A 72089-nucleotide genomic window follows, 5' to 3' on the forward strand; every position below is an offset into this window, starting at 1 on the left:
GATGACCTCATGTGCAAGATATTCGCCACCACTCTACAAGGCGAGGCGCAAGATTGGTTCTACACCCTGACGCCATAATCCATCCAGAATTTCTAAAAACTTTCTTTGGTTTTCACCAAAGAATATTCATCATATCGCTCGATCAAAAAGAAGTCTGACCATTTGTTCGACGTCAAGAAGAACCCAAAGGAGTCGCTTCACAACTATGTAAGGAGGTTCAAAGCAGAGAATGCAAGGATAGTTGGATGGAAGGACTCGATAGCTAGAGCAGCCTTCCAAAAAGGACTTCCAGCAGACCACCCGCTATTCAGAAAATTGATCATGAAAGAAGATCTAACTCTGGCAGACTCTTTCGCTCTGGCAGAGAAGCATGCACTTTGGGACGAGGCTCGCCAATGCACATTCAAAGACTTGAAGGAGTACCCGACGTCACATCCCTACTATCCAAACCAGAAGCAGCAGAGGACTTATTCACATGTTTGACGGTATCTAGACCAGTAATAAGCTCTATCATCATGCGAGAAGAGCTGGGGGTCCGACCACCTGTATTCCACAGTTTAAAAGCTCTCATCGATGCTATCATTCCACAATTTAAAAGTTCTCCTCGATGCTATCAGTTGTATTCCACAGTTTAAAAGCTCTTATTGATGTTATCAGAAATTCAAAAGCTAACTTCGACGATAGTTGTTGTAACCGAAAAGCTCAAGTTTTACCTTCAAACGCATGCAGTCATCATCATGATGCACTATTCCACCAAATCCTGATGAATGCAACAACTAGGTCTAAAAGGCACGCCAAGGATAGACGAACACTGAAAGGAACACTTAAAAGAAAGTTTTATCCTCGTCGCCCCAGAAGATTCTACATAAAAGCAACATGTACCGGCAGTTGAGCACTACCTTCTGTGGCCCAACGGCACCCCGAAGGTAGCCGAGCACACTTTAGCTGCACCTGCTCCCACAATGGAGATTTTTGGCATTTGCATATCGATGACGTAATACCTAGAGAAAGTACGCAAGCAACTTGAGGCATTTCAGACTTAAACTCTCACTCAAGTTCCCTGGGCAGACAACGCCTATGCAGACGTACTAGCCAGCCTAGGCTCCGCACTCGATCACCAACTTAAAACGCTCTATTCCAGTGGAATATCTTGACAAGCCAAGCATAAAGATGGAGCCAGCAGCCTAAGTGTCATAGCATTCTCATCCAAAGATCCCACACCGGACCACATATCCGTTGCCTAGTGCCTCCCAACAATTTGAAAGTTCTAAGATCAATCCATGAATGTGTATGTGGAAACCACTCCGGAGGCCAATCCTTAGAATAAAAGGCTTTTAACGCAGGCTACTATTGGCCTACCATGCATCAAGATGCTAAGGAGTTAGTATAAAAGTGCCTTAAGAATATGGCATCTAACAGCACATGTCCACACCGAGATATCCTCAAAACAATGGGCAGGCCGAAGTATCCAACAAGACGATCCTCGACTGCCTCAAAAAATCCCTCACCAGCAAGAAGGGAAAATGGCTAAACGAACTTCTCGGATGTCTATGGGCATATCGTACCACCAAAAGACGAACAACCGAACAGTAAGGAGATGGCCACAAGTTTAGATCTGGCAGAGGAGAAGCGTGAGTAGACCATTACTTGAATCGTAGCCTACTAGTAGCAATTCCTCTCCAATACAACAAAAGGGCCAAAATCTGACAGTTCTAGCCCAAATATCTAAGAAAAGCCTTCATCATTGCCCATAAAGAAGGCTCCAAAAAGATGGATCTCATATGGGAAGGTCTGTACAAGATCATCAGAATAGGCAGCAAGAGTAATTACACCCTTGCCACCATGAAACGATAAAAAGATCGAAAAGTAGTAGAGCGCCTACAATATGAAAAAGTACCATGTGTGACCTCCTACTACATCAAAGCCCGAAGACTCAAGAAGCTCGACTAGCACCACCTCACAAGTTGAGGACTATCCAGTTGTTATGCAGTTCCTACCTTACAGCTAAGTTCTTGTTCGTTTCACTCATTTTTTAATGAGGAATTCAGAAGTAATCACAACTTGGCTCGGCTGCATGCTTACAACAACTGATCACTCCGGCACTTCAAAAGAAGACTGCGCCCTTCTTAGGGACCCATAACAGGAATTGCGCCTCCCTGAGGGACCAACCATGCTCTCCAGTGCGAGAGGGTAAACTAATTGCTCTCCAGTGTAAGAGGGTAAACTAATTCCCCGACACCCATATGGGTCAGCTCTCCAAAGACGAGAGGATAAACTTTACACTCCGAATATCCAGACGTGGATGAGCCTGGCTGCCCTAGTATAACTAGATGCACGATGGATTGCGTCGGGATTCCTAGAATTCGCCATAATGGTCTTTTTCAAGGCTTAGCTAACTGAAGGATTTTGGGTCTCTTGGCCCAATCCGCAGGGAACCGGGCCCTAGAGACGGAGGGGGCACATTACGCAGTACGCCCTATAGACGACTGCCTTGGAACCCTAAAGCTGCTACCAAGTGCACTAAGGTAGCCTACGGATTCTGGAAGACTGCCTACGGCTTGCCCTTCAAGCAGTAAAGTCGTGCTAGACTTATACAACCGCACATTCTTGTGAAAGGTTAAACAAGCTAGCACACATATACGAAGTTTTATCCATTGCCGACATGCTACGTAGTCAATAAGCTTCACCTCTGCCAAGCGCGGAACAACCTACACCAAGTCCTAAAGTGTTGTGATACTTGCTACGCAATCTACGGAATTGGAGAAAGCCAAGGTTAACAGCCTAGTGGTTACACGGACTTGTCTGCTTCTGTAAGTAAGGCATCCGGCTGCCAACTCTATGGCTAACAACTTTGCAAAGTTCTACACCAACACCTACGGCTGCATAGGCTACGCGGGCTTGTTTGCTTATAAAAAAGTAGCATGCCTACCACTGGTCTATCAAGTCTAAAGGTTAGGGCATGAAAAAAAGAAGCGAAGATAAAGAAAAGCGAAGGAAAACACGTTTATAAACAACTAGCAAAGGCCAAAGGAGTTTAAGCAAAATAAGAGCTACAAGGAAAAACAAATAAAATCCTAAAGGCTACCTAGAAGACTATAGCAGCTTGGACATCCCACGACTACTCGGTCGCCACACCTTCAGCAGCCGCAACGCTCTTAACAGCGGTATCATCCGGCGCTTCACCCTCGGCTGCCCCAGCCTGGGCACTAACTTCTCAAACTACTTCACCAATGGAAGCCTCAAAAGTAAAATCAAGCAAGTCTTCCGGAGAAATAGAGAAGGTTTCGAAACCCCGAGCCCAGCTTTTTCACCTTTCAGCTGCTCATTTTCCTCGAGCAGACCAACATGGATGCTTTGTAGCTCATCCACTTCCTTCTTCAGACTTTCGTTGATCTTCAGTACACCTTAAAGTTCCAACACTTGGGGTTCAAACCTATCGACGATTCTCTTGAAGTGGATCACTTGATTATAAGCAGCAATCAACTTTTTATCCTTTGCATAAGCAGCGAAACAAAGCTCAGAAACTGCAAACTCAAGATCTTGAATCTGAGGTATGTAACATCCAATCTCCTTCTCTGCACTTTCATGCTTAACTTGGATCGCGTCAAGCCTAGTCTTCAAGTCAACGATCTTTTGGTGAGCGGTCTTAAGCTGCAAAGGAGTGGGGGCAGACATATGAGACCCCTTCAAAGCAACGAGCTCAGAATCTGCCATAGTATTTGTCGTCTCCTTAGCAGCCTTGCTATATTTGCATCATAGCAAGTAGAGCAGTCCTTCTATAATTGGGTCGTATGCTTCGCAAACGAGCTTGGGCAAACACCTTTCTGACGCCATCAACAAACTTGGCACAAACGTCCATGTTTTCAAGAGATCTGGTTTCAAAAGCACATGGATCTCAGCAACCCCCCCAGAAGCAGGCTTAGTGGATTTCTCACAGCTGCCTACGCGAGCAGTCTCCTCATTCCCAACAGGCGAATCAGTCTCAGCAGCATAAAGAATGGGCCTTGGCGCCACTTTAGCAGCAGAGTCTACCTTATCGCTCTTCATAATAGCAAGCCTCTCCAAAGGTGAACCGGACTTTGCTCCCAACAGATGTCTTGGTACAAAATTCAGCACTAGGGGCATGACAGGACCTTTATGCTAAACAATCCTATCAGCAATCGTACTAGCCATTCTTGACATGGCTGGTGCCACATGCTCAGATTTAGCAGCCTCATTTTTCGTCCCCTTGGAAAAAGTCAAGTCAATCATAAGCCTGGAGGCAGTCGACGAACTCGCGCGAGCGAAAGAAGTCTTTGATTTTTTCTCAACCGGCATCTTTTAAGCAGGCAGGGAAGATCCATTTTCCCACCTACACTTGCAGCAAGATCCACAACAGTGATTGGATGAGCCAATGCATCCGCCTTGATCTTAGTCACCTCCTCTTTCAGGAGCAGCCCACATTTCTCTCAGCGAAGAGGACTAAGCAGCCAACGACATTCATGGTACTCAGCAGGGGAGCTCAACCCAGCATTCCAGCAGGCAGGAGGCCTGCATGCCCAACATTCTAGCAGCCCATAAGGCCCGCGACCTCCTCATTTCTCTCAATCACCGGCCTAGCCCGTGTTAGATCCAAGAGCCCAAAGGAAACGAGACTTGCGACTTGCCTAGCACTGCACCCCAGCGCCACAATCTGTGGCCGCAGTCGCACCCCAGCGCCACTGCACCCCAGCGCCACAGTCCCTGCCACAACACCTCCTCGGCCCATGCCGAGCCGACTCCTGGCCCTTGCCAGCCGACGTGTTACACCACCCCGACGGCTGCCCCGCGACAGCACTATCCATAAAGAAGACAAGAAAACTTAAAATTTTCTTACATCGATGCGGCACGGAGAAGACGAAGAAATCAACAAAAGACGGTCCTTTACATGGGCAAGATGTAGAAGATTGCTAGAGGAGGGGGAACAAATATCCTCTAAGCTCTCGCTCTCTTGTAGGGTAGAATAAATCGCTTTCCAAAGTTGATTTAATAACCCACTTAAGGTGGACTTAAATAGGCTTTGGGAGAAATTTATTTCCCTTTCCTAGAAGGATCTAATTTCCTATTAAAGAGAGAATCACATCAAAATAGGAAGCAGTCTTAAGTTTCCTAAAGCAAGAAAATCTCTACACCTGTTGCCCTTTCCTACAAGCAGCCCAACAGGTGTGGTGGCATTTGTGGAGCCAAAAATAATCACAAGGCGACACGTGGATTTTTAACAAAAGAAGACAAAACTACCCTTGAGGCATACCGGGATTCCTACGCGCAAGCAGCAGGCAATTATCCCTCAACCAAGTCAAAAGTGCCCAAAATAGGTATCAACTTAAAACCTAATTTATTCATATATTTCCCATTTCATTATTTAGCTAATCAATTAGCTAAATAATATACTTATTCCTTTCATATTTCCTAAAATCATAATAATTGACTAATTAAGGGATTAATTACCTAATCAATCCCTTAATTATCAATTGAAACACCTATCCAAACCTAAAACTACTAAAGTGGCCGGCCAATCCCATCAAGAAAAGTAAACCATCTTATTCTCCACCTTTTCCACTATTTTCCCTTATTAATTACCATAATTAACTAGCCAAATAATTCCAAAAGCCACCAAAACATTATTTTATGTTTAATAGCCAAATAAATTGGCTAATTAAACCTAAATCAAACACAAAAGCCGGCCACCCCTATCCCTATAAATAGATTCCCATTTTCACCAAAAGATCATTCCAATTCTCTTACAAAAAATCTCAAATACTCTAAACATTATTTCTCTCTAAAATTCTAACTTTGGCATCAGAGGTTCTTCGGCCAAAGCCCCCCCATTCATCGTGGGCACGTGAGGCTTTTGGCCTTAACCTAAGGTGCTAGTTGTTTTGTAGGTGTAAAATCATCCAAGATCAAGGAGGAGAAAATTTGCATCCACAGAGATGTCTCGAAGTAGGACAAGGGCAGATGACAAACCTCTCCAACAACGTCCTGGTAAGCTGCCACTCGACCAGCCACGAATCGAGCGTTCTAGCAGTGTACACTCCCGACTGGGCCCTCAAGATAACGTATACTCTTGTCTTAGCGTGCGGAGGAGCATGCACTCTCGGTTAGGCCCACAGACAAGCATATGTTCACGGTTAGGGCCATACTTTGATAATCAACATGCGCAACCTTCTAAGCCAAGTGTTCATTTGTGGCTAGGCCTGCAAGGAGCATCCTCCACCTCACATCGGGGTAGGTAGCATGATGGACGGAGAAAAGCAATTACTCAATCCAGCTCAAGTTCAACCGACAGCCTACGAATGATTTGCTTGTCTACTATGAACATACCACATGCACCGCAACCGCAACATAGATGAGCCGAGTACATTGAAAAACAGCTTAGACCAGTAAATCATGACCAAAGATAGATGAGACCTCCGCTACCCAGCAAAGGAAAATTCAGGAAGAAGTAGAAAATCTCCTGACCGAATGATTGCGCAGTGTCCAACGCAATGAAGTTACGGATGAGGTGCTCCGAAGAAACATGACCAACATAAGCAAGTCACCCTTTATGGATGAGATTGAGTAGGCAGAGCCTCCATGCAAGTTCAGCATGCCACATTTCACATCTTTCAAAGGAGATGGAGACCCGAAGAGGCATCTAAAACACTACCGCAACACGATGATCCCTTATCGGAACAACGACGCCCTCTTGTGCAAGATATTCGCCACCACTTTACAAGATGAAGTAAAGATTGGTTCCACATTCTGCTGCCAAAATCCATCTGGAGTTTCGATGAACTTTCTTTGGTTTTCACCAAAGAATATTCATCCTATCGGTCGATAAAAAAGAAGTCGAACCACTTGTTCAACGTCAAGAAGAACCCAAAAGAGTCGCTTCACGACTATGTGAAAACGTTCAAAGCAGAGAAGGCGAAGATAGTTGCAATGACTCAATAGCAAGCCCAGCCTTCCAAAAAAGACTCACAGCGGATTACCCGCTATTCGGAGAATTGATCATGAAAGAAAATCTAACTCTAGCAGACTCATTGGCTTTGGCAGAGAAGAATGCACTTTGGGATGAGGCTCGGTGAGCAGACAAGGCACCTGAGTAGCCTAAAAAAGAATAGGCAGTAGCTCAAACGAAGGAGGACATGAAGCAGTATAACAACAAAAACAGGCAAGAGGCCAAGCGCAATGACCGATTGTGGAGTAAAAAATAATCAAGAAAATTATGGAGGCAACACGTGGACTCTTGGGTAAAAAGGACAAAATTACTCTCAAGGCACACTGAAGCTTCTACGCGCAAGCAGTGGACAATCATAATTCAATCAAGGTTAAAAGTGATCAAAATAGGTAATTATTCAAAACCTATTTTAACCATCCTCATCAAATCCTCCTTACAAGGTAACTCCCAAATTATTTCTTTCAAATTATATTAATTAGCTAATTAATTGATTTATTACCCAATTAATTTATCAATTAGCTAATAAATTGTGAATCACACCCAAAAAACCACCCAAGTGGCCGGTCCCCATCTCTCCCAAAGAGGCCGGCCACACCCCTATAAATATATCCCATTTTCTCCAAAAACCTAAGTTCAACACTCTTGCAAAATTCTTCAAATTCTCTAAACACTGTTCCTCAAATTCTAACTTTGGCATCAGAGGTTCTTCGACCAAAGGTATTAATTGTTTTGTAGGTGCAATTTTGTCCAAGAAGAGGGAGGCGGAAATTTGCATCCACACTGATCCCCAACTAAAAGAGGCCTGATGCCCAATGACTACTATAAGTTCTTGATCTCGATCTACTAAATTCTCCACGACATTAAGATCGAATCATGGTTCAAGTTGTCGAAGCAATCAAAGGGAGATACCTCCAAGTTAGACCACACCAAGTACTACGCATTCCATCGAGGTCCCGATCACACAACCGACAACTGCTAAACTTGGAGGAATTACCTAGAGAAGCTGGTAAAAGAAGGCAAGGTCGATAGATACTTGGACAAGCTAGCAACGCAACCTAGAAAAAACACAAACGCAAACGAAAAACTACCAACCAAGACAATTCGGATCAATGGCATTTTCACCGAGTCTGAGCACTTGGGGGGCCTCCAACAACTCCAAGAAGAGGAAGATCCAGCATGCTCTATTAGTCTCACAGGTCCAAGTAGTCAACACCCAACTTAGACCCATCGTTGGCTTCATCGAGCAAGATGTCGATGGCGTCGACTTCCCACATGATGAGGCACTAGTGGTATCTATCCAACTAGCCCACGTTATAGTCGACAAAATAATGTGACCATGAAAGTGCAGTTAACCTACTTTAGCTCTCAGTAACTCAGAAGATGGGCCCTAAAAAACACAATCATACGCCAAGTGGAGGTACTCACTGGATTCAATGGACACACCTCGACTGCCATCAGCAACATACACTTGACGTGATAACACCACCAGTTGTCTCAAAGCAGATGTTCACGATAGTAAGCGACTCGTATCCCTACAATGGGATTCTAGGGCGACCTTGGTTAATAAAGATGGAAGCCATAACCTCTGTCAAGTATAAAAAAATCTGATTTCGCTTCCCGGGAGGAGGAGTAGGAAAAATCAAGTCTGACCAGGCCACATCTCGACGATGCACTATGCAAGTACTGAAGAAGTAAAAAAAGAAAACATTTACCCCCTTAGAGGCCACCAAGGCCCAAAAAGACGACGAAGCTACCAAATAAAAGTTACAGTAGATGAATCGAGAAGATGGTATCCAAATCAACGTGCCAGTAGACGGGACGGGATGGAAACCCAAAAAGGACGCCGAGCATATCATTCTTGATCCCCAGCAGCCAGAGAAGACTGCTAGAATCAGCTCACGACTGAGCCCGAAGGAAAAAGAGGAACACACAAATTTCCTTAGTAAAAATTGTGACATCTTTGCATGGTCACCTTCTGACATGCCCAACATCGACCCTAAGATAGTTTGCCACAAGCTACACGTTAACCCCACTGCCAAACCAGTGATAAAAAAGAGAAGAAATTTTGCACCCAAACGAATAGTGATCATTGAAGCAGAAATTAACAAGCTACTGGAGGCTGGATTCATAGAAGAGGTAGCATACTCAGCATGGCTTGCCAACGTCGTGCTAATAATGAAGAAAGAGAAGGGCAAGTAGAGAGTTTACGTGGACTACACTGACCTCAACAAAGCATACCCGAAGGATCCCTATCTAGTTCCCTGAATCGACTTACTAGTATATTCAACTTTCGAGAACCAACTGCTCAGTTTCTTGGTGCATACTTCGGTTACAACCAAATAGCCATGGACGAGCTCGACAAGGAGAAAACTGCATTCATGATCGAGCGAGGCACCTACTGCTACAAAGTCATGACTTTTTGGCTTTAAGAATACGGGAGCCACTTGTTAATGACTGGTAAACATGATGTTCAAGAAGCAAGTTGGAGTAACCATAGAGGTCTACGTCGACGACATCATAGTGAAAGGCAAGCAGCGATCAAACCATATTGGTAACTTGACGAAAACTTTCGATAACTTTAGAAAGTACAAGATGAAGCTCAATCCCACAAAATGCATGTTCCGAGTATCTTCAGGTAGAATCTTAGGGTACCTTGTAACCCAACAAGGAATTGAAAAACAACCTAAGTAGATCCGAGCAATCCTAGCGATGAAGTCTCCAACAACCTTGAAGGAGATCCAAAGCTTGATCGGGCAAGCAGCTGTGCTAAATCACTTCTTTTCACGGTCCACCGATCAATGCAAGCCTTTTTTCAAAGCAATCAAAAGGGCACATCGAGATAAATGGGATAATGAGTGCGAAAGAGCTTTCCAAGACCTAAAGAAATATCTCACATCACCTCCCTTACTATCTAAGCCGGAAGCAACAGAGGACTTATACATCTACTTGGTAGTCTCAAAAGTAGCAGTGAGCTTTACCTTCATACTAGATAGTTGGGGGCCCAACTGCAAGTATTCTACACATCTAAAGCTCTTCTCGATGTGAAAACCAAATATCCAAATATCAATAAATTAATTTTAGCGGTAGTTGTTGTGGCTCGGAAGCTTAGACCATATTGTCAAGCCCATACAGTCATCGTCATGACTCAGTATCCTCTATGATCAATTCTACATGGTCCTGATGCTTCTCAACAAGTAATGAAATGGGCATTCAAACTTGGCCAATATAGCTTAGTTTACCAACCCTATATCGTAAACTTCATAGCAGAATTCATGCCTAGCCTAAGTGACGCAGCAACACGGCCCAACAATGCCTCAGAAGCAACCGAGCACACCATAGCCACACATGCTTTACCGGATGGAGACATCTGGCATTTGCACATTGACGGCGCATCCAAGTATAAAGGTTTGGGAGCAAGCATGGTCCTTGTCAACCCTAATGGTTCGATGCTTGAGCAGGCGATCACTCTAGGCTTCAAAGTATCTAACAATGAAGTAGAGTACAAAGCCTTACTAGCAGGCCTCCGAATGACAAAAGACTTGGCAATGAGAAAGCTTGCAATTTATTCCAATTCCCAGCTAATCACCAGTCAAACTACTGGGGAGTACATGGCAAAATATATGAAGATGGTGCAATACCTAGAGAAGGTACAAAAGCAACTTAAGGCATTTCAGACTTACACTCTCACTCAAGTTCTGCAAGTAGACAATGCTCACACGGACATACTAGCAGGCCTAGGATCTGCCCTCGACCAACAACTCAAACACTCTATTTTGGTGGAGTATCTGGGCAAACCAAGCATAGAGACAGAGCCAGCAACCGAAGTGTCACAGGTTAATACAACTCTAAACTGGCAAGATTCCATTATAGACTACCTGGTCAATGGCACACTTCCCATGGAAAGATTGGAGTATAGAAAACTCCAAACGAAGGTAACATACTACTACATGTGGAACGACATTCTCGTCCGAAGATGATACACTGGACCACATATTTGCTGCCTAGCACTTCCCGACAACCTAAAGGTTCTTAGTTTAATCTATTAAGGCGTTTGTGGTAATCACTCCAGAGGCCAATCCTTAGCACAAAAGGCTCTTAACGTAGGTTATTACTAGCCTAATATGCATCAAGATGTTAAGGAATTAGTACAAAAGTGCGACAGCTGCCAATGCTACAAGCTGGTACCAACACTGCCTGCCAATGAACTACACTCGTATACAAATCCTTGGGCGTTCATGTAGTGGGCAATCGACTTGGTAAGGCCTAATGTAAGCACCCTATCCTCGGTTTATATGTGCAACAAAAACTTGTTGTCGCCGCGTAAAGTTAGCAAGAAAACACGGGGTAATTGTTTTTTGCACGAAAAACTTGCGCGACGAAAAGGGGACATTTGCATAACCAAGGATTCATCACGCAAGTTCCTGTCAGTTTTGACCATTTACTGCAGGTGAATCAGAGGAATCAATATCGCATTTAATATAGATGTTTGCGCGACAAAGCCTTCGTCGCGCAAAGGCCCTAACCTTCCTATAAATATGTTGTTGTCCTTATTCTTTACAATTATGTTCTCCTTATTCTTCACAATTCTGTTCGTGCTGGGATGGCGAATAAAAACAAGGATGAGAATGTGTGCAACGCTAACCCGCATAATGTGAGGCAACATTTTGAGTTCGCGCATGCGATTGCTGTAGCCACAGGGAATAATTGTCCCACTGCTGAGTGGCGTTCTTGGAAAGATGTGACTGGGAATGTGAAAAAGGCTGTGATGGATGAACTATTAGTAAGTATATTGTTGATGGATCAATAATTAAGTTTGTGAAATTTTTAGTTATATGTTGGAATTAATTATTTGCATATATGTGTAACAGTGTAAGTATACTCTTGATGATGATACGAATGAACAGTTGATGAAGTTGATGGATGATGCGTTAGAGGGAGGTTACAATCGGTGGCATTATGAAGTCTTGCGGAATGGATCAAGACCATCGAAATAGTAGTTTTAAATTTAAGTTTTGTATGACAATATTAAATTTTTTTTTAATAAGTTATGTATTTGGACTTAATTAGGTTTTATTTCCTGTTAGGTTTTTTTATTGAGACCTAATGTAAGCACCCTATCCTTAGTTTATATGTGTTTTCAATCTTCAATTTTTATGGATTAATGTGACGACCAATCCCTTCTTTTCACTGTAATTTTCTTTTTGTTGGTGTAATTTGATGATCATACCTTTTTTGGACAAAAGTGGAATTTGACATGGAGGTGGTTTTCGGCTTTCAGTTTCATTTTCTTGGTTTTGTACTAAAATAGTACTCGTCGCTACAAATGCGTGAGCGCATGTTAGACTCGAATCGGATCTGTAACGAAAAAGTTACGCTCCATTAAAGTACATTAGTCACAAGTAATTTTGTACACGCGCATACGAATTTACGGTGTTGAAACATTGTCGAAAAGACACATTTGTACATTAAAAATTGTGCAAATCCATCCAATCCTTAAAAGGTATCCAATCCCTTCTTTCACACCCATCAAACTTTTGCTTTTTCCTTCTTTTCCTCTCCACCAATCAAATTGTTTTTCCCTCAACCTTGCACCCAATCAGAAATCAGAAGGTTCTCTCTCTTTCAGTGAACAACCACAGAGACACCACCACCACACAAACATCGCTCCGTCGAGTTCCTCCACCTTTAACACTCCACATTACCATCACCACTACTAGGACGGTTGCTCCGATGAGATATGCGAGTTTCTCAGCCTAAGAACTAGGACTTACACGGTCAATGACCACTGCCACTGCTCACTTTCCTTCTCTAGCGAAACTTCATTTTCTGATCAAGGTAGGCCACGGGAACCCTCTTTCTTATACCTTTTTGTTGTCCTGCAACAATCACTAGGTTATAGGTTTTTCTTGTTGACGATTTGATGCAGAAAAGATTAGAAGAAAGAAACTCCCTAGATTTTTTTAGGAGAACCGTGGTCATCAGGCCACTTTCAAACCATTTCCCCGACCAACACAAACCACAACTGAGCTTCTAATAGGTATAGCCTTGTTTGCTACAGTTCTAGCTTTATATTTGTTTTTGTATCACTGAAAATGGTTAAGAATCGAACTAGAAATTAGCCTTCAAAGTTGGGAAGAATTCTTAGATTTTTGGAAATTTGGATCCGTGGTCATTTGGCCACTTTTAGGCCAAATTCTTGGTCAACACATACCACATTTGAACTTTCTGTGAATATGGATCGATTCATTACATTCCTAGCTTTAATTTGGTCTTTGTAGAATTGTTTTTGGTTGAGAATCGAGCTTGTTAAGAGCTCTGGAAGTTGGATCTTCAACCTGCAAAACGCAGGAGCTTATGAGGAAGACGAGTACAGCCGTACTCGTAGGCACGTAGGCGTGCGTGAAGAGCCCAGCATGGTCGGCGCGTGTAGCGCTTGGATGCTAGTGCAGCCACTTGTGGCGGCACGTCTAACCTCTGATTAACCTTCTGTCAATTTGTGTAGGTCCGTGACGTCGAGTAGATCAATTTCATGTATTCAAACCCTATGTTTGAGCAATCTACGGAGGTTTTTTTTAAGTTTCCGAGTATGTGTTATTAAACTAAGTTAATAAGTAATTTCACATATAGGGGAAACGTATCTCGAGGATGTACGAGGTCAAGCAAGACTAGGAGGCTTCGTTTCGATTGTGTATATGTGAGTGGGCAATTTATTTTATACCTATACATATTGATAGTTTCCCTAAATGCGTAGTTGCTTCACTTTTACGCTTATATTGCCAATTATTCGTTATTGTGATATTAAATGTGATAAATGTTGTTATATGGTTAGGATATTACTATCATGACATTCATACATATATGTACATGCTCATCTTGCTGCACTGGTGTTAGTACTCGCCCCAGGTCCAGGACTAGTCCTTCACGTGTATGTTCACATCGCACCATTCGCTCTCCTTGGATCCAAGTTAGGTGCCAATCCTATCGGGTAGATTACATTAGGCAATCCAACTTGTATGTGACCGTGCTTCTGCACCAGTCTTCACGTGATCGTAGTACTAGAGCATATTGATTACACCCAGTCCTGTTAGTGTCAGAAATTATCTGTTCAAACTCGTGTGTCAACTTAGATGGATGAGCATTTAGCTATACTTGATTATCACATGATTTTATTACTGTGGCATTTATATATCATGACTTGGCATATTTCTGGTTATAATGTTGTTGTATTATTGTTTACATACTTACGTAGTATGTTTTAAGGAAACTATACTTGTTTTATGGCGAGGGGTTAGTATATTAAAAAATAAAGGTTTTTACAAAACATTGTTTTGCTGACCCACTCAACTTTGTTTTTCGCCCCTCCAGGTTTAGTAGATGTGCTTACGTATAAACGAGGATTCTGGCAAATCTCAGGAGATGGTTATCATTAGTGGTATAACCCTCATCCTATTCATTATACTGTCTTATGCTCTAACATCACGTGTGAAAAGGGTTCAATCCCATTCACCCGCGCACTCCTTTGTTTAGGCACTTTTATGTTTAAATTTATTCACATTCTTTTTCCACTACACTACACTTTATGGTTTCGTCACCCTCTAGGTGTCGGCCAGCACAACTCGATTCGGAGTCCAAGTGAGACTTTCCGGGTCGAGGTGTGTCAATTAAGTCATTAATTATTTATAGAATAAATATTTAAGATATTAATTATTTATAGAATAATATTTCAGGTATTAATTATTTATAGAATAAATATTTAAGGTATTAATTATTTATAGAATAATATTTCAGGTATTAATTATTTATAGAATAAATATTTAAAGTATTAATTATTTTTCTGAATATTTGCTTGCAATTATAATATATATATATATGTTTATGTAAACTTTATAATTACAATCATTCCATTCGTCGCTAAATATATTGCACGATGCTAGTTTCGTCGCATAAGATGACTTTGTGCGAAGTAGGATCCGATTAAAACCTTCCCATTTATTGTGCATTTATGACGCATTTTGCGCGACGAAAGCAAGGGTATCCTATATAAACACAGTTTCAGAACCCTAGTTTTCAAACAAAATTTCTTTAAAAAAGAATGGCCGATTCTCGATAAGGTTCTAGCAAAAAGAAACTTGTAGTGCAAATACAGAGGTATCGACGAAAGCAAGTGCCATACTTTGAAGGAAATAATATGGTTGAGGGCTACATTGAATTTAGGTTTGACATTGGGAATTTGGTGCGAAGGGATTGTTCTGCCAAGTTTGAGTCTTAGAAAAAGGTCATTGAGGAGTTGAAGAAGTTCATGCTGAGGGAGTTATCTGTAAGTTTGGAGTAATTAATGAACAATTATTTTTGTTAAAACATAATATTTTTTAAATTACTAATTCATTGTTATTGGCATTAATGTAGGTTCATTGGGATGTTGATAAAAGCGATGAGAAGCAACAGATTTATGTGGATGGGCTTTTCAAGTAGATTTTCCGGCAGTGGAAGTTTGATGTGTTGAGGGCGAGGGAGGATTGAAGTTGAGAAGGGTTGTTTTTTTTTAAATAAGATTTTGTGGACGTTATATTTAATTTAATTAATAAATTTAAGTTATGTGGATGAGTATTAATATTTACATAATTATAATTTCTATTTGGGATAGTAAATTAGTTTTATTAATTAATTTAATGTTTAATTAGGTTTGATTTTTTTATTTATAAAAATAAAATTTACAATACATACAAACAAAATTGAAAAACATAAAAAAAAATTAAAAAATATGCATTGCACGACAATATATGCTTTTGTCGCGCAATTTGTTGAGAAGAATAAATTATAAAATAAAGAAAATAAAATTTTAAAAAAATGGTAAACTTGCACGACGAATGATTATTTTTGTTGCGCAAATTACATTTGTCCAAAGTGAACTTTTTAATCTGGATTCAACCATGTGCAGAGGCAAACCACAAAAAAAATTTGTAGATTGTGCCTCTGCACTCATCCCTTCGATTTTGCTCAATCTGGCATCCGTCATTTCCATTTTCTCTCAATTTCATCATCTAATACTCCCTCCATCATCTTCTCTAGGTTGATCGAGTTATCTCGGTGTGTCTGGTAAGTGTTTTTTTTTTAGGGTAAAAGTATTAATGTAAATTCATACTAACGCTATTAATTTCGTTGTCTATAGGGATATTGTGTGTGATTAGCGATTGGTGGAGAACGATTGAGAAGGTATTTTCTTTGATTTATTTTTAAAAAATATCAAATTAATTAAATTATGTTGAACTTAGTTTGCTATGTTTATATTGTGTTGTGAAATTATATGTTGTTAAATTTGTACGTGACATACAAATATGTGTTGTGATGTACGGAGTTAATTGAAATTAACTTTGTACTTGTTTTTTATTTTTAGTAAAACTTAGTTTCCCATTCGAGGATTAGTTGGATTTCACACATGGATGTGAAAGCATGACTGCGATCCAATTAATTCTTGAATTGTCCCATTATTTGGACAGTTTGGGAATGCACAGTTATTGCGCGTAGTTTATGGTTGAAGGATTAGGTTTCAGTTGTGGAGATTTCGGTATCATCTCTGTACATTCTTCGGGTGGCACTTAGGTATTTTATTTCTACGTTGCACACCTAAAGAACTATACCGATATGCTGTCGAAATTCATGACATGACTATGCATTCCCGAATGGGATAGGGCCCTTACCGGAGGCATAAGGTGACACTATCATTTGTATGAAGTTGTAGTGATTGTTGTATTGTTATTGTGGTTCCAGGAATTATGGAAAAGACGTGGATACAAAACCTGAATAGATGCGCGGACGAATACTTGGATGGAATTGAGGATTTTATTGACTTTACACGTACACACAACCCGGGTGCAACTAGAATCTGGTGTCCTTGTAGGAGGTGTAACAACACGTTAAGGGAGACAATTGAAAATGTTCGATTTCATTTAGTAAGGAACAGAATGATTGAGAGATATAATACTTGGAACCATCATGGGGAACAATTAGACAATGTTTCGTCTTCAAACGCCATAAGAGTGGACAATGTTGAACTTATTGTGGATCCTAATGAACAAGTCATGGATTTTATAAATGATGCTATTCCATTTGCATCAACAAACACCAATTAGGAAAGGGAAGATGACATGCCTACACCAATGGACAGTGCAGAGTTCGAACAATATGAAAAACTATTAAAAAAGGCCAACCAAGAGTTATACCCGAGGTGCAAGAGCTTTTCCTTTCTCACGGCCATTGTGGAACTAATGCACGGAAAAATAAAGTATCGTATGTTGAACCAATGTTTCGATTACTGTTTGGGGGTTTTCAAGAGAATGCTTCTGAAGGACAATTGTTTGCCGAAAGACCATAGACATGCGCAAAAGGTGTTGAATAGTATTGGATTAGATTATGAAAAAAATCACGCTTGCAAAAACAATTGTATTTTATTCTACGAAGAGAATAAAGCATTGGATAAATGCCCTATATGCAATGAGTCGAGGTTCAAAATGACAGCTCAGAATAGAACGACTAAGATCCCACAAAAAGTCATGTGTTATCTACCCCTAAAACCTAGGTTGCAGCGATTGTATATGTGGACGCATACTGCCACAGACTTGAGATGGCATAACAAAAAACTAGTAGACAACGATGTGATGAGGCATCCTGCAAATGGGGAGGCATGGAAAGAGTTCGATCGAACGTTCCCCGAGTTTGCTGATGATCCCCGAAATGTTAGATTAAGACTTGCCACTGACGGATTCAATCCGTTCAAGGTTCTAAACTAACACCATAGCACTTGGCCGATTTTCGTATTCCCATATAATTTGCTGCATGGGAAATACATGAAAAAAAATACATGATGATGCTCTTTTGATAACTGAGGATCCTGGGAGGTCAATCGATGTTTACTTAAGGTCGTTGGTTCATGAGCTAAAGGATTTATGGACAAACGGTGTGTGCACATACAATAAGTCCACTGGGAAGATGTTCACTTTAGGGCAGCAGTTATGTGGACTGTGACCGATTTTCCCGCATATGCAATACTTTCTGGGTGGACCACTAAGGGTTATATGGCATGCCCTATATGCAAGGATGATGTAACATCTGGATGGCACGCCGGAAAAGTTTATTACCTTGGTCATCAGAGATGGTTGCCATGGGACTACGAGTGTTGAGAAAAGGATAAAGAGTTCGACGGGAACATAGAGCATCGCCTCAGACCTAGAGAATGGTTTAGTGATCATATTTTGGAATAGTTTAACCATTTGGATTTTGTTCCGTTCGGGAAAACATTGAGTCGAGCCAAACCTTCTACACATATGAACTGGACGAACAAGCCTATGTTTTTTGAGCTCCCATATTGGTCGAAACTAAAATTGAGACACAACCTCGACATTATGCATGTTGAGAAAAATGTCTTTGACACATTGGTGGGCATCATTCTAGATATCGAGGGTAAGATAAAGGACACGATCAAAGCTCATCTTGATTTGGAAAGAATGGGCATACGGAGGGGTTTATGGATGAATAGGGACAGTCATAAATCCAAAAGGGATCTTGTGTTTTTTTCCATGAAACCGAATGACAAAAAAGAGTTTTTAAAGTTTGTATCGTCTGTAAAGTTTCTCAATGGGTATGCTTCAAATATCGCGCATTGCATGAATGTTGACGGGGGTAAATTTGTTGGACTAAAGAGCCATGACTGCCATGTGTTTATGCAACACCTACTTCATGTGGGTATTCGACACGTATTGCCAGAAGATGTAGTGAAGTCAATCATGTTATTGTTGTCCAGATTTTTTTCCCAACTAACAGCAAGAACGTTGCGAAAGACGGACGTTAATCAATTGCGACATGACATTGTCCAAGTCCTATGCAAGTTTAAGATGATATTTTTGACATTTTTGGATCAATCATGCTTACATGGGGAAGAAGAACAAGTTTGTGTATGGATCTGTCCCTGGAGAAACAATGCTCGCTGATGATCATTCAATACCAAAGTGTGCATGGGTGGTGAAGTTGGATCTAGATGTGTCTTCCCATGGGGGTGAGAGCACAGTGGCATGCAGGATGTACGGACCAAATTGCTACGGCGGTGAGCCTTTCTTTGTTGCTAGAGAGCCGGAGAATCCAAACGCGAAGGAGGATGATGGATACGTGGTGTCATTTGTGCACGATGAGAAGACAGGAGAATCAAGGTTCTTAGTGATGGATGCTAAGTCGCAACAGCTTGATATTGTGGCGGTTCTCAAGCTGCCCTGCCGGGTCCCGTACGGCTTCCATGGTCTCTTCGTGAAGGAAAGTGACCTACAAAAGTTGTACTAAATATAATTGGTGAATAGGATCTCACTAACAAAATAATATATGAGAGTTTACACATCTAATATTATCAAGATCTTTTATGATAAAACTCAACACCTATTAATAGATTTTTAAGTTAGTACAATATCGATGATGTTAGGCGAATCATGCTGGTCATATAAAATTTATCAAATATTACTATCTCAGCTTATCCACAAGTTTGTACATTCTATGACTGAGGTTTGGCTTCCATGAACTCTAGAAATGCACTTAATTATTGTTGTAGCAGATCGAATCCGAAATAAATCTGTTGATGCCAGCTGTTGGACGAAGTTACCGGATACCGTATATCATACAAAAGTACAAAAACAAAATGATGTATTGTGGTATAAGAAAAAAGGCTTTTTTTATTAGAACTCCGCATAATATTAAATACATTGCACATTAAAATTTAATATTTAATTACTCATATACCTTAATATGCAATGACAATATTTCCTTCCTAAAGATTAAAAAAAAAATTCTACATACACCCAAAATCACTTTTAACATGTATATTGATAGGTATTTTTACCACCTGCAAAAGTAGGAATAAAAATACTTTAAAATACTTGCAAGAGTACAAGGTTATCGTGGTATAGCAGCTCAAGTAATGTCGTTTTCCACAGGGATTGAATGAATAATTTATGTTAAAACCAAATCTTAATTAATTATTTGAAAACAAAGTTTGGAAGAGGTTGATATTATTACCTATAATATTAAAAACGAATTTAATTAAAAATAATTAAATAAATTTGGAAAGTAAAGAAAACAAAAGAAAATAGTTTTGAAAATAAATTTGAGCACTAGGGTTTTACCGTTACCTTAACAATCCTACGTAGTTCTTCCAATTACTTATGAATTATGCATACATATTTGAAGGTTAGGTTTTCCTAAAGTATGCCCTACTTGGAACCTCCAGCATAGAACATATATCTAACATGCAACCCGTATGTGGTGTCCAAATCGAATGTGAACATGCAAGACTCATTAAGTTTTGTGAAATCCTTTTGAAAAACCATATAACCCTTAAGGCGTGTCGTCCATCCTAAGAAGTTACACATATTAACCACAATAAGCCTTAGTCAATTTCAGGGACAACCCTCCACCAAAATTGCATCAAATTACTTTTCTAACTATCCTAATGGTGGCCAATCATCAAGACAATTAGATAGTTTCAAACACGGTGATTAATAATTCAAAACTTGCATGCATAAATTCATAAGTAAATTGAAAAGAAACTACATATTCTGGCTAATGCTTGTGGCCTCACCCTAACAAACGAAACTAGTTACTAACAACCATAAAATAAAATATTATTAAAAACATGGATAGAAAACAACTTGAAAATAAACTTGAATCATCAAAAGCTCTCTAAAGCCAAAGTGTTACGTTCTCCTCTTTTTTTGTAATGGCTATATTGTTGGAAATGTGCCCTAAAACCAATCATATGATGATACTTTACGGACATTTGACATGTTAAACTAATCTAGTTTAATATCAAGGGCAAAGATTATTGTTTTAAACCGTCTCATATAAATGTTATATGCTTAAACGATAAGTCCAAGGAATATGTAATTAGGAGAATGTAATTTAAAGAAGTTAGATTCATGAGACCATTCTCTTTTGTATACATATCCTAAACATTCCTGATCATAGGATTGCCAATTGGGCATTGACAATCCGTTAAGATCAGTGCATGCTGTGTCTTCTCTCAGGAAGAGTGACTGGTCTCGAGTCATTGGTGTGATTGACACCAAGACAAGCATGTAGGTGCTCAATAGAGAATGAGTCCACTGAACACGATCAACGATGAGTTCTCATACTCATGTCACATGAGAACTCATGGTTGGGATAATGCAAAGTAGTCCTTTGACCTGAGGCATCATAGTTGTCTTGTGGTTAGGTCCTTGATCTTTGACTATGTCAAAGTCACTCCGTCAGAGGGTGTCCACGGCATAGTTGGGGTTAAGCCACTTAGCCATGGAGGCAAGTGAATGCGCAACAAGGGATCTCTAACCTTCAATAATAGAGGTTGTTTTTAGATTCAGTTTTCATCCTAGTAGGAAGAATAGGAAATCTGCTTCAAATTTGATTTAATATTCCTATTAAATTGATTTCTCTTAAGTGGTGTTTTAATTAGGAATTGTGTTGTCATTTAATAATAGTCGTTTAATGTAATATATTGGGCTAGCAACTTGTGTTTGTAGTTCTTATGGTCGCTGGCTAGCCTCTCTAAATTATCGAACTATCCAGTCCAAAAGATTGTTTCTTTTCTGAATGCTTCACTAGTTTCCTTGCCATTCCGACTTTTGGTTTTCATTCTGGACTAGATAATTTTGTGATTGCATAATTTTGTGGTTGCCAATATTTGTTTATAGTACTTTATGTCAACGTATCAAACTTGTTTACATTATCGTGGTATTTAATTGTAAGTCACTTAGGTGTGAATCTGACACGATATTAGAACAATTCAAATCTTTATGAAATGATATTACAAGTGGAGAACACAAAGTCCTATTTGACTGACTTTTATGATCTCAAGCTTTAAAGAAAAATAGTTCAAATCCCAAAATCTATATTTGTGGTAGAATAGTAGATCAAAATGGTTAGGATTCTTGAACTTGTCACGTTTACAGTTATTAAAATGCCCAAGACTGTTTTAGGGATCATGATTTCCAATGCTGAAAACATGGATTAGTGGTTCAACTTTGCCTTAGTTAACAACATAATTGATATTTTAACAACATAAGTTTTTATCTTCATAAAGTTGGTTTGTTGAATTTGCATTTGGGAATCCCTATGTTAGGTTTTCACTTGGTCAGATTAGGGATAAGAGATTTCTGCCGTCTTTTCTGGGTGGGTTTTGAAGCTACATTCTTTTGTTAGGATATGCTTGGAAATTTTTCGTATTATGTCCTTGTTTTGTTGTAGTTTCTGTGTTGTCACATGGCATTATTTTTCTTTGCTTGCTAGTTTTGGGTGTACTGATTCTTCTCTGTACAGTTTTTTTTCCTTCACAAAAGACTCACCAATTATTTTACCTTGTTCCATCAATTATATTCTTCAACATGTATCAACTAGGAAACAATGGATGCCAATTTTCTGTTTACCTTATAATATGTCTGGTGTACTAGAATTTCATCACAATTCAACTCTAGGGTGATGATATGCTGTCAAATTTGAGTACTGTTTTGATTCTAAATGTGCTTTGTTTTATTTTTCTTGAATTTCAAATACTTGGAAAATGATTGTCGGTGTTCATGTTTTACACCTGTGTTTTGTTATGAGTTAAGGAGTTGGTGCTTTGTCAGGGTCAAGTAGCATGAGAAATATGTTTGTGCTGCCAACTATGGTTTGCAATTTATATGTAAATGTAATATAGAGAATAAGCACTAGATTTGGCACATTGACTTCAATGAATAGGCACTAAATTTTTCCTAATTGTACAAATGTCGTAGCTTATTAGAAGTCGTAAGGCGATGATGACTGCACCCCGTCCAATTCCCTCGTCTTCTATTTCAGCTGCCACTGCTCCAACAGATATGGAGCCCAGACTGGTTAATTCGGTTGATGCGGCTGATGCAGTTGCTCCCCAGTCCTCCCAGACGCCGGCATCATCAGCCTCTTCAGTTACGCTTCTAGCTGTTAGCGCCAAGCATGGTCACCACCGCCCCCACACACCCAACACGACATCGGTATCCACTACGGATGCCTCGGGGTCCCAACCAGGTAAACATGTGATAAATGCAATAACTGCTCGAATAAATCTCTTATGCTAAATTTTGTCAATATTTATATTGCTAATCAAATTTTCCGTATTTTGTTATCGGTGGTTGATATAAATGATTCTATTTGTTGGAGCATGAATGCTAATGGTCAATTTACTATCAACCCTACGAATTGAATTCAAAATAATGTAGCAACAAATAACATAAAAACTGAGTTGCTAAATAGAATGTGGATGTTAAATGTTCCTCCTCCGATTAAAATTTTTAGTTGGCTTTGATTTTGGATAGGTTAGAAACTAGATATACACTATGTAATATTTCACTTGGCATCCACTACTGAAGCATTCAATTGTGATTGTTGTTGGATATCATATATTATTCATTACAATATCCAGGGCTTGGGAATTGTTACAATTTTAGGGGAGATTCTACTGGAATTTCGGTTTTATTTGTTGTGTTTGAATGTTTTTTTATTTTTTGTAGCAAAGAAAAATAACCGGGGACCTTGTTGCCAATTGAAGATGGCAAAGGTCACCCGGGTGACCAACATACGTATCACGATAAGATACGACGGCCGGCATCAGGCTGCACCAACGGCAAAGCAGCATAGCGCATTAGCCCACGACATTGGTCACGTCGTTCATACCTATTGCCCTATACAATGGAAGTCTTGGAAGGCGATGTCGGACGATGTGAGGACAAAGGTGCACGCATAGTTGTCGGTAACATCAACGACGACGTTAGGGTATGTAATTAATTTGTTACATTGTAGACGAACTACAATTTCGACAACATCAACGACAATATGTTGGCGTACGTCAACAGGCTCTTCGCTGAATGGTACAAGCAGTGGAAGAACGACCTGCACCAATATTTTGAGACATTTGATGATTTACAGGTCGCTCTTGAGGAGGGTTGCCAGAAGGAGTTTAAGGACCAAGAAGATAATTAGGTGTGGCTCTACAGTCATTTTCAGGAGCCCGGCTATGTGGTACGTTTTTTATATTAAGTTTAAAAGTATTATACATTTCTTACTAATGTTTATTGATTTTTTTTATATTTCATTTAAATTAGAAGTAATACGTTTGTTTTTTGTATAACAAAAGAAGGCAAAAGTCAACAAGAGCAATCAGGAGAAGAAGACTCTTCTCCATCATTCCGGCTCGAGACCCTTCTCATATAAGATAGAGGTGCAGCGGCAGGTAATAATAAAGTTTTTCATATTCAATTTTTAATATATCAATAATATTTTTTTTTTCGTACTAACAATTCTCGTATCTTGTTCTATTTAGATAGGTTCAAAATTCCTGGAGATCGATGTCTTCAGCAACGTTTATGTTCGACCTGAGATGAGTTGGCCGAGTTACTTCATGTAAGTATTCTTCAATTGTAATTACTATCTTACGCATTCAAGTATCATGTTTATTATTTGAATGTTATTATTAATATTTTCATGTTATATTACACAGGCGATGATGATGGAGAAGAGGCATTGGGTCTTCAGGAGTCTGCCTACCAACTTCCTCCCGAGACTCCACTCAAGTTTGTGGATCCCCCAAAGGATGCGGGGTTTCAAATCCTTACAGAGACCTTGGATCAGACTCTTGGGCGGAAGTCGGGGACGTATTATAAGGAGATGAGGAATGCCCGGCGGCAGGAACCTAGAGCCTCTTCATCATTGCAGTCAAAGAGCCAGGTGATAGCTTTGACAACAGAAGTGGCCAACCTTAGGACTGAGTTGGCCTCGTATAAGAGCCAGATATCACAAATTGTTCAAGCCCTCAGTCAGTCATGCATTCATCTCCCGGATCTTCATCCGCCGTCGGCATCTTAAGCCCTTCCAACCTGTTCATGCCCACAACTTGCTTTATTGACCTCTGAGCCCGTCCCCATCCTCAAGACCTTCCAACCGCCTCCGAATGACGACCCTATTGATTATGCCGCATTTGTTTCTTAGTTTTTTACTCCTTTACGTTTTTAACATTTTCCTTGTACATACATTTATATTTATTTAAATAAATTATTTTTCTCTTCATTACATTTTTTAATTACAATTGAATTTTATTACAAAATAAAAAAAAAACAGAACAATGTTATTACAAAATTTTATTACAAAATTAAAAAAACAGAACAATTGAATTTTATTACAAAATTTAACTACGAATACCTTCGTCTCGCAACCCACATTTGTATCCTAGTATTTTGTGTGACGAAGGCTAAACCGTCGCACCGTGTTTTTGCAACCAATGCTATTGTTCGTTGCGCAAAGTCTTTCTTCATGATCTTTGCGCGACGGATTTTGCGTGACGAAGTTTCCGTCGCGCATACATTTGTGCGACAGACACTTTGTGCGACCAACTTTTGTTAGTCGTGCAAATAGTTAAATGTAGTAGTGCTAGGTGCTAGGCGGTTGGCCACCCCCTCCCCCCCCCCCCCCATCCCCCCCTCCCCAATTAGTCCCTATGCGTTTGAAAATTAAGAAAGTGCGCTTAGACCTGTTTAGGCATCTGCCTAGCCCGCCAAAACCTCCCTAGGTACCCCACTAGGTCGCAGCTTTGACCTAGATAGAAAATCAATAACTTTCATTTTACATTTTAATCTTTCAATAAAATGTAAGAGACTTGTTGAATACTTGGATGAACACTCATTATATGTTTGCTCCCCATGTTTTCAATATGTTCTAATACTTTATAATTTATATGTCATTTTATTTTGTAATTTATGTATCCCAATATGATTATGTGTGTTTTTAGGTTAAATAGACACTTATTTATACGATTTATATTAAATTAACTTAAATCCACTTAGTCCGCCTAAGACCCGCTTAGCCGCCTAGGCGCTAGGCCCCAACTGGCCACCCAACTAGCATCTAGCATCTTTTAGAACCTTGAACCCAGTATATATGTAGTATTTCTTTCATGGGTAATGTTAGGGAGACTAAATTTGTAAGCAAAATTTAGTCAACTATATAACATGGAGGCTGATGATTCTATTATTACCTAAGCATTGATAAACGTGCTTGTGGAACCAAAAATAATCACAAGGCGAGACGTGAATTTTTGGGTAAAAGAGGACCAAACTACCCCTAAGGTATACCGGGATTTCTACACGCGAGCAGCAGACAATCGTCCTTCAACAAAGTCAAAAATGCTCCAAAGAGAGGTAACCAATTCAAGATCTATCTTATCAAATCTCTTTTTGCAAGGTAACCTCCAAAATAGTGTTAATTGGTTAATTAATGGATTAATTACCCAATTAATCCATTAATTACCAATTAAATTATACAAATTAACCCCAAAAACTATTAAAGGGCCGGCCACCATTCCCATTTACTCTATTTTATAACCCAAATTAAAATAGACATTTATTTTTATAACCACCCATTTATGCCCTTCATATTTAATTAGCCAATAAATTGGCTAATTAAATGAAAAAATTAAACACAAAGAACCCTTGAGTGGCCGGCCATCTCTTCTCAAAATTGGGCAAAGCCTACCCTATAAATAGGCACCCATTCTCACCAAAAAGTCAGGCCAACACCCTTGCAAAAATCCCAAAATTCTCTAAACAATTTTTCACTCTAAATTCTAACTTTCGCATCAGAGGTTCTTCGGCCAAAGCTCCCCCCCCATTCATCGTGGGAGCGTGAGGCTTGTGGCCATAACCAAAGGTGTTATTTATTTTGTAGGTGCAATTTTGTCCAAGATCAAAGAGGAAGAAATTTGCATCCACAGTGCTCATTCATATTGGTGACACATCATTTAGTTTACAAATTAATCTTCCTAGCATTAGCCTTCTTTCATATATGTTTATAGGTGTAGCACGGTGGATCCCACTTCTAAGAAAGGGAAAATTATGTAACTTTCATGACATTTTGTCAAAAACAAAAACAAAATAAAAAAACTCTAGAGAAATATTTTAGTTCATCTAAAACTTTTATGTGTGGCATTCATATTTTTAAACTTATTGACAATTATTACTATGTAGAAATAAGTTTCCAAGACGTACCTAGAAAAATTACAACTTATTACACTGTGGAGTTTATTTCTATATATAACTTTCGGTTTTTTATGCTTACAAGGAGGTTATCATTTTATAGAGTATCACACTATTAGGAAGTTTTATTGCATACAATTTTATAACTATAATCGTCGTCTTCTTTACTTTTCCCCCAGTGTGGTTAATATTGCAGCTCATAAGTTTTCCTTAACCATTTTAAAACAATGTATGGTTACTTTCTCAAAAAAAACAAAAATATATATATATATATATCACAATATACAGCCAAAGTTTAATCTCAAATATAAGAAATATATAAGACCTCATTTTCTATTTGTAATTTTAGATGCACTGTCGTCATGCCAATGGAGCAAGAGATGTATTTAAACATGGAGCTACACAAAGCATGGAAAAAGTGGAGGTTAAGTTATTACATGCCCATACATAAAACTACATATTAGTATATTACACAACACAAATTTTAGAATCACTTGATCCTTACATAACTAGTTTTCAACTACACGAGTCTTCAGATGTGCCTTACATAACTAGACTAAGTTCTCATTACTTAACTAATTATGGAGACAAAGAAGAAAGCAGAAAAGAAGTAAAGGCGCCTTATATAATGAGTTATGAAGCCAAAGAAGGCGCAAAAGAAGTTCAAACTCCCTATGTAATGGGTTATGAAACCAAACAGTCCTTATGTAATGGCTTATGGAATCAAAGAAGGCGCTTAAGAAGTTGAGACTCCCTATGTAATGAGTTACGAGAAAAATGAGAGCCCTAATTACATAACCAACCATGGAACCAAGGAAGCACATGAGTCAAAAGAAGTTGAGACTCCTTATGTAATGGGTTATGGAACTAAAAAAGGCGGGAAAGAAGTTGAGACTCCTTATGTAATGGGTTATGGAACTAAAAAAGGCGGGAAAGAAGTTGAGACTCCCTATGTAATGAGTTATGAGAAAAATCAGAGGCCTAATTACATAACCAACTATGGAGCCAAGGAAGCACATGAGTCAAAAGAAGTTGATGCGCCTTACATACTTGGATACATTTCTGCACGAGACACAAAGGAGCCAAAAGAAGTTGAAGCACCTTACATAACTGGGTACATTTCTGCACAAGGCACAAAAGAGCCGAAAGAAGTTGAAGCGCCATATATAACTGCGTACATTTCTACACAAAGCGCAAAAGAAAAGGTCGGGACCAAGTGTAAACATCATAAGCATGTTAATCCACCTTCATTTGACACCAAACACTCACAAGAGCCAACATCAAAGGGCCACGAACACCATCATATGCATACACATTCATCGTCTCCAATGGATCACAATGAGGCATCCTGGCAAGGATTTTTCACATTTGATGATTTACACAAAGGTATGATAATGCCACTCAACTTTCCCAACCAAGAACATTCTCCTTTCTTACCTAAAGATGTAGCAGATTCCATTCCTTTCTCGACACCACAACTCCCACAGGTTCTTCAACTCTTGTCAATCCCACAAGGTTCTCGAGACGCAAACAACATGGCAATGCACTCGAACAATGTGAGATGAAACCCATCAATGGGGAGACCAAATTATGTGCCACTTCTCTTGAGTCAATGACAGATTTTGTTACCAAGATCATTGGTGCTGGAGTTCGCTTCAACATTCTCTCAACCACACACCCCATAACATCAACATCCATCACACAAAACTATATTTTGAAAGAGCCTAAAGAAGTTTTGGCTTCAAAAATGGTTTTTTGCCATCCGTTGGCTTATCCTTATGCAGTTTTCTTTTGCCATCATTTTGAGAAAGACACCAAGTTCTTCAAGGTTCGACTCAGAGGTGAGAACGGGGATAAGGTGGAAGCTATGGCTGTATGCCCGATGGACACTTCTGATTGGGTCCCTATCCACAATATATTTGGCCTGCTGTGAATCAAAGCAGGTGCCTCTTCTCCAGTTTCTTCCCTAAAAATCATCTTGTTTGGATCCCATCATCAACAACAGATACTATCTGAGTAAGTAGCTGGGGGTTCTATTGGATCTTAGTCTGGTGTGTTGGAATTAAATAGAATTCAGTTTTGTTCAAGTGTTTAAGTAGGAAGAAATCAATAGAAAAGTGTATGTCTAGTCTCATAAGACAAGTGTATGCTTTAGATCTTTGTTTTGAATCAAGGGCTGAGATTGCTCTAGATTAGCTTGTAAGGAAATATCCTAAGTTGATATTTATTGAAATATCTGTGATTACTTCACAGATAAGAAACCTTTCACATTCCTCCCCCCCGATTCTGTTTTTCTCTCTTTCATTTTCTTGTCTGCCTCTAGGAACCAAACTAACTCACCAGAATTTATCATGGCCTCAGAGCTTAGGTTCTGATCAAATTCAGGACTGGGCGTTTTGTGTGTGTGCTTCGTATCTCTGAAAAGGAAAGGGGGAAAAACATACCCAGATCGTGAAAATCTCATCTGTTCTTACAAAGCCTCACATGGTTACTTCGAGCAGTGGAGGAGATCTGAGGGCTCCTATTTTCAATGGGATCAACTACGATTTTTGGTCCATCAAGATGAAGACCATATTCAAATCACATGATCTCTGGAATTTGGTGGACAAGGGTTATGAAACTGTAGAAACTGAAAATGATTCTAGCGATGAAGATCAACAGTCTGTGAGGAAGATAGCAATGAAAGTTAATGAAACAAGAGATGCAAAAGCTCTTGGTATCATTCAAGGGGCAGTGTCTGATGAGATCTTTCCTCGAATCTCAAACTTTGAAACCTCCAAGACTGCATGGGATGTTCTTCAACAAGAATTTCGTGGTGATAAAAAGGTTAGGTCTGTCAAACTACAATGTTTAAGAAGAGATTTTGAGTACACTAGGATGAATGATGGTGAAGCTCTATCTGTTTATTTAACAAGATTGACTGATATTGTGAATCAAATGAAAACTCTCGGTGAAGAACTGACAAATCAAAGATTAGTGCAAAAGATACTTATTAGCTTGCCTAAATCTTATGATTCCATTGCATCTATTATAGAAGAAACTAAAGACCTTGACTCCATTGAGGTTCAAGAAGTGATTGGTACATTGAAAGGCTATGAGCAGAGGTTAAATATGCATTCTGAAAACTTAGCTGAAAAGGCTTTTACTAGCCTAAGTGTGACTGAGAGAGATAGCAGTTACAGGGGTCAGGGGAGCAACTCAAATCAAAAGAAATTATGGAAAGGAAAAGGGAAGAAATGGGACAACAACCATACTTCACAATCAAAATCAGAATCTAGCAGTGAGTCTACCAAAACCAAGTGTAAAATCTGTGACAAATTACACTATGGTGTTTGCTGGTTCAAGGGAAAACCCAAATGCACCAAGTGTGACAGATTTGGCCATCTAGCAAAAGATTGTAATCCAAGAAGGAACCAAGTTGTCAACTATGCACATAGAGCAGAAGAAGAGGAAGTAAATGTCTTTTATGCTTGTAGTGTTGCAAAAACTGAAAACAAGAAAGGAATCTGGTATATTGACAGTGGATGCAGTAATCACATGACTGCATATAAATCCTTACTGATCAACATTGACAGAAGCTTCAATTGCAGAGGTAAAATGGGGAATGGACAACTAGTGGAAGCTACTGGAAAAGGAACTCTTGTTCTAGAGACAAAGGGTGGAAGAAGATTCATCAAGGATGTAATACTTGTACCAGGTCTTGATGACAATCTCCTTAGTGTGGGACAGATGATTGCTCATGGTTACTTCTTACTTTTTGGAGACAATATGGTGGAGATCTTTGATGACAGAAGCCTCCAAAACTTGGTAACACAAGTTGGCATGACAGAAAACAAAAGCTTTCCACTTATGCTAGATTACAATGATTCAATTGCTCTAAAAGCAAGTGTTGCAGAAAACTCTTGGTTATGGCATAAGAGGTTCGGACATCTCAACTTTCACAGTTTAAAGAGATTGGAGAAACTACAAATGGTGACTGGTCTTCCTGAGTTACAAGAGACTAAAGAACCGTGTGAAGGTTGCATACTGGGGAAGCATCACAGGGACTCTTTTGAAACTGGAAGTGCATGGAGAGCAAGTCAACCTCTAGAACTCATACACACAGATGTGTGTGGTCCAATGAAGACACCTACACTCAGTGGGAACAGATATTTTCTGCTATTCATTGATGACTGCACTAGGATGGTTTGGGTATATCTTATGAGAAACAAGAGTGAAGTCTTTTCAATCTTCAAGAAATTCAAAATGATGGTTGAACTTCAGAGTGGTCTCAAGATCAAAAGACTAAGAAGCGACAGAGGTGGTGAATTCACTTCACTTGAGTTCCAAGAATTCTGTGAAGGAGCAGGATTACAGAAGCAATTGACAGTGGCCTATACACCACAACAGAATGGTGTGGCTGAGAGGAAGAACAGGACCGTGGTTGAAATGACCAAGTCAATGCTCCATGATAAGAAAATGCCACTTTCTTTTTAGGGTGAAGCTGTCAATACATCTGTGTATCTCCTAAACAGGTGTCCAACTAAAGCACTTGAGAAGAAAACACCGTTTGAGGCATTTAGTGGCAGAAAACCAAGTGTGAAGCACTTGAAGGTGTTCGGATCAATCTGCTATGCACAGATACCATCTCAACTACGACACAAGCTTGAGATCAATAGTGTCAAGTGTGTCCTTGTAGGTTATGGAAGCTGTGAAAAGGGCTATAGGCTCTACAATATTGAGTCACGTAAAGTGATTCTCTCAAGGGATGTGGTGTTCAAGGAGAATGAAGCATGGAATTGGGAAACCAATAACATAGACACTATCTCATTTCCACTAGCAATGGAAGAAGCACAAGCTGAAGTGCAAAATGTGAATGAACCTGTTATACAAGATGAGAGTCAAACTGATTTTTCAACTCCAACACAAGGATCTCAGTCCTCTACTTCAAATGCAGAAGGACAAGAATTACAGGATTCCTCCCCTGAAACAACTCCATCGAGAATGAGGAGTTTAAATGAGATCTATGCAGTGTGTAACTATTGTGTTGTTGAACCAGAGAGTTTTGAAGAAGCTGAGAAGGATCAATCCTGGCAGAAAGCAATGAGTGAAGAAATTGCCATGATTGAGAAAAACTCTACTTGGAAATTGGTAAATAGACCGAGTGATAAACCTGTGATAGGTGTGAAATGGATTTACAAGATCAAACTGAATTTGGATGGATCAATACAGAAGAACAAAGCAAGATTAGTTGCCAAGGGCTACTCACAACAACCTGGGGTAGATTTCAATGAAACCTTTGCCCCAGTGGTAAGGTTAGACACCATTAGAACCTTGATTGCTCTTGCTGCCCAAAAGGGATGGAAACTTCACCAGTTAGATGTCAAATCAGCTTTTCTAAATGGCATTTTGGAGGAAGAAGTGTATGTGGATCAACCACAAGGATTTGAAGTGCCAAATAAAGAGGAGAAGGTCTACAAGTTAAACAAAGCACTGTATGGACTCAAACAAGCCCCCAGGGCTTGGTACAGTGAGATAGACTCCTATTTCAGCAAGAGTGGATTTAACAAAAGTCCTAGTGAAGCAACATTATATACAAAAACTGGTGAGAACTCTGAGATGCTTATTGTGTCTATATATGTTGATGATGTGGTCTTTACTGGTAATTGTGAAGAAATGATTGAAGAATTCAGAAGGGAAATGATGAGACAATATGAGATGTCGGATCTTGGCTTGTTGCATCACTTCTTGGGAATTGGAGTAATACAAGAAACTACTGGGATTTTCATACATCAACAGAAGTATGCACAATCACTGCTTGAAAGATTCAATCTGAAAGGATGCAAATCTGTGGCAACACCATTGATCACGAATGAGAAACTTTGTAAAGTGGATGGTTCTAAATCTGCTGATGAATGCTTATACCGAAGGATGGTTGGAAGTCTGCTTTATTTGACTGCTACAAGACCTGACATTATGTATGCAGCCAGTCTCTTATCAAGGTTTATGCATAATCCCACGAGAATTCACATGGGAACTGCTAAGAGAGTACTAAGGTATATCTCAGAGACCTTGGATTATGGAATCAAATATGAAAAGGGAGAAAAAGCAATTCTGGTAGGCTTTTGTGACAGCGATTGGGGTGGCAGTGAAGATGACATGAGAAGTACCTCAGGATATGCATTTACATTCGGTTCTGGGATATTTTCTTGGGCTTCTGTCAAGCAACAAAGTGTTGCATTGTCTACGGCTGAAGCAGAGTATGTGAGTGCTGCAATGGCTACCTCCCAAGCTATATGGTTGAGGTTTGTGTTAAAGGATTTTGGTGAAATGCAAGTGGATGCTTCACCACTTATGTGTGACAACACATCAGCAATAGCTATGACCAAGAATCCTATTTTTCATCAGAAAACCAAGCATATCAAAAGGAAGTTTCACTTCATAAGGGAAGCCTTGCAGGAGAATACCATTGAACTGATCTACTGCAAATCACAGGATCAAATGGCCGACATCTTCACCAAAGCTCTACCGAGGGAAAGGTTTGTCTATCTCAGAGGAATGCTTGGGATCAAAACTAGAATTCATTTAAAGGGGAGTGTTGGAATTAAATAGAATTCAGTTTTGTTCAAGTGTTTAAGAAGGAAGAAATCAATAGAAAAGTGTATGTCTAGTCTCATAAGACAAGTGTATGCTTTAGATCTTTGTTTTGAATCAAGGGCTGAGATTGCTCTAGATTAGCTTGTAAGGAAATATCCTAAGTTGATATTTATTGAAATATCTGTGATTACTTCACAGATAAGAAACCTTTCACATTCCTCCCCCCGATTCTGTTTTTCTCTCTTTCATTTTCTTGTCTGCCTCCAGGAACCAAACTAACTCACCAGAATTTATCATGGTGCACCATGTTTCGCTCATGTATGTAGAATAATGACCAATCACCAAGTTCTGGTAGTGTGGTCGAGCATTCATGCTAGCGTTCTTATTATCGATCTCTGCTTGTAATTGGTTGTTTGTTCATGTGTGTAAAATGACCCTCAAGTACATGAAGGTCATTTATGTATCAAGATGTTGGCACTTTGTTTTCACAACTCATTTTTGTAAACCGATGTGATGAATTAGATAACTACGCCAATACTTAATTAAACTTAAGAAAACAAAAAGAACCAAGCACACACTGACATAAAAATTGTGTATTTTCTTCAACTATTCATGGTCTTGTGGTCATGTGAGCCACCCTATATAAAGAAATCAACTATCCTTCGTAAAGTAAGAACTGAAAAACCAACAATTAGACTGCAAATGATCTCCGTACAAAGTGCAAGTCACTGACTTAAGCAAAGCAAAATCCTTGAGTCCCAAAGCTTACACTTCCTATTTGCAAACTTCACTTCATTACCCTTGATCCGCCAATCAAGTTTTTGAGGAATTTTCTTAGGTCAACCCACAATTGACACATCCTGACCTGAGTATCCATGTGGATAACAAAATCAAGGCATGCTAGCAATATCCGAATGGTGACGAAGCCATAAAGTGAAGGTGGTTTGTAAAACAGTAAGGATAAATTAAAACAAGAGTGAGCAGTGTACGGTATGAGTCCTTATTACTGAACACGCATTGTTAGAGAATAGGTAAGTGTCGTAGAATTAAAAAATATATATTCTCATCCTAGATAGGATGGATATTAATACAAAATAACAGAAAACAACTTCCTAGATTATCGATAATGAAGGTCAGTGAGTGCCAGTAATCCTTGTCTCCACCAAAATACAACCACTAAGCCCCCCTGAAAGGGCACAAAATAGAACGTGAATGACAAAAATTAAGAGTTTTCTAAAATCGTTTGCTTTTCGAAAAATAGTAACCCCTAGTTGTAAAATCCCGTATAGTTTTCAAAATCATACTAAATCATAAGTACGAAAAATCAAGGTACACAACACAATAGTAGTAGTCTCAAGGTACAGGTACATCGCAAATATCTCGATTATAATATGATATGCTCATAAAAAACATACATGCATACAGTACATGCATAAAGTAGCTACATGAACAGACTAGGTACTACATACATGTGAAGCTGGCGCTAAACACATCACATACGGGTTCTAGTTACTTAGTACAACTAGTACATGCTATCACCTGCAATGGATCCAATGTGAACATAACGATGCATATGAACATACATGTGAAGCTGGTCCTAGCCTTGGACGGTACTACAGAAATCGTGCAGACATATATAATAACCAGATAAAATATATCTATGGTCATGCCATAGTCGGATTCACAAAGCTCATAAATCACATTAATAATAATGTATAAACATTTTATATTTGCCTAAATAAGCCTCTCCTATATGAGAAACCACTATACTAATCATTAACCTAATCAATACTACGGAACATATCGACAAAATGGCTTTGTTTGCTCAATTCGGGGGTTCAAATTATTTGAAAAATGACTCACACACCGCCAGTGCCAGTCGGAGCTGTCAAGTGATGTCACTCGCAGATACATGCCGCACTTGCTGGAGGACGAATATTATGTTAACTGTGGTCGGAATCTTCTAGATTTCGATCACCCGACGACATAACAGAATATTCGGTTAACAAAATATACCTTCGTTTTAACGGTAGATTAGGATTGTGGAGCCAAAAATAATCAAGAGACGACATGTGGATTTTTTGGCAAAAAGGACAAAATTATCCTTGAGGAGCACTGGAATTCTCACACACGAGCAGTGGACAATCATCCCACAATCAAGTCAAAAGTGCCCAAAATAGGTATTTATTCAAAACCTATTTTATCCATCTTCTCCACAAGGTAACCCCCAAAACATTCTTTTTAAATTATGTTAATTAGATAATTAATAGATTTATTACCTAATTAATCTATTAATAGCTAATTAAATTACCGATTAACTACAAAATACACTAAAAAACACCACAAAGGGTTGGCCACCTTCTCGCCCGAGGAGGCTTGCCATGCCCTATATATACTACCCCATTTTCTCTAAAAACCTAGGTCTACACTCTTGCTAAATACTCAAAATTCTCCAAACACATTTCCCTAAACAAATCTAACTTTGGCATCGGAGGTTCTTCGGCCAAAGCCCCCCCCATTCATCGTGGGGCGCGTGAGGCTATTGACCTTGACCTAAGGTGTTATTTGTTTTGTAGATGCAATTTTGTCCAAGAACAAGGAGGAAGAAATTTGCATCCACAAATTGGTGCTTTCATTGAGAGTTGAGTCTCACACTCGTAGTAGACTCTCGCATCCAAGGTTTTTCTACTTTTCTTGTCCATTTGTAGATGTTTCGTACATTTTTATTATTAGAAATTTTTTTTTATTTGTAAAAATTCTTTGATAAAACGTAAAAGAGAAGTACAATGGCTAGAAATTTAGAAAATTCAAAAAGTGAAAAATCCAATATTCAAGAGATGGGACCATGACGATCCAAGAGGCTAAATGTGACAATAAGTGGAGCGGCACCACTACCACGAGTTTCCACCGCGGTGGCTACCCCGCGGCGAGGTCCATGGTGTCATGATGTGAAATAAAACAGCACTCAAATTAAACCCTCTTATTGACAATTGTAGTAAAGATGTAAGTAGAAATTGTTCTAGGCCGGGGATTAGGAGGGATTGCTAATCTACTTAAAACTGACTCAAAAATATAAAACTAAGCTTGAAAACACTTAACTAGACTCAAAGAACTCAAAACAAACTAAAAAGAGTCAAAACAACACAAAACAATCAAATAGACTTAAAACAGACTCTAGGGAGTTATTTGGACGAAATTTGGCTTTTACTTGACTCAAAATACTTAAAAACACAAGTTTGGACAGATTTTAACTAATTTGACTTAACAAAGTAAAGGGGATTGGGTTTTGGACGAATTTGAAGTAAAACAAGTAAACTAAAGACTTAAACAGATTTTGGCACGAAATTAGGGTAAATGGATGGGTGATAAGCTAGCTAGAGAGTTCTTTTCCACACATGACACACTTGCATACAAATCGATTTCCAGTTGCTTTTCCAATAAACCATGAACCTCAATGCCCCAGATTAATCGTGAACAGCACTAATTAACCCTCAGATTTTCCTTAGGTCATTGAATTGGATGGATAAAGCATCGGCAACCCAAATTATTCTTCAAAGGTTCCATACATGAATAGCATAATAAAGATACGATAAAAGATCATTACGCTTTGTAAAAATCATAAGCATTGACAAAGCATTCGTAACTATGATGAACATGATACTCCTGCCAAGAATTCACCTAACACGATTGTGACTAGCAACCTCCACTACTTATGAATATAAGTTCATAACGATTAGGTGAAACTCCCTTATATTCTAGCATCAAATTCATGCATGCAAACTAAGTATGCATCCTTAATCCACAAACAAGAATAAGTTTTGAATCAAACAGTTAAGTAAATTGCATTCATGATTTATAGAATCACAACTGGAAGTAATCAATTCATATTGCAAACATGTTCATGGCTTTGAATTTCCCCCTAGCTAAAACGAGTTTAGCTCCTCATGTTCGCAAAACAAAGATACATAAACTTAGACATTGAAAACAAAAGATTGAAAACACCTAAAAATGTTCCAGCAATCCAACTTGAATGGCGAGCACGTCCAAAGGTCCTCCTTCTTCTTCTTTGCTGCGACACAAGATATGGGTGAACGTTTGAGTGATGAATTGTATGGGAGAATGGCTAAAAGTATGAATGGTAGTGAATGGTTGAAGGAAGGCTGCGACAAGGAACTTAAATAAAAATAGTCAAGTATGTCAAAACCCTAGGGAATTAAGGCTAAGGTGCGGCAAAATTAAAGGGAAAGAGAAAAGAAAGTTTTAATTATTTTATAAGGATTTTAACTCTAAGTCCACAAGAAAAAAGGGTAAGTCAAAACAGAATCCAAGGGGACAAGGGAAAAAGGATATGCGGCAAAGGTAGGAAAAGAGGAAAGGAGGATCCCTTGCACGACAATGGAAAAAAGGAAAGGCAAGAAAGGTGCGGCACCCTTTGTGTTAGGGATTAGGTCTTCTAGAAACATGGAATTAAGTGTCCTAAAGTATTTAGGACACCCCTTTGCAGCTGGAACATAGGTGAATTAGGATCAGAAAAATTTAGGACAAAATAAGGTAACTTGGCAAACATTCCTTCTTTCTTGCTTACATCCTTTACTTCCTTTTCTTGAATTAATTTCTTCATAACTTCAGCATAATCCTAGCCTCTTTTGGTCTTCAATTTCGTCCATCCACCTTGCTCCATGCATGTGTTATCCATTCCAAGCCCAAAAATGCTCCAAAATGCACTTTCTTCCTACTTTAGCTCTTTGGACCTACAAACACACGAAAATAGCTTAAAATACTAAAATAACTATGAACTAACATAAATGCAAGAAAACAAGCTAACTAAGTCGCATAAATATGCTCATATCATGTCACCACCACAGCCCGAGCCATGCCATCCAAGGCCCACGGCACCAAGGTCATGGCCCAAGCCAAGTCACTCAACGCCCAACGTGTTGCCAAGCCGAGCCTAAGCCTCACACCAGCATACGCCACACGCCGAGCAGCCTACTCCTGTGGCCCAGCTTGCTTCCGCCGAGCAGGCCACTCTCACGCCTAGCCTGCTAGCAGCCCAGCCTACTACAATCGAGCAACCCACTCATGTGGCCCAACCTAGTCCCGTGGCCTTCCAAGCAACCCAAATCAGTCCAAGATTAGTTCAACCATCCTGACTCCAAATTTCCGGACCAATGATCGAACTAGGAGCATTTTTACCATATTTTTCTGCGGATTTGACATTTCCCAACTCAAATCTCGCGCCCAGAGTCTACCACACTTCCACTGCTCAATGAGATACATTCCTTCCAAGATCTTCCAACCCAAATGGAGAACAACACTTGTCTCGACAAGTTATAGAGTTTATGAACGCCCTCGCATAGCAGATGACCTCGGTGAATTAGCTATTATAGCGCACCAAGATGCAATGTGCCCCTGACAAGGTGTCCCAAAGTAGGACAAAGGCAGACGAAGAATCTCTCCAGCAGCGTCCCAGCAAGCAGCCACTTGACCAGTCACGAATCAAGCGTTCTAACAAAGTACACTTCCAACTGGGCCCCCGAGATAGCGTATACTCCCGTCTTAGCGTGCGAAGGAGCGTGCATTCTCAGTTAGGCCCACAGAAAAACATACACTTACGATTGGGGCCACACTTCGATAATCAACATGGGCAACCTTCCAGGCGAAGTGTTTATTCGCAGCAAGGCCTGCAAGGAGCATCATCCACCTCACATCAAAGTGGGCAGCACAGCGGACGGAGAGAAACAGTCACTCAATCCAGCTCAAGTTCAACTAGTAGCCTACGAGTTACTTGATCGCCTACTAGGAACATACCACATGCACCGCAGCTGCGCTGTAGACGAGCCGAACACATAGATGAGCAGCCCAGACCAACAGGTCACGACCGAAGGCAGCTGAGAGCTCCACCACCCCCAACAAAGGCAAATTCAGGAAGAAGTAGAAAGACTCCAGACCGAGCGATTGCGCGATTTCCCGCGCAACGCTATTGACAAGATCGAGCAGACGGGACTACCCCATATAGATTACTGGATACAAAGACTACTTCTATTCCGACAAACGTAACAGCTCAGGCTAAAGGCACGCCGGGGGTAAACGAGTACCAAAAGGACACACCAGCCCAACTACCAAGAACCGAGGGCAGGCCTTGTTCTCAACACTCCAGACAATTCAATACTGAAGCAGCATATCATCAGTAGCCGAGCATCACGGACCTAATAGTCCAATTCCTCCTACTGCTCACAACTTGGCCCAAGCCTTGCTTTCACAGCCATGCCTACCTGCTCCACGACTCCCAGCTATGCCAATTTTGCCATGTCGCTAGCATTAACCAAGCCTCAAAATGGCACACGACGAAACATCTAATGATGGCACAATAATTATGGGAGCATCTCAATGTGCTTACACCTTTACTTGGGTTCCACAAGCAGTTTACCAAACAAGACCTCGCAGGCTAAGGATTATTTCAATTGTCCAGCAGTCCAGCTTTCCTCAACTGTTGTCCACAACAACTGCTCAAAACCCTTTCTGGGTCTGTTCTCTAGTGCGAGAGGATAAACTAATTGCTCTTCAATGCGAGAGGGTAAACCAATTCCCTGACACCCATATGGGTTTGCTCTCCAGTGTGAGAGGATAAACTAATTGCTTTCTAGTGCGAGAGGGTAAACCAATTCCCTGACACCCATATGGGTCTACTCTCCAGTGCGAGAGCCAGTGCGAGAGGGTAAACCAATTCCCTGACACCCATATGGGTCTGCTCTCCAGTGCGAGAGGATAAATTAATTGCTCTCCAGTGCGAAAGGGTAAACCAATTCCCTGACACCCATATGGGTTTGCTCTCCAATGCAAAAGGATAAACTAATTGTTCTCCAGTGCGAGAAGGTAAACTAATTGCTTTCCAATGTGAGAGGGTAAACTAATCCCCCGACACCTTCTGGGTAAGCTCTCCAGTGCGAGAAGGCCACATAGTTCAAAAGATCGAATGCTTGAAGATCAACTAGGTAACAAATGGTCAAGGGGCAGCAACCACTTTTGCACTTAACAGTTCGCTCATCCGACACTTCATCTTTAACAGCTCTAATCTTGGCAGCTCCACCCTTGACTGCTCCATCTACGGCAACTGAGAAATCAAACTCAAGCAGTTTCCTCATTTTTAGCAAGCAGCCCAGATGTGGCATTCATTTCATTGTTCAAAGTCTTGTGCCTTCTTTGTGAATGAGTCAGGCTCTGGCCAGTTGGTAATAAGGCCCATGTTACCACCATGGGAATAAGGCCTCATTAGAATATCTAATGAGGAGAGCAAAAGTTATTGCTTTGTTAATGTTTCTTGAAATTGTGTTGTCACTTATCATTCAACTTTTATATTGCCATCATTGATACATGTATTCATTGTATCTCTTAGAATTCATTTTATCTTCGGGAAACATTGAGCAGGAGTACACCTCATAGAGTAAATAACCTCTTGAAAGAAGCGTGTTATGGAAAAGGTGAATCCTAAAACAAAGTAATACGGATGGAACTTGATGGCTCTCTTTCCCACCTTAGTAACCGCAACACACGGCTCATGATTGCTTCCTTCTTTCACCCCTTTCATGCGGACTCCAGACAGGATTGCATGCTAGTACGTCTCAATGAAGTCTCGCAATAGCTCTTCGGGACCTATCTTAACATCATCATCCTTAAAGTAGCCGACTTTACTGACAGACCCGAATTAACGGTAATTTGGCTGAGGATATTCGTCAATCCTATGGCTATACAAAGGCATATCGGAAAAGTGTTGTGTAACACAAGTAAAATACTAAGAACACTACTCGAACAATGTGTAAAAATAATAATAAAAAGAAACAGGGGGCAGCACACTAGGCTGCAGCCCAGCGCGCCACCCCACGGACCAGGACCACAGTAACCCAGCGCCCAATCTTGACAGCCCATTCTTCTTCTCTCCCTCCAGCTGTTCCATAGACCCACTTATGCAGAAGCCCAACACCTCGTGCCAGGCTTCCCTTCCCCTTCTCTTGGCTCAACCCAGCGAGAAAAGCCCAACAACCCACCTCTTCCAAGCATGTGGCCCACTCCAACCTCCTAACCCGACTCTCTTCTAGCACTATGGCTCCCAGCCATGTTATCCCAGACCTCGGCCTCAGTCGAGCCATCCCCTAAAGCCAAGCACGGCTTCAGGTAGGAACTAAAAAAGGAAAACTTTTATTTTTCTTATCTTTGGTGTGCACGGAGAAGAAGACAACGATAATCAACTATTCACAGGGTAGGCGAAGAAGAAAACTAGGGGATGTGATACAGTTTCCTCTAGTTTTCTCTCTTTCTTATGGGAGAATAATTGTTCTCTAAGTTTATTTAATTCTCTATTGAAGCTAGGATTAAATAAATCCTTGAGGCAGTTAGTTTCCCTCTCCACAAGACTTTACCTTCAATTCAAAGCCCAAAATTTAAAGCAAATTAGGATACAATTCTTTGCTAGCCTACTCAACTTGAGATTTCTATGCCTCATGCCCTTTGCTGCATGCAGCACAGCAGGTGTGAGGCATTCGTAGAGCCAAAAATAATTCCAAAAATCCTAGAGATGACACATGAACTTGTACCAGCGAAAGATGAAAATGCCCTTATTAAATTGGCAAGGCCCACATTTAATCCACACACAGTTTAACATCCTTGAAGGCCTGACCAGCTAACTACAATCTCATCAAGCTCTCCTATCATGAGAGAAAAGTCAAAGGGATTAAAGATAGGATTAACCACTAAGTCTTATCTTTATACTCTCTTAATTGAAGGTCAACTCTATCAAGTAAGGAATCATAATCAAATCCAATCAGGGATTCCACAGAATAATTCTAAGATATTATTTAAAATCAAGGATTCCACAGAATAATTCTAAGATATTATTTATTAAATAATATCTTGGAATAATTTTTTCCCCATTCATCCTGCATATGATAACTTATTGGCCAATCGGATGCTGACACATGTCAAGGCAAAACCCTACACATGTGGCCGGCCCTAGCTCTATAAATCCCCCATTCTCCTCCAAATTCTAGTTAGTTTTTGTTATGCAATTAAGGCCTAAATTCTCTTTTTAGAAAAACTGATTAGACATCAGAGATTTATTGGCCAAGCCCTAAAAATATGTCAACGGCTATGTATGTAAGAAATTTCATCAATATTTGTTCAAAGTAAGAATCTCACATTTTTCCAATGTAGAATTCATGCTCTCAGCAATATTAAATACCGTTAATTAACATTGTTTCCTCGATCGATATTAATTCACGTTAATATGTTAACTTAGTTGCCAACTGGTAAGAAATTTCACTATCTTCCCCAATAAAAGAAATAAAAAACTAAAATTTAGCGTAGACAAAAAATTACCATTGGTACAATTATAATTTGCCTTCTTGTTCTAGGATAGTGCCCATTGCTTGTAATGTACCATGTCGTATTCTTTTTAGGGAAAATTTGAAATAGTTCTAATTTTATAGGCCTACTTTTAAAATAAGTCCAATTTTTAGTTCAATTGGACTCATATCAAAAAAACCCTTTTAAATTTGAATCCCTAGATAGTGAAATAGTAAAAATGGTCTTTTGATATAGGTCCAATTGGACTAAAAATTGGACCTATTTCAAAAGTCAAAAATCACTAAAAATTGAACCTATTTCAAAAGTCAAAAGTCAAAAATCACTAAAAATTAGACCTATTTCAAATTTTCCTAACTTAAAACCTCTTCCCAACATCATCAATGATACAGAATACATAGATAACCGGTTTCAATTTTATACATATAGGATCTGATTTTCTCAACTAGTCGCGTTTTTCCTTTTGGTCGAATAGATGTGTTTTTTCAAGCTTTCACCAAAAACAAGCAGGGGCAAAACAATAACAATTCAGTTCCATAAAAATGGCAAATCGTGAGTCTTCGGCCCCGTTTGGGATTGAGGTGATTTTAAAAAAAGCCACTGAAAAAAAGCTGAGGGTCATTTTTGTGTTTGGTAAACTGAAAAAAAAAGGCTTATTTTGGAAGCTGCTGTGAGAATAAGCTGAAAATCAAAGGAAAAGCTGAAGCTGCTATTTGCTGCTTTGAAAAAAAACCAGTTTTTTCAAAGCACACGGAGCTACAGTGCTCCTTTAATGAAAAGACACACTATCATCCTGCTTTTTTTTCCAAAAGCACTTTCACAAAAAAGTTTACCAAACACTCTACTGGCTTTATTTCACAGCCGCTTATTCTCACAGCACATCCGCTTATTCTCACAGCAGCTTTTTTTCAAAGCACAGCAATACCAAACCAGCCCTTCATCAAATGAAGATAAGCCTTTTTTTTTTTCTATCAACAAAAGGTTACGCCTTGGCGTAAATTCTCAGTATATTTGTATTTAGAATGAGCAAACTGCAGTACAACAAAAATCTTGCAACGGCCACAGAAAACGCTTATAATCCAAGCCGACAGACCGGGTTTCTCTTGATGAGACCAAGATCGACCTAGAAAATACGAGAACCAGGTGAAACCCAATTCGGATGAATGAAAAATTTACGAAAAAGATTGAAGATAAGGATGTCCGTCTTACCTTGTGTCCGAAAAGATCTCTGATGTTATCAATCCCATAGAGAATCATCGTCGGTCTGGTGCCAAATTAAAATCCACACAAGAAAGCAATTATAGTTTAGAGTATTTTCTAGCAAGAGTTCCCCACCCGCCTATTGGATTTCTCCAAAGCATAGTTAAAGAGTGCTCTTCAGCAAATCTTCACTTTTAAAAAAGACGCCGAGGAAAACAGTATCGACAAAATAATTTATTCTCACCTTTCGAGGGAGAGGCCCCATGCAATAACACGAACATCTTCCGGGAGTCCCATAGGAAGCAGCATTTCAGGTCTAAACATGCCTGAATTTCCAATTTCTACCCATTTCCCCAAGCCTTCATGATAACTATTTGAGCAAAAAGGAAATTGTTTATCAGCTTTCAACTACACGCACGAAATAGCATTTTCACCTTATTGAGAATAAACTTGCACCTGAAAATCTCCATGCTAGGCTCGGTATATGGATTATAAGCTGGCTTGAATCGCAGTTTCGACATGCCTAAGAGTAAAAATAGAAACAAATAAGTGCATTCTAGTAACCCAATATCCAAAATCACAAGCACAAAAACCAAGACAGCAGCAAAATGCCGGCCAATATCTTACCCAGACGTGAGAAGAATTCTTTGAGTACTCCTAACAAGTCACCAAGAGCAAGCCCTCGATCACATACCAAACCTGAAACCAGAAGCAGAAATTCAGAGAGGCGACTGATTTACACAGACCACCTTAACCTAGTTTCAATTACATCCATAGCCCACAAACACCAGTGCACGACGGATTTACCAAACTCCCAACTTATACTGAATGTTACTCCTTTCCCTCTCGTAGTTAGGGTGTTAAAGAACATCTGCTACCCTCGACATATATAAATAAACTGTACACTACCTTCTATCTGGTGGAACTCTGCAAGATGTGTTCGATCTACTGCTTCATTTCTGAACACACGATCAATAGAGTAGTACTTTTTGGGCACAAATGGTTTCTGTGACAATGCAAAAGAAAGAAAAACAATTACAACTTCAGGACTGCTCATGTGTGAATGTGTCAGCTTAAGCAGGCACATGAAAAATGGCAAAACCAAAGGTGAAGCCTATATTAAAGACCTGCAACTGCTAAAGTTAGACAGAAAATACATCAAATAATTACTTAACAAATAGTTAGAAACACCTTTTGGGGAAAAATGGAAGAAAATTCTTTGAAAACCTTTAAGAGTTGTATGCATGCTAATTAGACCTCGATAAGATTTCAATTTTTAAATGTGTATAAATATGAGTTGGTAGCAAGTAAAATATGATAATAATTCAAGACTGAATAATTTTTGGTTTACATTAAAAGAATCATAGTGCAAGAAAAATACCAACACCAAAAAGGCATTGTAAGCGGATTAAACTTCACACCAACTCAGCATTTATTGAATACAAAGACCAACAACAACAACAACAACAAAGCCTTTTCCCACTAAGTGGGGTCGGCTATATGAATCCTAGAACGCCATTGCGCTCATTTGTGTCATGTCCTCCGTTAAATCCAAGTACTCAAGTCTTTTCTTAGGGTCTGTTCCAAAGTTTTCCTAGGTCTTCCTCTACTCCTTCGGCCCCGAACCTGTCCCGTAGTCACATTTTCGAACCGGAGCGTCAGTAGGCCTTCTTTGCACATGTCCAAACCACCGGAACCGATTTTCTCTTATATTTCCTTCAATTTTGGCTACTCCTACTTTACCTCGGATATCTTAATTCCCAATCTTATCCTTTCCCGTGTGCCCATACATCCCACGAAGCATCCTCATCTCCGCTACACCCATTTTGTGTACGTTGATGCTTCACCGCCTAACATTTTGTGCCATACAACATCGCTGGCCTTATTGCCGTCCTATAAAATTTTCCCTTGAGCTTCAGTGGCCTACGACGGTCACACAACACGCCGGATGCACTCTTACACTTCATCCATCCAGCTTGTATTCTATGGTTGAGATCTCCATCTAATTCTCCGTTCTCTTGCAAGATAGATCCTAGGTAGCGAAAACGGTCACTTTTTGTGATCTTCGCTAGATTGCTCCGGTTATTAATGTGGATAAGTATATAAATGGATAGAGATAGGAAAGCAAACACAAGATGTACGTGGTTCACCCAGATTGGCTACGTCCACGGAATAGAGGAGTTCTCATTAATTGTGAAGGGTTTGCACAAGTACATAGGTTCAAGCTCTCCTTTAGTGGGTACAAGTGAATGATTTAGTACAAATGACATTAGGAAATATTGTGGGAGAATGATCTCGTAGCCACGAAACTTCTAAGTACCGGAATGTGGTATCGTCTTGACTTGCCTTATCTGTCTCATAGGTAGATGTGGCATCTTCTCTGGAAGTACTCTTCCTCCATCCAGGGGTGGTATCTGTAACTGGTGGAGATGCACAAGGTAATGTATCAATTTCACTTGAAGCTTACTTGTAGTTTCATGCTTGGTCAAGCGAGATACAAACCATGTAGTAAGAGTCCCCCAAGTCGCCGAGCTGGGGGATCTGCTGAAAGAGGTGACAGACAAGGTAAGCAATCAGAGCTCCGGCTGATTGTTCACATTCTCCCTATCTTGCAGGCAGCATGAAGGATAAAGAGAAGAAAAATGAGGAGAGATGATATGGGATACTTTTGCTTTTGAAGAAGTAACTTTCCACAGGCTTATTCTTGAACTGGGCTGGAGGGTTTTCTGGTTTCCTCCAGAGTATAAGGCCGACTGAAGAATTTGAGGGTCAAAACAAGTCCATCAAATCTAGAGTACGTTCGACCCTGCTGATATGGGATACTTTTGCTTTTGATAGAGTAGTGGATGTATCGGCACATGTGCTGTTACGCTTGTCTCCACATGCTTCCTTGTATCCTTCTCACTTGCCCTATCTGTTCCTCAGGCAGATGCGGTATCTTCCCTGGAAGCATAAGATGTTGAAGATGAGTACTCGAGAGCAATGCCAGGTAAGTAATCAGGTAAGGGGTTCCAGGCAGTCAATTCCTGGCTGGAAGCTTGATTCCAAGTGCTGACTGATTGCTCTCTTTCTCCTTGTCTTGCAGGTAAGAACAAGGCCAAAGGAAAAGACAGGGAAAAAGCATGATATGTGATACTCTTGCTTTTAACCCTGATGATATGAGATAATCTTGCTCTAGTATAGCTTGTTTACAGAGGTATTATCGGGGGGAAAGAAAGCTGAATATTTCGAAAGGCTTTGTTGGGAGTGCCCTCTCAGATAAGAGAAAGGGTTGAGCATTTTTGCAGGTCTGCCTGTCCGTTAGGGATGGAAGTCGACATATATAGGAGTCTCCCTAACATCAAGTAATAATGCTATTCCTTTACCCTGCTTGGCTATAGCACGGTAGTGGGAGCTGCCAGCTTCACATGTTTTAACTCTGTCAGAGCACTTTGAAAAAGTGATTTGTGGTATCTGGAAAGCTGATGTTGCGTGTGAAGATTACAGACCTGTCGGGGGTCTGGCTCTCGAGATTCGGAGAACGATGCCTCTTCGATTTTTGAGAAAGCAATCCTGCTGGGGGTCTGGCTCTCGAGATTCGGAGAGCGGTGTCTCTTCGATTTTTGAGAAAGTAATCATGTTGGGAGTCTGGCTCTCGAGATTCGGAGGGCGGTGCCTCTTCGATTTTGGAGCAAGCAATCTTGTGGGAGTGTTTTCTCGAATGTGAGTAAAGGTTGGGCATGTTTGCTAGTCTACCTTGCCACGAAGCACAGAGGTTGACACACAGGGACTTTCCAATTATCCAGCAGTGGTACTGTTCCTTTACCCTCTCTTCGATTTTGAGAAAGTAATCATGTTGGGAGTCTGGCTCTCGAGATTCGGAGGGCGGTGCCTTTTCGATTTTGGAGCAAGCAATCTTGTTGGGAGTGTTTTCTCGAATGTGAGTAAAGGTTGGGCATGTTTGCTAGTCTACCTTGCCACGAAGCACAAAGGTTGACACACAGGGACTTTCCAATTATCCAGCAGTGGTACTGTTCCTTTACCCTCTCTTCGATTTTTGAGAAAGTAATCATGTTGGGAGTCTGGCTCTCGACATTCGGAGGGCGGTGCCTCTTCGATTTTGGAGCAAGCAAGCAATCTTGTTAGGAGTGTTTTCTCGAATGTGAGTAAAGGTTGGGCATGTTTGCTAGTCTACCTTGCCACGAAGCACAGAGGTTGACACACCGGGACTTTCCAATTATCCAGCAGTGGTACTGTTCCTTTACCCTTGTGGGTAATAATATGGTAGCTAGACCTTCAAAATTTATGTGTCTAAACTTTGTTAGTGTTGTTTCTTTGCAATTCTTTTACCCTTCTTGGTCAGAGCGATGTAGTGGGAGCTGCAAGCTTCACGTGTCTCAACTTTGTCAGAGAACTTTGGTACCCATGAGCTACTGTTGCGTGTGGGAAGTGGGTGATTGAACAGTACGATTCATGTGCTTTCTACTTCGCCAGAAATCTTCGACAGAATGCCCATAATTTCCGCAAAGCTGAGTGTGCGTGTGACAGGTGCTGACAAGGCTGGAAAAGTAGGTGCCTCTTCGATTTCTGAAATCGGCCCTCGTGGTCTCTGAGCAGCCCAGCTTTTGAGAAAGCAAGCCTCTTCGATTTCTGAGATCGGCCTTTGTGGTCTTTGAGCAGCCCAGCTTTTGAGAAAGCAGGTGCCTCTTCGATTTCTGAGATCGACCCTCGTGGTCTCTGAGCAGCCCAGCTTTTGAGAAAGCAAACGCCTCTTCGATTTCTGAGCAGGCGCCTCTTCGATTTCTGAAGCTTCGTCGAGTGCAGATTTTTATAGGGGCTGACATTAAGTTCCAAAGCACACTTGAATATCCACCAGTAGAAGCTCCATTCTTGCACTTCTAAGATCTTGATTTGTCCGACCTCTTCTCTCTTCAACACCTTTGAAAATGTCTGGCCCCTCCGACCGTCGTTTTGACTTGAACCTTGTTGAAGAGGTAGCCCCGCCTTCTCCAGACAACATATGGCGCCCATCCTTCGTCTCCCCTACTGGTCCTCTTACCGTTGGGGATTCCGTGATGAAGAATGATATGACCGCTGCGGTAGTGGCCAGGAACCTTCTCACTCCCAAAGATAACAGACTACTTTCCAAACGATCTGATGAGTTGTCTGTTAAGGATTCTATGGCTCTCAGTGTTCAGTGTGCAGGTTCTGTGTCTAATATGGCCCAACGCCTATTTGCTCGAACCCGCCAAGTTGAATCATTGGCAGCTGAAGTGATGAGTCTCAAACAGGAGATTAGAGGGCTCAAGCATGAGAATAAACAGTTGCACCGGCTCGCACATGACTATGCTACAAACATGAAGAGGAAGCTTGACCAGATGAAGGAATCTGATGGTCAGGTTTTACTTGATCATCAGAGATTTGTGGGTTTGTTCCAAAGGCATTTATTGCCTTCGTCTTCTGGGGCTGTACCGCGTAATGAAGCTCCAAATGATCAATCTCTGATGCCTCCTCCTTCTAGGGTTTTGTCCAGTACTGAGGCTCCGAATGATCCCCCTCCGGTGCCTTCTCTTTCTGGGGCTCTACTGACTGCTGAGACTTCTCCTAAGCAACCTTTGTGAAGGCTCCCTCTTGTTTGTTTATTTTGACTCAAGTATATGTACATATTTGTAACTTATCGGGGATATCAATAAATAAGCTTTCCTTCATTTCAACGTATTGTGTTAAATACACCAAAGCCTTCTTCGCTAAGTTCTTTGAATTTTCTTTTGTTGAAGCTTGTATGTTGAAGCTTTGTGAGTGGAGCATATAGGTTGAGGTAGTGTTCCCTTAATTTCCCGAGTGAGGAAAACTTCTCGGTTGGAGACTTGGAAAATCCAAGTCACTGAGTGGGATCGGCTATATGAATCTTAGAACGCCATTGTGTTCTGTCCTGTGTCATGTCCTCCGTTAGATCCAAGTACTCTAAGTCTTTTCTTAGGGTCTCTTCCAAAGTTTTCCTAGGTCTTCCTCTGCCCCTTCGGCCCTGAACCCCTGTCCCATAGTCGCATCTTCTAATCGGAGCGTCAGTAGGCCTTCTTTGCACATGTCCAAACCACCGTAACCGATTTTCTCTCATCTTTCCTTCAATTTCGGCTACTCCTACTTTACCCCGGATATCCTCATTCCTAATCTTATCCTTTCTCGTGTGCCCACACATCCAACGAAGCATCCTCATCTCCGCTACACCCATTTTGTGTACGTGTTGATGCTTCACCGCCCAACATTCTGTGCCATACAGCATCGCCGGCCTTATTGCCGTCCTATAAAATTTTCCCTTGAGCTTCAGTGGCATACGGCGGTCACACAACACGCCGGATGCACTCTTCCACTTCATCCATCCAGCTTGTATTCTATGGTTAAGATCTCCATCTAATTCTCCGTTCTTTTGCAAGATAGATCCTAGGTAACGAAAACGGTCGCTCTTTGGTATTTCTTGATCTCCGATCCTCACCCCTAACTCGTTTTGGCCTCCATTTGCACTGAACTTGCACTCCATATATTCTGTCTTTGATCGGCTTAGGCGAAGACCTTTAGATTCCAACACTTCTCTCCAAAGGTTAAGCTTTGCATTTACCCCTTCCTGAGTTTCATCTATCAACACTATATCGTCTGCGAAAAGCATACACCAAGGAATATCACCTTGAATATGTCCTGTTAACTCATCCATTACCAACGCAAAAAGGTAAGGACTTAAGGATGAGCCTTGATGTAATCCTACAGTTATGGGAAAGCTTTCGGTTTGTCCTTCATGAGTTCTTACGGCAGTCTTTGCTCCTTCATACATATCCTGTATAGCTTGGATATATGCTACTCGTACTCCTTTCTTCTCTAAAATCCTCCAAAGAATGTCTCTTGGGACCCTATCATACGCTTTTTCCAAATCTATAAAGACCATGTGTAAATCCTTTTTCCCATCTCTATATCTTTCCATCAATCTTCGTAAGAGATAGATTGCCTCCATGGTTGAGCGCCCTGGCATGAACCCAAATTGGTTGTCCGAAACCCGTGTCTCTTGCCTCAATCTATGCTCAATGACTCTCTCCCAGAGCTTCATTGTATGACTCATTAGCTTAATTCCCCTATAGTTCATGCAATTTTGTACATCGCCCTTATTCTTGTAGATAGGCACCAAAGTGCTCATTCGCCACTCATTCGGCATCTTCTTCGTTTTCAAAATCCTATTGAAAAGGTCAGTGAGCCATGTTATACCTGTCTCTCCCAAAACTTTCCACACTTCGATTGGTATATCGTCTGGGCCTACTGCTTTTCTATGCTTCATCTTCTTCAAAGCTACACCCACTTCTTCCTTCCGGATTCTACGATAAAAAGAGTAGTTTCTACACTCTTCTGAGTTACTCAACTCCCCTAAAGAAGCACTCCTTTCATGTTCTTCATTGAAAAGATTATGAAAATAACCTTTCCATCTGTCTTTAACCGCGTTCTCTGTAGCAAGAACCTTTCCATCCTCATCCTTGATGCACCTCACTTGGTTTAGGTCCTTTGTCTTCTTTTCCCTTGCTCTAGCTAGTTTATAGATATTCAACTCTCCTTCTTTGGTATCTAGTCGCTTATACATATCGTCATAAGCCGCTAACTTAGCTTCTCTCACAGCTTTCTTCGCCTCTTGCTTCGCTTTTCTGTACCTTTCAACATTTTCATCGGTCCTATCCTTATATAAGGCTTTACAACATTCTTTCTTAGCCTTCACCTTTGCTTGTACCTCCTCATTCCACCACCAAGATTCCTTTTGGTGTGGGGCAAAGCCCTTGGACTCTCCTAATACCTCTTTTGCTACTTTTCGGATACAACTAGCCATGGAATCCCACATTTGGTTAGCTTCCCCCTCTCTATCCCACACACACTGGGTGATTACTTTCTCTTTGAAAATGGCTTGTTTTTCTTCTTTTAGATTCCACCATCTAGTCCTTGGGCACTTCCAAGTCTTGTTCTTTTTTCTCACTCTTTTGATATGTACATCCATCACCAACAAGCGATGTTGATTAGTCACGCTCTCTCCTGGTATAACTTTGCAATCCTTACAAGTTATACGATCCCCTTTCCTCATTAGAAGAAAATCTATTTGTGTTTTTGACGACCCACTCTTGTAGGTGATCACATGTTCTTCTCTCTTCTTAAAGAAGGTGTTGGCTAAGAAGAGATCATATGCCATTGCAAAATCCAAGATAGCTTCCCCATCCTCGTTTCTCTCCCCAAAACCATGGCCACCATGAAAACCTCCATAGTTGCCTGTCTCCCTGCCCACGTGTCCATTTAAATCTCCTCCTATAAATAACTTCTCCGTCTGAGCAATTCCTTGCACCAAGTCTCCAAGGTTATTGAATACAAAGATTACAGATTGTGCCATTAAAAAGGAAAGGCGGAAGAAGGGGAAAATAAAGGAAAGAAGTTTCATAGTTTAGAATTAGCTTCAAACGTAAAAAGAAATTAGTAATCAATTGAAAGACATGAAGAGCATATCAGTTAAAGATTCAAAAAATGAACACACCTGGGCTAGTGCATACAGCATCCTGGAGGAAACAGCAGTTGTGTGAGTTCGCAGAAGATTTTTGTCTGCTTCCTCTCTTTTCCAATCATACCCATATCTGCCAGAAAGAGAACAGAAACATGTAGTTATATCAAATATTGTGAGGTTAAAACATTAAAGGAAGTTTAAATGCCATACCCTCGGGATTGATAACCACCAGACTCATGAATCTGCTTCACCCGCTCAACGTAATCTTCAGGCAGCTCATTGGTGGTTGAAGGAACTAAAAGCAAAAACCCAGACAAGTATTAGTTGGAATAAAGATACAGAAGAATGCAGGATAAAGCAACAACGTCAAAGACACCTTGTAGGAAAAATGTATCATGCGAATCACGGGCAGGGTGTTGTTGTGGCTGGAAAAGCGCATCAAAGTTCCAGAAGCTGTAAGTAAAGCAGAAACAAAAAATCTCAGTATTTCACCATTGGTTATCATGAATACTGAAGCTGTAAGCACTGAAATCCCACAGAAACAATACTAATGAGAGAATTTCAATAAGAAATAATACTCTACCGATAAAATGAAGAGAGAGAGAGAGAGAGAGTTTTCACATTAAAGTTATTACTCAAAGCACTTTCCATCTAGTGAAAAACATTCGCTCAAATATCTACTTTATGGGAGGTTTTTTAAACCAATAGTTCAACAGAACCTGTAACTATCACTAAAATTTATTGTCACTCCAGCTAGATAACAGAAATACGGTATACCAGTGAGGAGTGCAAAATAATCTGTGAATAATCATGCATTTTCTTCTTCCAGGACCGGAAATTAGCTTGAATTTGTTCATCAAAATCTTAGCATATCTTACTCGGGAACAAATCCCCTGAACAGATTTACTTTTTTTTGTTAAAATGGTACTCAAATTATTCCCATCCATAAAATGACATTAGATTCTACAATTCCCTGTAGATGATTTAGCAATATGGTTACTTGTCATCAACTAGACTGGGCTAGAAGTAGTAGTCCTATCATAACCTACAATTGACATTGGAACTATTAAAAGTAAGAAAAGTTGGTAAAAGTAAGAAGGGAGGCTACCTGCTCTCGACATAATTGTTTGTTGGCATCTCCTCAAACCTGCAGTCAGTACAAAAACCCCATACATAAAGATCAGACTTATACATAGGGAGGAGTACATGTATATGAGAGAGAGCACGTTATCAGCAAATATTAGACAAGAAACAGGTCTTACCCCATCTGCCTGAAAATACCCTTCAACTGATGTCGTACCTGAAAATTGGGAAATTCAATTAGCAATGCTAACAGCTAATTTATACAAAACAGCTTCAAACTAAAACTTTTACTCATACCATAGCACAAATTGAGCACCCACAGACTTTGGCGGTATCATTTGAAAGTCTGCTAAAGCCTAAAACAAAAAATACCATATCCTTTTGCATCACTGATACTACTAAAATGCCAGCTTGCAGTAAACTACTGTAAGATGTGATTATCTTGACTAGAAAAATGGTCGCTAATCTTATCTGCTCTAAACTACGAAAGTCAAAGGGATGTGTTTTTATCTCCTTATTTTCTATTTCCACATTTTTTTTAAACCTTGTAATACAAGAAATTAGCTGCTGAGGACTTACACAATATAATGGTTTTATAATACTCAAAAAACTACTTTTAAAAATATACAATGGAAATCTGTTCTTGCCTTGAGCAGCGGATGAAGATGACCACTTTCAATAGGCAGACCTTTAGCGCTGAAGTTATACTCTTTGAACTCCAGTTCCTTCCAATCGCCCCTAATTACAGAAATAATCATTTAAATCTATCAGCAAGATAAACTGCATATAACAGCATTCATTAATGGGTGCGTCACATAATCCAACAAAAAAAAAGAGAAAGAAAAGAAACATAAAGGAAAGGTTATTTATGTAAAGTCATTATAACATCCAGGGACATATAAAGAGTTAACAAATGCTAATTGTAATGCCAAAGGTATTAAATTATTAATTAAAATATGCACTAGATTTGAAGGCTCTGGATTGAGAGAGAGTAGGATCTTAGAAGAAGGTGCTGGATTTGAAATCCTTGGGGAAGAGTTCAGTTTTTGTTTGCTGTGGGTATCTGTTTCCGCAGAGTTTAGGAAATTTGCTGTCCCTATTTTCGCTAGATTGGAAGGCAGTTATTTTGTAGTTTGTCTTGTATCTTTTTTGTTTTTTTCCTGAGCTGTTGTTGTGTTTTGTTTGCTCGGGTTGGTCTTCCTCTTTGTATACTTTTTCTTAGTTTTGAACACAATCGTCTCCTTTTCAAAATAAAATAAAATAAATCAAAATGCATGCACTATATAGCAAATACAAAAGATTGCTCATTCAGTTAAAGCAATATGACTGAAATGCTGAGCAACCAAAGGCCCACAATCATAATATAACTAACAATAAAAGCCAGAAATTTAATCCAACCAAAGAAAAAATGGTCGACAGAAACAGTTCTCATTAGATGAACTGACAATCAAACCTGTGATTAAGAAAAGGGGGTATTATCTGGGACATTCTACCGAGCACAGGTAGGTTGTAACACAAGTTACACAACTTGTTCTTTTGCAAGTGTGAATACTATTGACATAGGTACTTGATCCAAATTCCATTATCTAACACATAAGTTATTGTTTTTTTTTTATTGTTTTTTTCTCACGATAGCCTATAGAAGGGCATGCCATTAGGTCTCAGAAAAGAAAGAACATAACACTAGTTTTCAAGCTATTAACCTCAAATACTCTGGATCCCCAGTCTACCAAAACATGACTGGTACATAGGAATATGTACATACATTTCAAATGCCGTTGGAAAAATAAATTTCTAGTTTGAATATGCCTGGGATACAAGAGGACGTTCCCCTTTCTTTGACAAGGATACTTCTGAGGTATGTTTATGACTTTGGTGATTCCAAGTTAACTATGCTTCAGAGAACTTTAGTACTATTGTTGCCAAAAATTCTGCTGATCAAGATTTACACTCAGCAATTAGCAAGCACATATTTACCTTTGAAGATTCTCTCGAGTCAAATCTGTAGCTACTTTCTTTCTCTTTGGAGCATAATTGGGGCCCTTTTTCACCAAGTAGCCCTTCCATGTTCTATAGCACGAGAGAACAGAAAAAATGATTTCTATGATAAAAAATTATCTTCTGTGGTCAAAGAAATTTTATTGGTACCCCCTCGGCCTCAAAAGAAAACAACGGAACTATATAAGCAAAGGGTATAAAAATTATATGATGCTTACTGTGGAACAATAAGCTTTCTTGCTTTGAGAGCCTTAATTTCATCTTGGTTGATGGCCTGCAATCACATATAATGAAAAGAAAACCCAAACAAGTTGCCAGTGAAGATATATAAGAAGAAAAGATACGAGGGTACCTAAGGACAGCAAACGTGCATCAGATAAGAGGGAATGTGGTATTGAAAAATAAAAATAAAAACAAACTCATTTCATTTCATGCATGATAATGTATAAACAGAGTGCCCCCAGCTCATTTAAATTACGAACAGGCCCCAGGCCACTTGAATGTCTCATAAGGCAGCCGTTTTCTAGTATGTTAAACCTGATGTGTTTTGATCAGGCCCCAGCCCATCATAAAAGATGAACACAGACACGCATACCATAACCTATCTACACATCACTGAAGCCTGGAGCTGAACGTATATCCCAAACATTCTACATATGTGCATGTGTGTATCTAGTTGCATGCAATGTGAGATGATTAGTGTTGAAAAAAAATTATCCACCTGCCCATCTTGTATCTGTAGAAGCAAATTTTTTACTTCGTCCTCCACATGTTGGATCTGCAGAACGTACAAGAAGATAATTATGATGAGTATGTATGTAAGTAATAGGCATCATGCACACATAACTGAGGCAAAACTTGGTTATACTAGCATCAGATATTTGGACGACATTTGCAGGAGTACAGTGCAGGCCTAATTCCAAGTATGTGATTTGGCAATGTACAGCAAATTTTGAGCAAGACAGAAAAAAGTGCAACTTTGAAGGAATAGAAAACACAACTAAATTTGATAACAAAATGTCCATTACATAACACAACACTAGAACCCCATGGAGACACTCACTCAGAGTTTCAAACTAACGAGAACTGCTCCAAGTACAGCCAGAACCATAAAAAAGAAAAAGGACAAAGATACACACAATAGGATGAAGCTTCTGAAAATTCATAAACAACGCATACACAAAGATAAAAGGTGCAAATGAATGTTTAAAACACCAATGAACCACATAATTAAACGGACAATAAAATCAGAGTCCATTTGACACAAAATATTAAATTTTGAAAAGACTCAAACATTGCAAAGCGATCGGCACTGAACAATGAGGGGAAGAACTAAAACACATTAAAAAAATGTTCTTTGGCTGGATGACAACATGATGGACTCCTGATTCAAGAGAGTGTTCAAAGTGAAAGCTGAAACAACAATCCTAATTTGTGATCCTTGCTTAAGTAAACGATACACCAGGATTTGTAACTAGTTTTACAGGATAATTATGAGGTCTAAGTGAAATTTTCATTTGAAATCGCTTAAAAACCTGCCCCTGCATCAAACTTTAAATCAAATAACCACAAGTTTCAGGCTCCCAAACCAGGAGGAATTCAAAATGTATGTACAATTGCAAACAAGAAATATGCATGAGAGAAAATTGTAACATACTAACATTATCCTTGGTTAATCAACGGAAGAGCCTACTTATTTAGATAAAATTGTAACATAATAACAGTATCCTTGGTTTCATTGTAACATAATATCATGAACAGGGTTTTACCCTTCGGGTTACTAGTTGCTTGCCCATATCCACCCATTTTCTCTTCGCAGCCTGGGCGCTTCCAATTTTGAAAACCGATGGATCCAGCTTTTTCTGAATAAAAAATCAGTTTCAACTATCAATGTCACGGGAGATAAAAAAACGAAAATCTATCGCAAACACACATTGAATAAAACCAATGGATAATGCATCAGATCAGAATTTCCAAGTAAAGGTGAGAGCCATAGGAAAGAATCACACCTGCAATTCTTCTTTGGGGATACCCTCTGGTGGTATGGCCAGGAACAGCTGCACTTCCGGTGACCCGGTAGCAGTGTATGCCCTTCCTTCATCAGTAAGCATCCACATCTCTCTTTTGATGTCCTGCAGATTAACGATTGTCGAAAGGTATTCAACAGAATAACTCACCAAGGCCACCATTTTACATCTATAATTCAGAATTAGTAGTTTTAATTTCAACTAAGTTACAAAAAACAAACAAAAAAAAAAACATGAATTTAAAACCTTTCAAACATTCCGCGAATGCGGGATTTTTCTTGTGTGTATTTACTTAACAGTTTTGGGCAAAAACATATTCAGGCATGAGTAACTTGTAACAATCTATAGTCTACTGAATGGCAGATTATGATAAAGAAAGGAAAAAAGGGGCAAAACTGAGAACCTGTGCGACAACATATCTGAAACCATGGAGGCTCTTGATAACGTTGACAACCTCGTTGTGATCGAGCCCACGTTCAGCTGCAAACTGACCGGAATCTGATATTTCATCCTTTGACTCCAGGTATCCTAGAATTGCCTCCTCCGCCATCACTCTCTCTCTCTCTCTCTTCAATTCAGCAAGTGTTGTTGCTATAGTTAGAAGCGGGCGTTAGCTGTCGAAGCAGATGAGTCGAGGGAGGAAGAACTTCAAGAAAGTGAAAGACGAAGACGAAGGCTGGCCTGTGGGCTTAGGGTTTTATAAGTATTTCCTCTATTTGGCGGACGGGATTCTCTCCGCTCCCTTTTTCCCTCCCCCTTCCCCGCCTCTCACAATTTTTGTTAGGAACTAGAAAAGCTCATGCTACTGTTTATCTTAACGAAAAACTATATTTTTACATTAAAAAGTCAATCTTAGTATTCATTTTATCTTTTATTTTGTCCTTATTATTAAAACTCAAAGTTTTCAAGCATTTTTTATTAGTTTTCCTTTTCTTTTATTCTCTCTACAACGATGAAATCTTGAGCGTGCAAACACAAAGGCTAAAAAAAAAAAAAGACAAAGAGAATCCTTGACCATTTCGATAGTTTGGAAAGTATTTTTAAAATAACTGATAATATTGTGAACTTCCCCAGTTTAAGTATGATTATGTAAATCCTTCCTTGGGATGAAGGATTTCTTCTCTCTTTTTGCTACTATAAATAAATGCACTACGCAGGGGATAACACATCCTCAATACACAATTCCTCTACGATTTTACAAACACATCTCCCCTAAGATTCTACAAACACATCTCCCCTCTCTCTCTCTACTCTTGTCGTCGGCCCCCTTCTCCTTGTTAGATAAAATAAGCTACAACACGTTATCAGCACGCTCCTACCGCTACGCTTAGAAATCTGACGTTGAAGCTTTTTTCTACATCAAACCAATTCATCCATATCATCACGCAATAAGGTTCTTCCAAACCAACGGTTTTTATCTCAATATTTTTGCAGCCCTGATAGCATGAACATTCACCATAATGCATGACCCAACTTTACTTTTTTCGAATTTTAGATTCTACATAAATTGTATATGCATTATATTCATAATTGTTGAATTATGTGAATTTGATATTTGCCATGAATTGCATCAAATATGTGTACATGCATTCAAATATTTGAATTGATTATGCATTTAATTGAATTGAAAAAAAAACAGAAAAATTGAAATCGGGAAACCTAAGGGTTCTTTCGAACTCGTGACCTCCATCACCCATCCATGTAGATGGGCCCCCGAGCCAAGAACCTAGAGTGGAGCTTCTACTCCTTGCCCAAAACCTAGAACCTGACACCTAGTACGTGTCGCCACCCTTCAGCCACCTCACCTACCTGTCCGACAACCTGAAGATCGTCCACGATGTCCCTTGGTTGAAGATTCCTTCAAATCTCATTAGATTTCTCGAAATTCCGATTTTCATTTCTAGGGTTTTGGTTGAATCGTTGAGATTTCCCAATCTCCGATTCGTAATTGTGGTCAAAAGCACCCAACAAGGGTGCTCCGAGTCCTCCTGTCCAAGAATTGGCCACCTGCAGTGGCGGCGCTGGTCACCTTCTCCAACGACACCTCCTAGCTCTATTAAGACTTCTTGGTCCAACCTGACCCCAGTTTGGGCCTAGTATGATATCGAGCCAGAAAAAAAAAAACTTTTTTTTCTTTGGGCTTGTTTTTTTTTTTCCGAGCCCAACCCGACCATACAAAATATATATATATATATATATATATATATATTATTATTATTTTTAGGGCCCGCCTACAACGGCTTGATAACTTGGCTCGGCCCAATTCCTGACACCAACCCATGCAGCTTTGGTGTCCCGTATCCCCACCGCACCAGATCTATGCCCTCTCTATTTGGGCCTGCAGCCCAACCCAGTACAACCCAACCCAATTTTTGGGCTTAGGCCGCACGTCCCTGATTACTCAGCCCACCATGGGCTTAGGCCTTTCTTTTGGGCCTCGAGTTTAATTGCCTAATTATTTTTAGGCCCAATGAGTTTTACATTTTTTCACCCACACTTTAAATTTGGCTCAAAGCTCAAATAATTAATTCAATTATAATTTTAGACCTGAAGTTCTATTTGCATATTTTCTTGTTGCATATTTCTGTGTATATATTTGCGTTTGTCTATAAGAGCATATGAACTTGAAGTTCATAATAATTTTGAAACCTGAAGTTTCTATAACATGCCTTGTTTGAAAACCTGAGTTTTTCACTTAAAAACATCACCCATGAAAACCCAAAGTTTTTTCATGCGAATATTAACCAATACATGTCTATTAGAACCTGAATGTTCTACTCCTATGTGAATGGATTGATTATTTTTCTCCATTGCACTAATCGCATCTTGTCCTTTATTTTGTGATAGGAACATGTCAAATTTGAACAAACTCGACTTCACCACTTTGGAGTTCTCTGGAAGGAACTACCTCAAGTGGGTCCAAGATGTGAAACTCCATCTCACTGCAAAGAATTTATGTCTTGCCATTGAAGATGAAACGGACAACCCTGTTGGCGAAGTTGAGAAAGCCACAACTATGATCTTCATCCGAAAACATATCCACGACGCCTTGCAAACTGAATATCTTGCTGAAGATGATCCATGAGCACTATGGGCTGCTTTGGTTGATCGTTTTAATCACTAAAAAACATATTCTTGCTTGAAGCAAGACATATTCTTGCTTGAAGCAAGACATGACTAGCAGCATTTGCACTTCCAAGACTTTAAGTCTGTGAATGAATATAATTATGAAGTTTGTCGAATTCGATCACTTCTCAAGTTTTGTGAAACTTTGACCAAAGAGGATCTCCTAGAGAAGACCTATTCGACCTTCTCTACTACAATATTGTCATGCATCAATAATATAGAGCTCAGAAGTTCACTAAGTTCTCGAATTTGATCTTTATTTTACTTCTCGCTGAAAAGCAGAACCAGTTGTTAATGAAGAATCATCAAACTCGACCTACTGGGCAACTGTTGTGCCTGAAGCACACTATAGCACAAACCAATGCCCAAAACGCCAAAAAAGGTATGGTAGGGGCTACCAAAAGCCATCCCACCAAAGTCAACAAAGTCAAGGCCCATCCAAAGGAGGAAACAAAGCCCAGAAGAGCCCAAACCTCGCTCCCAAGGCCCCAAACTTCAAGAATAAAGGCAAAGCACCTGAAACCATGGATATGGACATGTGTTATCGTTGTGGTTCAAAGGATCATTGGTCCCGTGTTTGCTGAGCTCCCCAAAAGGCTGTAGCTAAATATCATTCTCGTCGTAAGAAGTTTCAATCAAACTTTGTGTAAGTGGAAGATCCAGAAAGTACAAAGATGGAGGTTTCTGACTTTCAGGAGGCTATCACACCTATGGAATATTAGAATCTTAGACATAGACTTATTTCTTAGTTGAAATAAGACCATGGGGCCGAATTCCACAGTAGTGGTCGAACCTCTCCTTTTGTTTTTGGTTAAATTTTGAACAATTTTCCTTTATATTTGGATTATTTGCTGGTGATTCATTTTTTGGATATTAAGTTTTTAATTAATTTCCATCTTGAATACTTAAAATTATTTTGAATGGATATTTGTTTTTAGAACTTTTATGCATGTGACTGATTCAAATTAATTTTTCATTCTAGGTATGACTAGTGGGGAAGTTAGTTATCTGGCAAATAGTGCAACCACACACATCGTTTTGCGTGAACACATCTATTTCACTAACTTTGTACCTAAGAATGCACCCCTGACAGCCCTTTCAAGCCCATCCAACCTGATTGAAGGATACAGTAAGGCACGTATAATGTTGTCCAATGGTACAATTTTGACCATTGATTAGGCTCTTTATTCTCTACATTCCGGAAGAACGTTGTTGAGCTTTAAGGACATTAGAGATAACAATTACCACACTGAAATCCACATAGAAAACGGAATTGAATTTATGCGCATAACTTCCTACGAATATGACTAGAAGCATATTCTAGAGAAGATGAAGCGTATTCCGAGTGGTGCATATACTACGACCATACGCCCCATAGAAAGCCACTATGTGGCTGGCCCTACCTCTGGGACCATGCACGAAATTACACTTTGGCATGATTGTTTGGGACATCCTAGATCAATAGCGATGCGTCGTATCCTCAAATCATTACACAAGCATCCACTTACCCGAAGTTTAGGTTCGATTTAAAGAATCGCATGTTAAACATGTTCTATGGGAAAGCTTATTACTCAGCCTTCTTATAACAAGATTCGTTCGAATCCTCCCATTTTTTTACAACGGATTCAAGGGGACATTTGTGGACCGATTCACCCTCCATGCAGACCATTTAGATATTTTATGGTTTTGGTTTACGCTTCGACACGTTCGTCACACGTGTGCTTGTTGTCCACAAGGAAAGTTGCATTCTCCAAGCTATTAGCTTAGATTATCAAGCTCAGGGCTCACCACCCTAATTATCCGATCAAATCTATTTGATTGGATAGTGCTAGAGAATTCACATCTAAAACTTTTGATGACTATTGCATGTCGGTTGGGGTTGAAGTTGAACATCCAGTACCTCATGTTCACATCCAAAATAGCATGGTAAAGGCATTCATTAAGCATTTACAAATTATTGCTCGATCGTTGGTCATACGTACCAAGCTCCCGATCGCAGCTTGAGGCCATGCAATATTGCATGCAGCCATGTTGGTCCGCCTGAGGCTTGTTACAACCCAACCATATAACGCCCTTCAGTTAGTAACCATATATGAACCCGACATATCGCATCTACACATTTTTGGTTATGTGGTTTATGTGCCGATTTTGCCACCCTTACGTACCAAAATATGGCCTCAACGAAGGATGGGAATCTATATCGGATATGATTCTCCTTCGATTATTCGTTACTTAAAACCTTTGATAAGTGATATGTTTACTGCTCGTTTCATGGATTGTCACTTCTATGAGACAGTGTTTCCGTTGTTAGGGGGAGGTAAGAACGTCAACATTTCTGAAGAACGATGCGAATTATCGTTGACGACTCCCATTTTGTCTCATTTAGATCCCTGCACCGCTCAATCTAAAACTAAGGTGCATCGCATATTAGATCTTTAGAGCATGCCAGAAGCTTTCACCGATCTAGCGTGCGTGACAAGATCACATATTCCAGCTGCGAATGTGCCTGCAAAGATGAATGTACCAAATGTACAACGGACTTCCCTCCTGGAGGCCCGGGACGCCAATCTTGGTGATCCACGTACATTAGCGGCTAGCCAATCATCTGCCCCTACATAAAAGCGTGGCAGACCTCTTGGTTCAAATGATTCACACCCGTGGAAAAGGAAACCCACAACACAGGCACCTGAAGAGCCTACTGTGAATCCGAAAGTCGCTTACTCATTCTATCAAACTCATGAGGAAATTCTAGATTACGGAAGCGTTCTTGAAAAGACAAATCCTCCTCCTGAGAATCGTGAGATTTCGATCTATTATGCTAGCTTAGATGATGTGTGGTGTAGAAATGAGATGATCGTCGACGATGCATTAGTAGCTACTGAGATCATGTTAAGTGATGACATTGAACCGCGTTCTGTTGATGAATGTTAATGTAGAACCGATTAGTCAAACTGGAAACAAGCAATCCAAGTTGAACTCAATTCGCTTATGAAACGTAAGGTGTTTAGACCTGTAGCTCCTACTCCACCATATGTGAAGCCTGTTGGCTATAAGTCGGTTTTCGCTCTGAAGTGTATTAAGAAGAACGAAATTGTGCATTATCAAGCTCGTCTTGTTGCACAAGGCTTTTTACAATGCCCCGGGATTGACTATGACGAAACTTATTCACCCATTATGGATGTGATTACTTTTCGATACCTTATCAGTTTGGTAGTTTTCGAAAAACTGAGTATGCAGCTGATGGACGTAGTAACTGCGTATCTCTATGGGGATCTTAGTACGGAAATCTATATGAAAGTTCTCGAATGACTTACATTGACTGGTTCAAATATTTCCAAACCCCTGAACACACTTTTCGGCTAAGGCATTAACTTTACGGTTTGAAGCAATCCAGAAAAATGTGGTATAATCGTCTTAGTGAGTATTTGACTAGTCAGGGATATGTGAACAACGAACTATGCCCTTGTGTGTTCATTAAGAAGTCACATTCTGGTTTTACGATAGTTGCAATATATGTCGATGACATGAACCTTATCGAAACTCCTGAAGAGCTCGCAAGAACTGTCACGCACCTGAAGTCAGAATTTGAGATGAAAGATCTAGGTAAAACTCGATATTGTCTCAATCTCAAGATATAGCACCCTTCAAATGGAATCCTAGTACATCAAATGAACTACACCCAGAAGGTGTTACGCTGCTTTAATAAGGATAAAGCGAAGCTTTCGAGTACTCCTATGGTCGTTTAATCGCTAGATGCAAAATGAGATCATTTCCGTCCGAAAGATGATGATGAAGAGATTTTGGAGCCTGAAGTTCCTTATCTAAATGCGATAGGCGCTTTATTATAGTTAGCTCAATACATTAAACCCAACATCTTTTTCGCTGTTAATCTTTTGACAATATATAGTAATGCACCAACATGCAGACACTGGACTGGTGTGAAAGATATCTTCTGATACCTTAAAGGTGTTGGAAGTATGCCCACAAAGCCACTCATTTGATGTAATAGCTTTTGGAATACTTATTGTATTAAACTTTTATATGTTTAATGAAGGGCAAAGCTTATTGTTAATCACTATTTATTGTATCATGTGTTTAAGCAATAAGAGAATCCAAGGAATGTATTTGATCTAAGAGATAAGTGATTTAAGTAAGTTAGATTATCGAGACCTTTCTCTTATGTTCATTCCTAAAACGTTCCTAGCCATAGGATTGCCAATTGGGCATTGACAATCCGCTAAGGTTAGTATGTGTTATGTTGACTCAAGCGTGAGTATGACTAGTCTCATGTCATTTAGTGTTGGACACTAAGGCAAACACATAGGTGCTCGAAAGAGTGATCGAGTACACTGAACAACGATCAAAAGAGAGTTCGAACATACATGTCATGTAAGAACTCGAAAGTTGCAATATGCAAAGTAGTCCTTTGACCTGAGGCATCATTGATGTCTAATGGTTAGGTCTTTGATTTTTGATCATGTTAAAGGCATTCCATTGGAGTGTCCATGGCATTGTTGTGGTCAAGCTACCTAGTCATGTAGGCATATGAATGCACAACAAGGAATCTCTAACCTTCCATGGTGGAAGGAGAATACTCTAAGATATGATTCGAGAGTCTTTGGCCAAAGCATATGAATATGACTTAGGAAGTTTGTTCCAAATCATATTAAAATGAATCATATAGATAAGTATCACATTGGATAGTAGACATGAAACAAACTATCACTTGAAACAATGTGATTAAGAGTATTGTATTAGAGAATGACCGTATTGCATTGTAGTTGTAACTGGATAGGTTCTCCAACCACTTCTACTTAGCTTAGGTAACCATGATATGCTGCTAGGTGTCACTCATGGTTTGTGGAAGCCCTAAAGATTAGCAAACACTGATTTTAAAGGAGAATTGAAATGTGGTTTCAATTCACAATCGATCGTTAAGAGTAACAATCGCCCACTACCTCGCTAAATGGAACCTAATGAATCGTACACCGAGTAAGGATGTTGGTGAAGAAATTAAATGAAATGGATAAGCAATTAAATGGTTTAATTGAAGAATGGTCAAGGTTAATTAATTAGTTAATTAATTATACGAAATGTTCGTATTGGGCTTGTATGTTGGTTTTGGGTTTCGGGGCCCAAAAGCGTTTTGGTCCACAAGGCCCATTATGTTTAAGTTGTATGACAACTAAAACAAAATGGGGAATTAGCCCAATCAATTTGATATGGCCAGCCATTAGGGTGAGAAGTGTCAAACTTGGATTAATTACAAGTTTGCCACTCACATGTGATGAAGTATAAATTCAACTTTATAGCTTTATTTTCATTTAGGGTTTTTCTTGGTGAAATGAGGTGAAACAATTTTCTCTCATTTTCTCTAAAGAGGCCGGCCACCTAGGGAAGGAATAGCTAGCAATCTCTTCTTCCCTAAGTCATCCATTTCATCTTCACATCACATCCTTGGTGAAGAGACTTAGAGACATCAAGCTTTTGATGTTTTGGAGAACAAATCCTCAAATCCTCAAAGAAGCAAAGGAGCACAAAAGGAGGAAAATCACAAGGAAGATCCAAGGAGCAAGGAGGTGACTTGAAGGCCCTCCACTTGGGTGAATCCCTTGTGTAATCAAGGATGAGCTTCAAGGGTAAAGAAACTCTAAATCTTTCCTTCTCTTTAATGTTGTTAAAGAGTTTATTGGTTCACCATATACTAGACTTTGAAAGTCATGGGTTTTATGAATTGTTTTTGAATGTATGCCTACTTTAATGTGTTAATAGTTTGCATATGTATTCAAATATTCTCACATGTTCTTAGCTAGGACAAATTTTTTCCTTCAAGTGGTATCAAAGCCTAGGCCTAGTTTATGGTGAATCCTTTTGGGTTTTGTGATTTTCATGATTTATGATTTAAATGTTGTAAATGTTACAAGCTTTGTTCTTGCTTTTGAATATAAATTTTGCTTGAAAATTTAGCATCTCAAATGTTGTAGATGTAGTTCATTAAAGCATGAATATTGGAACTAAAATTTGGTGCCATGTATGTTGGGAAATTCGGCCAAATCCAAAGGGTGGATTTTTGGGTTCATGTTTGTCTTGTTAAAATGGTTTAAAAGTGACTTTTGGAACCCCTAAGTACCCTAGGATATTAACCCTCTTTTGTGTTGTGAAAATTTGAGTTTTAATGAGTGAAAACATTCATGGAGCTCTTATGAGTTTTCATGTGTGTTCTTCAATGTTCTTGAGTTTCTTACCAAGAACAAAAAGGTTTGGAATTTTGATTCAAAGTGTTTGGTGTTTTTCATAAAGTTTTGGTTTATTTTTTATGGGTGATGGATTATTGGTGAGGATGATAAATGCTATTAATGTTTCCCAAAACATTTTTCTTACAACCCATCCCATTCACCTTTATTCTCACCCACCTATTCCACTTACATATTGCACATGCATGCACCACTTGCACAAAATCCCTTTCACACTCCTTTTCACTCTAAAAACCGGCCAACCCCAAGTGGGGGTGATTTTGGGCCTTTTGTGCAATTACATAAAGTTTTGATACTTTTGTGTTTTTGTATTTTGGCCCAAAAGTTTACGTTTTTACGTTAAGGCCCAAAAACTCTAAAGGACAAATTGTTTTGCTCCTTTAATGATGTTTTTACATTATTAAAATTTTGGGTTCTAGTTGTAATTACATGAAGTTGTGGACTCTTGTGTTTTTACAAAGTGACCCCAAAAGTTTTTGTTTATTAAATAATGGCCCAATTGTTGAGGTCATTGTTTTTGGCCCAAATAAGATGAGAACAAAATGGTTTTGTCTCTTTAATGAGAATTGGATTTTCATTTCAATTAGTTCCATTTAAATCAATTCTATGAATCCGAAAACCAATTGTTTAAGTTGCTTTCTTAGTTAATGTGATTGATTAAGAAAAGGGTGATTATGAACCTAAGGCCTCGATAATTGAGCTATGTGATTGGCCGCTTTACATTATGAATGTTTGGGTTTAGTAGTTTAGATTTGAATGTAATTTGATTAGTTCAATTTGTTGTAAATGGACATAAGTCCATCATTTGTGTTGTAAAAGGGCATAAGCCCTTCTTATTATTTCATGTAGTCCTTTTTGTTTAAATGTATGCAAATTGGAATAGTTGGGTCCAACGCCCAATAGGAAATAACGGTTTAATTAGATTAAACGCGTAACTAAAATCAACAACTATCTACCTTAAACCCAAGGTCCAACACAAGGCTCGTGTTGGATCAAATCAAACGGTTCATAATCATCCTAAAACCTAATATGACTATATAGTCCATATGAGGATGCAATGCGTTCGTTAGTAGTTCCATATAGTCTCGCTTGTTTCAACAAAACAGTGGGAGTATTATATGCTACTAATTCATATTAACTTGGACCAATAGTTGTGATAGGCCCAAGTTCTTTTAATAAGATTAAAATGATTTTGATGTAGCCCAACACCATTCCCTCAACAAAACAAATATTAAGTTGATAAGCGAGAGATGTTTTGAACATCTCTTCGTAGGCCTTCCACCGTGGTGGGCTCCAATCGTTTGTGACTCATACACCAGCTTTACCTTATAATGGGAAAGTTCAAAGTATGTGCTTACATCCAGGAGGAGTCCATAAACATATATGATGAAGTGAGGGTAGACAACGAGTATGACCAACATGATATAATTCTGAGGTTGTGCTTGAACCCCTACATCAACTAGCATGGTGGGAATGACTTAACTAAGTGCAATGGTGCCAAAATGATATAATTCTGAGGCAATCATTCTCTAGAGGCCAAAACATATGGGTAATTGAATGGCTAAGAGTTATCCTCTTATCATTATTGTTGCTAGCCAAAATGATATAATTCTGAGGTGGGCTTGGTAATGATGAGCCTCCCATACCCCGCTAAGAGTTCATCACAACTCTCAAATTCCATTGAGGGATGTGGAATTTGCCAAAAATAGTGGGTGGTACTATTTGATTTAAGACCCAATCAAGTAGTTTTAAAATCAACAATCTAATACGATTTCTGTTATGTTATGTAGTTAACGACATGCCTAAAATTACACCCACCATTATACTTGACAAAAGGGGCCTTAGGGGCCAACGTTTCCTTGCTTGGTATCGCCATATTGAGAATGTCTCAAAGGTGATAGACATATTGTATGTGCTTAAGCAATCCCCTCCTCATGTACCTCCTACGAAACTAGCTTCAAATGAGGAGTGTCAAAATTATGATAGACACTATGAGGATGACTTACAAGCCAAATGCTTAATCCTCACTTCACTTAGTAAGGAGCTTATGAAGCAACATGAGCACATGGACACTTCTTGTGCCATGGTTGAAAGTTTGCATAAGATGCATGACATTGAGACTAGTAATGTACGATTCTCAAATGTTTGTAGTCTATTGAATGCCAAAATGGCAAAGGGGGCATCGGTTCATAAACATGGACAAAAGATGGAAAGGATCTTTCAAGATCTTGAAAGTTTAGGAACTTCCATCGATGGGAAAATGGCCCAAGACTTTTTCCTTGCATCTCTCTCGGATGATTTCACTAAGTTTATTGTAAACTATAAAGTGAATAGATTCAATCATACTTTTACAGAGATGATTGACATGTGCTGTAAGTTTGAACAAGGTTACAAAAAGGACAGTGGGAGTGAGAATGCAATCACAAGGAAAAGGTTGCATAAGAAGAAGGCAAGAAAATCCAAAGGAACATGCTTTCATTGTGGAAATGATGAACTTTGGAAGAAGAAATATAGGGTGCGCATTGCGAGCCTTATGACAAGAACTTTTGAAGGGACTATTTCTGTCATAGAGAATGCTTTTACAATGAGCTCCAATTCCTGGATATTTGATTCAGGCGCTAGTCAACATATCTGCAATTCGTTGCAGGGACTAACAGGGAGCAGGACATTGCGCAATAGGGAGATGATTGTGCAAGTTGGGAACGGCACTAAGATCTCTGCTAAAGCAATAGGCACCTACATGCTTAAACTGCCCTCTGGGGAAGTCTTGGAACTTAAAAATTGTTTATATTTTCCTTCATGTATAAAGAATTTGATTTTTATCTCTAAGCTTTTATGAGATGGGCACTCAGTATTGTTTGACAAAATGAGTTGCACATTATACTTGAACGGTCGTATTATCTCTCATGGTAATATGATAGAGGGACTTTTTCACCTAGAGACAAACAGTGGAATGCACTGTATTGAAAGCGGGAATACCTTAAAACCCAAAAGGGCTAGAGAAGAAGTTAACCAAGTTAGACTTTGGCATCTTAAACTTGGACATGTAAACCAAGATAAGATTCGCAGGATGTCGAAAGACGGATATCTTAGTCCATTAGGTAATGACCTCATGGGCACTTGTGAACCTTGTCTACTTGGGAAGATGACCAAATCTCCATTCACTGGGAAAGGAGAGCGTGCCACTGAAATTCTTGGGTTAATCCACACTGACGTATGTGGACCTATGTCTACTACGTTGAGAGGAGGCTTCTCCTACTATATCACATTCACCGACGATCACTCTCGGTTTGGCTATGTGTATCTTATGAAGTACAAGTCAGAATCCTTTGAAAGGTTCAAATAATTCAAGAATGAAGTTGAGAAGCAAACTGGGAAATAGATAAAGATCCTAAGATCAGATCGAGGGGGAGAGTATCTAAGTAACGAGTTCCTAGATTATCTCAAAAAGTGTGGAATAGTATCACAGTGGACTCCACCAGGAACTCCTCAACATAACGGAGTTTCTGAGAGGAGAAACTGAACCTTGATGAACATGGTTCGTTCTATGATGAGTTCCGCTGATCTACCAATATCATTCTGGGGATATGCACTACACACAGCAGCTTATTTGCTGAATGCAGTGCCTTCTAAATTTGTTCCACAAACACCATATGAGATATGGTATGGGAAGAAGCCAAGTCTTAAACACGTTAAGATTTGGGGTTGTCCAGCATACGTTAAGAAACAAGATGCTGGAAGCTTGAAGCAAGATCTGTTAAATGCTATTTTGTGGGGTATCTTAAACAAACCTATGGATACGAATTCTATCACCCTGACGACCATAAAGTCTTTGTCGCCAGAACTGCTAATTCATGGAGGATGAATTCGTTCTTAATGGAACTAGCAAAAGAAAAATAGAATTGAAGGAAATTAATGAGATTAATGATGAACCACAAACAAGCACTCGACAAGTTGACAACCCTGTTCCTGAACCCCTAGCTCTACGTAGATCTGAAAGGGTTAGCAAGCCACCTAAGAGGTATGGCTTAGATAATGACTTTGGGGAATTGCACCTTCTATGTGACAATGACACAAAGGAAGATCCTAGAGACTACACTGAAGCAATGTCCGACATTGATTCAAAGAGATGGCAAGAGGCCATGAAATCCGAGATGGATTCCATGTATCAAAATCAGGTCTGGACTCTTGTAGACCCTCCAGAAGGTATAGTACCTGTTGGAAACAAATGGGTCTTCAAGAGGAAGATAGGCGTTGATGGGAACATGGAGACTTATAAGGCTAGACTAGTAGTCAAGGGTTACAGGCAAATAGAAGGGATTGACTATGAAGAAACCTTTTCTCCTGTAGCCATGATTAAGTCCATTCAGATTTTGCTTGCTATAGCTGCGTACCATGATTATGAGATCTGGCAAATGGACGTGAAGACGACCTTTCTAAATGGCTACCTAGATGAATAGCTTTATATGACTCAACCCAAAGGTTTCGTGTCCAAGTCTGAAAAGACTAAGGTATGCAAGCTTCAGAGGTCCATTTATGGACTTAAGCAAGCCTCCAGGAGCTGGAACATTCGTTTCGATACTGAAATCAAAACGTTTGGTTTTACTCAAAACGAAGACGACAATTGTGTTTATCAAAAAGTCGTTGGGGATGCAGTGGTATTCCTAGTGTTATATGTAGATGACATATTACTATTCGGGAATGACACTGCAGTACTTTCTTCTGTAAAAGTGTGGTTGTCCAAAACCTTCCACATGAAAGATTTAGGAGATGCATCTTATGTACTTGGGATAAAGCTCTATCGTGATAGATCCAGAAAATTAATTGGATTATCCCAATTAAGGGTGGGTTCAAATAATCGAAAACCGAAAAAAACCAAAAACCAAACCGAACCGAGGCCGAAAAAAACCGAACCGAAACTGCCAAACCGAACCGAACCGAATC

At 39.6% G+C, this 72089-nt stretch overlaps 3 protein-coding genes across 3 annotated transcripts; 2 read left to right on the plus strand and 1 right to left on the minus strand.

Moving 5' to 3' along the window:
* Positions 1-11561: 11561 nt before the first annotated feature.
* On the plus strand, positions 11562-11955 carry LOC126622082 (uncharacterized). Its single transcript, XM_050290734.1, has 2 exons — positions 11562-11741; positions 11830-11955. Exons 1-2 carry the CDS (start codon positions 11562-11564, stop codon positions 11953-11955), a joined length of 306 nt encoding a protein of 101 aa, XP_050146691.1.
* A 6922-nt stretch (positions 11956-18877) lies between these two features.
* On the plus strand, positions 18878-19288 carry LOC126622558 (probable carotenoid cleavage dioxygenase 4, chloroplastic; the record flags this gene model as incomplete). The annotated part of the gene is made up of 1 exon (XM_050291346.1): positions 18878-19288. A coding segment is annotated over one exon (411 nt), but the record flags the coding sequence as incomplete, so codon positions are not given.
* Positions 19289-43899: 24611 nt separating this feature from the next.
* LOC126623538 (phenylalanine--tRNA ligase alpha subunit, cytoplasmic-like) lies at positions 43900-58548 on the minus strand. Its single transcript, XM_050292450.1, has 18 exons — positions 58169-58548; positions 57748-57870; positions 57508-57600; positions 56460-56516; positions 55957-56012; positions 55718-55810; positions 54388-54478; positions 53920-53957; positions 53766-53804; positions 53034-53110; positions 52868-52952; positions 52691-52787; positions 45073-45169; positions 44791-44862; positions 44620-44686; positions 44408-44533; positions 44173-44227; positions 43900-44086 (listed from the first exon to the last, which is right to left on the minus strand). Exons 1-18 carry the CDS (start codon positions 58313-58315, stop codon positions 44036-44038), a joined length of 1464 nt encoding a protein of 487 aa, XP_050148407.1. The 5' UTR covers positions 58316-58548; the 3' UTR covers positions 43900-44035.
* Between the last annotated feature and the right edge of the window lie 13541 nt (positions 58549-72089).

Source organism: Malus sylvestris, chromosome 5 (assembly GCF_916048215.2).
Source record: "Malus sylvestris chromosome 5, drMalSylv7.2, whole genome shotgun sequence".
NCBI lineage: Eukaryota > Viridiplantae > Streptophyta > Magnoliopsida > Rosales > Rosaceae > Malus > Malus sylvestris.

Bases quoted from the DNA above. Each gene is read 5' to 3' on its own strand.
- LOC126622082 (XM_050290734.1), top strand. From the start codon at position 11,562: ATGGCGAATAAAAACAAGGATGAGAATGTGTGCAACGCTAACCCGCAT. The intron at 11,742-11,829 runs GTAAGTATATTG...TATGTGTAACAG, and splicing joins CTGTGATGGATGAACTATTA to TGTAAGTATACTCTTGATGA.
- LOC126623538 (XM_050292450.1), bottom strand. From the start codon at position 58,315: ATGGCGGAGGAGGCAATTCTAGGATACCTGGAGTCAAAGGATGAAATA. The intron at 44,534-44,619 runs GTGCAAGTTTAT...TTGCTCAAATAG, and splicing joins CCTAGCATGGAGATTTTCAG to TTATCATGAAGGCTTGGGGA. The intron at 44,228-44,407 runs GTGAGAATAAAT...ATTTGGCACCAG, and splicing joins TGGGGCCTCTCCCTCGAAAG to ACCGACGATGATTCTCTATG.